The 65,783-nt window shown below is 36.5% G+C and overlaps 1 protein-coding gene across 3 annotated transcripts; it reads right to left on the minus strand.

Annotated features, from left to right (window-relative positions):
- Positions 1–2,281: 2,281 nt before the first annotated feature.
- Positions 2,282–36,003, minus strand: LOC129264000 (ligand of Numb protein X 2-like). Of its 3 annotated transcripts, none has more exons than XM_064101261.1 (13): positions 35,929–36,003; positions 33,892–35,347; positions 25,107–25,216; positions 16,503–16,612; positions 15,760–15,843; positions 14,410–14,606; positions 13,278–13,308; positions 12,131–12,247; positions 10,739–10,903; positions 8,602–8,724; positions 6,987–7,177; positions 5,574–5,732; positions 2,282–3,327 (listed from the first exon to the last, which is right to left on the minus strand). In XM_064101261.1, exons 2-13 carry the CDS (start codon positions 34,179–34,181, stop codon positions 3,192–3,194), a joined length of 1,713 nt encoding a protein of 570 aa, XP_063957331.1. In that variant the 5' UTR covers positions 34,182–35,347; positions 35,929–36,003; the 3' UTR covers positions 2,282–3,191. The 3 variants fall into 3 exon arrangements, with proteins under 3 accessions (XP_063957331.1, XP_063957333.1, XP_063957332.1); XM_064101263.1 differs by lacking the exon at positions 35,929–36,003 and adding an exon at positions 35,793–35,922; XM_064101262.1 differs by lacking the exon at positions 35,929–36,003 and adding an exon at positions 35,761–35,850.
- Positions 36,004–65,783: the final 29,780 nt, after the last annotated feature.

The raw sequence follows: 65,783 nt of genomic DNA on the forward strand, positions 1-65,783 counted from the left end.
AAATGCTGAATTCTTAACTTTCATATTACCTCAGAGAAGAATAACAAAGTTGAATCATTCAGATAAACATAAATAAATACACTTGATCAGACAGTTAACTTAATATACAATTAATAAATATATAAAGGCACATCCATGTATGCTGATATTACACCCCGCTTGGCAATAGAGGGTTGATAACGCAGGCAAAATACAACAAATTACAGAAACAAAATATACATCATTAAGCACAACTGATGGAAAGAATTGCAAAAAAGGTAATTCCTTTGAAAAATTAGAGCATTAGCCAAGTACACACCAAAAGTATTGCTACCAAAAATGTCCATTTGATTAATATTATGATAACTGTCATTAATCCTGTTCTCCAAAAGAATGACATAAATATCACTCAAGGAAAAAAAATATATGTTAGATCTGGCCAATTTGCCCCTGAAGTGATTTAAAGTTAAAACAAGTGGAATGCCTCTGGCCGTCTCACCTGCATCACGCGATTCAATATAGCAGCAGTGCTGATTTTGAAAACTACTATAACTCGCACAAGATGTTCAGTGATACTTGGTTACTCTTATTTCCACGTTTTATGAACTAGACCAATACACTTAAAGAGATATGATGGCAATTCAACAAATACCCCCAACGTGGCCAAAGTTCTTTGACCTTACATGACCTTTGACCTTGATCATGTGACCTGAAACTCGCACAGGATGTTCAGTGATACTTGATTACTATTATGTCCAAGTTTTATGAACTAGACCAACACACTTTCAAATTTATGGCTGTAATTCAACAAATACCCCAATTTGGCCAAAGTTCATTGACCCTAAATGACCTTTGACCTTGATCATGTGACCTGAAACTTGCACAGGATGTTCAGTAATACTTGATTACTATTATGTCCAAGTTTCATGAATCAGATCCATAAACTTTCAAAGTTATGATGGTAATTCAACAGATACACCCAATTCGGCCAAAGTTCATTGACCCTAAATGACCTTTGACCTTGGTCATGTGACGTGAAACTCATGCAGGATGTTCAGTGATACTTGATTAACCTTATGTATAAGTTTCATGAACTAGGTCCATATATTTTCTAAGTTATGATGACATTTCAAAAACTTAACCTTAGGTTAAGATTTTGATGTTGATTCCCCCAACATGGTCTAAGTTCATTGACCCTAAATGACCTTTGACCTTGGTCATGTGACATGAAACTCAGGCAGGATGTTTAGTAATACTTGATTAACCTTATGGCCAAGTTTCATGAACTAGGTCCATATACTTTCTAAGTTATGCTGTCATTTCAAAAACTTAACCTCAGGTTAAGATTTGGTGTTGACGCCGCCGCCGCCGCCGCCGTCGGAAAAGCGGCGCCTATAGTCTCACTCTGCTATGCAGGTGAGACAAAAATGAATAAATAAATGTAGCCCTGAAAAATCCCCATTCACTTATCCAATGGTGAAGATTAAAGCAGTATTTGATGAAATAGCCCTTGGAAATAAAGTAATAATTGGCCTGATGTCACTGCTATTACTCTTAACAATGGATGATTGTAGAGTTTAGAATCAGCATTTAGAATATCCTCTGATTTCAAACTACCAGATGGGACAAGCCTTTGAATAGTTTTCCGAGATTGAAATTTGCTAGAATGTTCGAAAGTATCTTTTGTACAGAACATAGATTGAAGCAGAATTGTTTGTTGTAAAGATTTGTCACACATCCTTATTGAAGATGCAAAAACAGCTTTCAACGAGAGTTGTACAAGTAGGGGGGTGTTTCACAAAGATTTAAGAATGACTTAGAGTCGCACTTAAATGTCTAGTATAAGAGGCAAGGCCGCATCGGTCAGATCAGGTGAAGAGGACGCGCACTACTGCGTAATGATCAATAAGATTGCGCGTTGCATATCATGTACACATCGGCATTTAAGTGTGACTTAACCCTCAATCTCCCGGGGTATTTTGATTCTTGTCATTCCCGGGGGGGGGGGGGCCATAATGGCCCCCCCTTAAGATCTCTGCCGCTGATCGCTCGAGCGACGCAAAAATTTGCATGCTGGTTGTGTGCGATGTAATCTACAAGGCTGTATGGTAAAATTTTCCAAAATAATGAGATTTTATTTTATATGAATTAATTATGCTAATTTATGCATAAATCATACTTTTTGCTCTAATTCACTAAATAAAGCTCCTAGAATGCTAATTTTTGGTTAAAATATTCTTTGTAGCATTCTTAACAATCGCAATAAAAAAAAACTTCAGTTTGGAAATCAATTTCTTATGTATTTTATTGTTTTATGAATTTCTTATGTATTTCCTTGTTTTTTTTACTTTTTGTTTTTTTATTGTTTTTTCAATGGAAATCGTTCCAGACTTAATTCTGATCATAAGCAAGGCAAAATTAATTAAATTCAATCAGTAAAAGTAGAAATAATGATACATTTATGAATTTTGGCTAAATACACAATTTGCATTGGATTTGTACATGAAATCACGTTTGTGAGCAATTTTGGGTCTGACATGCACTTACATAATGTTGCGTAATGTCGTAACCGCGTATCCGGTCGTCACAAATTTGGTCTCAAAAATTTGCGCAGCGGATATATCGCGAAAATTGTCGAGGGGGGGGGGCCATTATGGCCCCCCCCCCCCGGGAGAATTAGGGTTAAGTCATACTTATTTCTTTGTAAAACACCCCCAGGAAGGATTCCTTCATCGCTCCCGAGTCACTGAATGCTTGGTAAATAGCTAAGGAGCAAGTAATGATAATTTCATCAACATTCCATAATTTTAGAGTGTAGAGGTTACACGGAACACCATATAATCTTTCGTGGACATATGTTGATTGTGAAACGGACCACCCAAACTTGACGTTTCACACAGTGTATTCTTGTCGTCTTCAGGAGAATGAAGTCCTTATGCAGCAATAGGGGTACAGCAGTGATGGAAACACTGCCTGCGACTGTGGGGAGAATCAGACAATGCAACCCCAATTGGTCTGCCCCCTTCTACCAGAGCCATGCTCTACTGAAGATCTGGAGTCTTTTGACCCCAAAGCCAGATCTTGTAGCCTCCACTGCACAGGATTTGTGCAGTGACCCCAAGAAGAAGGAGAATTATTTTAAATATATTCTATAAGGACTGGCGAGCAATTGTTTGTTGAATGATAGTAGCTGGCCGGAGAGAGATTGTTTGTTATATGATGGTACCCGGCCAGGAAACAATAGTGAGTTGCGCCCTCTGTTGAATGTTCTTGAGTAATGTCACGGCTTCTTTATGTGAGATATCAAGCAAGGAAACTGAGTTGACGGATTCAATGATGTCACCACATCTAATGAAGAAAGAAAGAGAAAGAAACAAGGTGTGAACATCAGTCGCTTTCATGAAAAAAGAAAGTTCTCTATATCTCTCGTTCAAGGAATGGATACTTGTAACTTATCATGAGATAGTCCTGGGGAGCGTTTCATGAAAGGACTTGTCGGACGTTTTATCCGACAAGTCCCATTTTATCCGACAGTTACCATAGTAACAGTACCTCTCAGCCAATCAACATCAGAGAAAGATGTCAGATCTGACAACTTGTCGGATGAAAATGTTGATGAAACACTCCCCGGCTTTAAAGACTGTTTCTGAAAGTCATGTACTGCATTTATGTAAATAGTATTCTCTAAACCATTATCATTGAAATATGTTCACTATAAATCAGTTTAATAATAACAACTTATAACAACCTTTTACATTGTAGTTCTGCAATTGTTAATTTTGAGGTACCATGTATATCCATTTTTTGCAAACACTATCTATTCCTAAATTATCTTTTGATATATAAATACCTGGATTTAAGTCAAATTAAAATATATATTGATGATAAAGGAATACAAATGACAGAATCTGTAAATTTTCTTGGTGTATAAATGAACAATAAACTTGGAAAAGATCATATAGATGAAATCTCTCGTTAGATATCATGTGTCATAGGAATATTAAATAGAATTAAACATATATCAATGTCAGTTCTTGTGAAATTATATAATGCTATGATCTTGCCACAGTTGAGTTATTGCAACATCATATGGGGAAATTGTCCAAAATACGTATTACAGCGGTTATACTTGCAGAAACGTGTGATTAGAATAATAACAAAATCACGGTACCTTCTTGCCCATACAAACGTAATTTTAAAATCTTAATATTTTAACAATATTTGACCTGAATGTTTACTGCATTGCCATATTTATGTATTAGTATTTTAAAAATGTTTTGACTGAATGTTGTAACGATTCATTTATTTTTCAAAGTGCTGTCAATAGATATACAACAAGACATTATAATGATCTTACTTGCCAAAATACCGATATGATTTGTTTCGTCCCATTATTGATTACAGAGGACCTATGATTTGGAATAATTTGAAATCAGAACAGAAATCTTGCTGGTCAATGTCTCTTTTTAAAAGACAAGACACATCATCTCTTATTAATCAATTGTTCATTCAATAGACTTTTAGTTGCCTGTTTGCCCTTTATTGTATTAGTGTAAACTGCATTTATTTGTATGTCATTTTAGGGGACTAGCCTTGATAGGCCTTTGTTGGTCCCCTGCATCCGGTTCATGTAAGTTGTGCTTTCATTTGTTGTAATTGTTATCTCTAGAATTGTATTTTGCTTTATTATCCCTTGCCTCTTTATAATATTTTCAAATATTGTTTTATCATGTTAAATGTATGATTTTATCTTGGATGCAAATAAAAGGCCATATGAGTCAATCAATCAATCAATACATGAATTCATTATTCAGTTATTTAAAAAAGAAACAACTCTTATCTACATACCTGGCCTTGACAATAGTTCCTACATACTATTTATCTTTAAACATCTTTAAACAAAGATTTCCTTGTGACTTTTTATCCTTACAAGGCTTAACGCTCTGTTCAAATCAATATTACATACTGGAAGTTTTTCTTATAATTAATTTTACCATTTTTTTTTGTCCTTTTGTTGAATTATGTATTTCTCTTGTATTTCCACATTTGTTATCTCTTACATGTTTGTATATCTTGTACCTTTCTGCCTAAACAGAAGGTATCCTAGGTTATTTTGTAAGTATGCTGGCATCAAACCAATAGAGTATATTTGCTTGAAAATTTCTCAAGTCACAAAAACTTACATTGCCTCCCTGTAAAACAATGTATTATGTTCAAGATTTTGTTAACTTTCCACTGTGTCCATGGCTCTTCTCCCCAGTACCTCATCTCACTAATCAAAAGTTATACCCCTTCACGATCCTTACGTTCCTCCTCTTCCAGTTCTCTCATTACCCCAAAAGTTTTCAGAACCTGGGGGGAACGATCTTTTGTTCACTCATCCTCTAAGTTATGGAATAGCCTCCCTGAAAACATCAAACAGTGCTTGACCTCTGAAACTTTCAAACAATACCTTAAAACATTTCTCAATTCTTCTTAATTTTCTTTATAATTTCCTAAAAAGCGCCTTGAGCACTCTACAGAGTGGATTTGGCACAATATAAGTCTAAATATTATTATCATTATTATTATTAAAAAAATCACTAGAAACTTACTTTAATAAGCCATTCTTTGCTGCAACGCCGTTACTAACGACAGTCTTCACATAGATAGGCTGAGGACCATGGGTAGAATCATTACCCCCCACGATGCTAAAACCAAGGCTGGCATTGGTTCCTTTCTCTAGGGTAATCTGGTGGGATTGACGACAGCATCTGGAATGGCAAGAAGAAGAGATGTACACTTGACTTCGGTGAAATGTGGTTGTCCTTTGAAAGGGATTTCCTCCCTCCTCTTTTTTCTTTTTTTAGTCTAATTTTGTGAAGACTGATCGATCGTCCTCTGTCTGCATACTACAGACTCGGAATTCAGATTAAATTAGCATTATTTTCAAATATAAATTCATATTTATAGCTTTATTTCATATGACACTGAAATAGAGTCAGAAAAGGGAAAGATCTCAGCAATCCTCGCTACCCGAAATAGGAACAAAAATCTCATAATGCGCGAGACGAGATAATTTTCACTCCGTCGGGTCGTCATCACCACTTCCGGTTCAGAGTCATGCTCGCACGAGGTTCGCGATACTGAGTTTTCCACCACGCTGAAATCGATGCCAATCAGCGTAATATGTACAGATTATAATACTTTTTATTTAATTTGGTCAGTTTTGATTCCATTTAAATTATGAATAAAAATTAAAAAATATTTCACGTGAAAATAAATTTTATTCATGTTTTTATTTGGTTATAAAAAAGTAAACAAAAAATGAATATCTTGAAATTTTGCATTTAGCGACCGGCCTGACATCACGATCGTATTCGACTAGACGCTAAATATATACAGCATTCATTCCGTTCAATTTTTTCGTCAACCACAAAATGGATAAAAAATCAGTTTCGGAACTTCAAAAAATCTTAACCGACAGAGGAATACCGTGCAATGGAAAGCGTCGGGCAGAATTAGTGACTTTAGCAGAAAAGGCCGTGAAACTGTATCGTAAAAGAGAGGGTTGTGATCACGAACTTTCCGAGCGAAAGCGACGTTGTGTTGTTGTGCATGACGGCACTGTTGATCTGAATGGCAAAACAGTGCATTGGACTTCCGAACAGGAAGTTGTAATACCGAAAAGCTATCCCATAATGCAATGTGCGTTACAGGGATTTTCCCGGATCTCGGCGAAATCGCTATTTGGGGTAGCGAGAATTGAGCATAAATTTCCCCTTACCACAACTGAACCTTCCACAAACATCAAATTAAAAAGGCATGACAATGTTCTTTCATGTAAATTTCTGGGTAACTTACTTCTTGCGTAGAAATCACCAGATGTTAACAAGGAAAAGTTATATTATTAACGTATTATACAACTGTATATGGATACATACATGTATCTGTCCCCATTAACATAATGGAATATTCCACAAATATATCTTTACAAATGTATGATCGGGGTATTCCATTCTACTTACTGGGGTAGTGATAGCCATGTCAACCAGGAGGGAATGTATCCATGTGTTTCATTATCAGGGTCGGTGTCACCCTCGATGACACTTAGGGTCAATGACCTTGCGTTGGCAGATTCCTTGAGCACCTTCACTGCTTCAGTGTGAGGGAGGTCTAAAAGGCTGGTACCGTTCACACTGAGAAGTATGTCTCCTTTCTGTATAGGGAAATGAATGTAGGATTCGGCAATGATACATCAATGTAAACAAGCTTCATGAGACAAACGGGATATATGAAAGGCTTGTATGATTAACACTGAAAAAGATGTATCCTTTCTGTATAGAGAAATGAATGCAGGATTTAGCAATTATATATCAATGTAAACACACTTCATATGAGACATACAGGGGATATATGAAAGGCTTGTACGATTAACACTGAGAAGGATATCTCCTTTCTGTTTGGGAAAATGAATGTAGGAATTAGCAATTATATATCAATGTAAACACACTTCATATGAGCCTGAAGAAGAGCACTGAAAATGCTTGTACCATTTACACTGAGAATATCTCCTGTATATCATATGCCAAGATGAATGTATGATTCCGCAATTATAGATTATTGCAAATGTTTCTCATGAGTATGAAGTGGGACGCCTAAAAGGCTTTGTACAGATAACATTCAGGAGTATACATGTGTTTCTCTCTCTGTTTGGGAACATAACAACTATATTCCATAGATTCCAATCAAAGTAAATTAATAGAGACAGAAGAATTGCCAGAGAGCTAACACTGTAACTGATGATCGGTTTAATAAAGGGATGGTCCAGGCTGGATATATTTATATCTCAATGAATAGAGTAAAATTCACAGAGTAAAATACTGAAAATTTCATCTAAATCGGATAACAAATAACAAAGTTATTGAATTTTAAAGATTTGCATTATTCCGGTTAAACTGTTCTAGGCATGTCTTTATGAATATTCATGAGGTGGGCTGATGATGTCATATCCCCACTTGTTTTTTTGTATTTTATTATATGAAATTAGGTTTATTCAAACATGTTCTATCAAGAACTTAAACAATTGGATTGACAACTGATTAAGTGCATTAGTTATTTATTGCTGCAACTTATTTCATCATAATGGAGACACATCATTTACACATGTATGAAAAATGAAATATTTATGATTTCATGTAATAACATAGGAAAAAGGAAAGTGGGGATGTGACATCATCAGCCCACCTATTAATATTCATGACAATGTGCATATAACTGTTTTCACAAAATATTGATAAACTTTAAAATTCAATAACTTTGTTATTTATTATCCAATTTTGATGAAATTTTCAGCACTTTGCTCTGTGAATTTTACTTTATTTATTTAGATACAAATATTTTCAGCCTGGACTATCCCTTTGAAATGTTTATAGATCTGTGGCAATTTTCCCATATTTTTTCACATGAAATTTCAGAAATCAGGACATTTTAATTTTTGGCAATTTTGAAAGTTGAAAGTCAGAACAACCCTGATAAAATCACGTTCAAAATCAAAATCAGGTGTATTTTAGCATCTCCCTCAAGCCAATCAACATCAGATAAATATTCTATATCCTTCTTTAGACCGGTAAATGATCCTACCTTTAGTTGGCCATGTCTTGCTACACATCCATCTGCCTGTATGCCTGTTATGAAGATGGGAACATCACCTTTCCGCTGACCCTTTCCCCCACTCACGCTAATGCCCATGCATTCTTTGTAACCCTGTCAAAATAAAGAAAAAGAAGGTCAGTTCTATTCACTCGGCCTAAAATAAAGCCTCAATGCAAACGAAACAAATAAGCTGCACAATACATAGCATCAAATGACCAGGCAAAGGCCTGGAAACAGGCATCTCCTTTAAGAATTGTTTTCATCCGATGACCAATAGTGTAGAAATGACATGGGGGTAAGGGCGTTGGATACCCGAATAGTTTCACAAATAATGATTACTTTTTGCCATTAAAATAATATGTATCAAACATCCTTGAAATTCCAAATCTAGATATTAATCAAAGAAATTCCAAAATCGTTGGCTCACTTTCTTCTCCAAAATAAAAATCATCTCAAAAAGTGTACCATATCCACATTTCTGACCCTCACAGCTTTTGCCTCATCTCAGCACTGTTCATAGCTTAAGGCCCTGTCACATCGTTTTTTGCAAGCCTTGAAGGTTTCACAGGCCTAATTCATTTCCCATAGCCTCGTGTATTAAAGTGGCAGTTTAAAAAAATTCATACAAAATAAGGAGGAAATTTGAGGGTTGAATGTTTACTACCAGTGGAAAGGATACATGTCTGACATTCCATATCTGACCAGAAAAGGATACCTCGACAGGCTCATTTAAAAAATAAATCGGCATTTATAAAGACTACGCCTGACGGAATCAAATTCGTCACTTCAGAGAGAAAAATGGCCCTAATTCTTCCGCCAGTAAAAAAATAGTTCCATAGTAGTGATATATCTTTCCAATTTGGAAAAAGTAAGTTCAGTAGGTACCCTCCCTAGAATCAGTGTTAGATTGTCAGTCATATTCATTCATTTTTGTCAATCTGCAATATCAAATTAAAAAATTGAGAATGGGTTGGCACGAATGAATATCTTTTGCCTGCCAGTTGTGATTAGGCCCGTGTGACCTTTATTATATGGCACATGAAGGTTTCTTTTTAAATTACCTTCCTGGCTTTTCTTTAAAGCCTGGTAAAAACTTTTTTGTGTAAAAATCAGACGTGACTGTGTTTCTGCGGGCAACTGCAAGTGAGATACGTGCGAGATACTGTCAATGCGGGCTACCTGCAGGAGGCCTGTTGGTGGCAAAAACAGTCACTAGCAACTCACCCGCAAGGCTTGAACTGAGAGATGTGATGGGGCCTTTAGAGAAACTATTATTTGTTAATTATTTGGGTCACATTCATTGCACTATTCCCTCAGTCAAATACATCTTTCAAGAAACTTTTATGCCTTTTAGCATGAGCAAAGAATTTGCTTTCCTTTAGCAATGCAGTCCTGTCTTGTAAAATATTTGGCATGTTTTTCATTCATTAAAAAAATGTCACTGTCATATTTCAAAGGTGCCAACTTTTTAATAACTGTCTCTATTTCATTTTATTTTTTTTTCAGCTACCGGTGTGTAGGCTCAGTTGGTAGAGCCTCTGTCTCACAACCGGGAGGTCGGGAGTTCAATCCCAAGCGGCATCAGACCAATAGATGTTATATATGAGAGTTGCTGCTACGCTGTTTAGCGTTTAACGCTTCAAGGCCATAGTTCATTGATCCTAAATGACCTTTAGAGCCTCGTCAATCTGGCGCTGCAAAGCGGCTGCTAGGCCCAAGATCAATTGGGCAAAACAAATTTTTGAAGTATTTCATTTGTCTATTTTGAACAATAACAAATGTACCAAATGCATATTAAAAACTGAAAGAGTATTATATAAACAAAAAAAAAGATGCAGAATGTATATCTACAGCCGTTGACCAATGTATATAGGAAAATAGCATCTACCTAATTCTAGAGAGTGTAAGGGTGCCTTTTGGCAAAATTTTGTTCAATATTAAAAAAAAAGAATATTTTTTTATTTCTCAATCTATGTCCAATGAAAGAACCACCTTCTTTGTAAAACTTTTTCTCTGAACATATTTATTCAATGTTTGTACTAATCTTTCAGGAAAAACAAAAAGAATGTAAACAAGATGCAGATTTTTCTCCCCCAAAATACACTAATCCAAATGAATAATATACCTTTTTAATGTTGACAGTCTTCTCTGCCCGGACCTTTGGAGCGAGGGCGTGTCTTAGCAATGTGAATGGTTCCGTCGGAAGCTCTGCTGGGGGTCCTTGTATGACCTCAGGGGTCGTGACCTGAACCTGTCGTGAGACCACCATCTCAACGCGATCGCCACAGTCCTGGAAAAATGCAAGATGGAGGAAAAAAATAGGCGTGAAATTTCATAGCTACTTTGTTAAAAGGATATTCATCAAGGACCAGTGGTTTAACCCTAAATAGACTGGGCTATTTTGATGCCTAAGAAGACTGGGGGGGGGGGGGGGCTGATTCAGCCCCCCCCCCTATGATCTCGGCCGTCGACCGCGCGATCGCAACGAAAATTGGCACGGGCATTACCCATGGCCTAATCTCCAAGACTGTAGGATCAAATTTTCCGAAAAATCTCATAATTCATTAATTATGCTAATTTATGCGTAAAATCAAAGATTTGCTCTAATTAACTAAATAAGGCCTCTGAACTGCTAATTTTTTATTCACAGACTCTTTGTGGGATTTCGGAACCATGTACCCGGGCATCGCAAATTTGGTCTCAAAATTGCGCAAGACTTGAAAGAAAAGAGTCCTGGAACGGCGCGGCGCCAGCTTTTCGCGTTACAGATTTATCGCGAAAAATGGCGGGGGGGGGGGGCTGAATCAGCCCCCCCCCAGTCTTTTTAGGGTTAAAATGTCTTCATTATACAAATAATGAATACCGGTATTCATGAGTGCAATTAACAGAATATTTCATGAGATGAAAGATGAAATGATCCATTCAACGAGGTGTATCATCTCTCAATGGATAGAAGTATTCTGTCCATTACACGAATGAAGAGAACATTGATAATTTGTTTTATATGACACCTGTAAGTAGATCCTTGTCATTTGGCATTTATAGACTTGAATTCAAAAGTGCATGCAGTGCGCACACGTTCTGTTGTAAACACTAGTGTGTTTTTACGTCTTGGCGCGAGCGTGCAATGGACAAAATCGTATGGATTCAAAATTGCACAGATGACATCATAAAATGGGGCTGAATGATTGACAACAAACAACCAATCAAATGAGGAGGATCTGTCCAGGTGTCATATAAAATGGATTATATGTCAGTTGCCATTAAAATGCGCACACTGTCACAAAAATGGGACCCAGCTTGACTTGCCCTGTCTGCACAAGCCTAATCCCCTTCCCCTATTTCACTCTTAATCTGTCTATATATCTTTCTCTTGCTGTCTCTCTCATCTCCCCTTAGCAAACTAAACTATCTGTCTATCTATCTTTCTTTATTTTTGTGTGTCTATCTATCTATCTATCCATCCACCCATCCATCCATCCCATCTCTCTACTAGTATGTGTATCTCTTATCTTACCCTTATTATTCTAGCTACTCTTTCAGGCATCTCATCTTCAACATTGAATCCATTGATCTGTAGAACTCTATCATCTGATTTTAACCTTCCATCTCTCCGAGCTAGACTGCTCTCCAACTACATAAGAGAAAAATGATATGAAAAAGAAATGTGAAATCATGATTAAGAATTGTGAAATCGTGTGAGAAATGTTCTGCAAGACATGAAAATGGAGAGAACAAGGGTTCACCAACATGACAATAGAGAGTTTTAGGAGCAGTGAACGAGAACGGCGTCGCAGTCGTCTGATTGTTTGAGTCAGTGTCATTGTCTGCCCTTGTTCATTACGGATGCGAATATTTTAGATTTCACTCGACGTGTACGTACGTCCACGTGAAACAGCGTGATAACCAGCAGGTCATGACACGCTGCCTGAACCGGAAGATCAGGCGTACCATCGCCTTGCGACCCGGTCGGGTGATGCGAAGGTGCAACTTGTGCACACTTGCCCTTTCACTTGCTTTGATTCCTTTTTACGCGAGTTACGATATGTATCGGTATATATTTTGGAGATCAGAAAGCAATTTCAAATATGATAAACATAATGCATCGTACAACTTACATTAATTTTGTGAAAAGTCGCTGAAAACTGTGTTTTAATAGGGAAAGGTTGATCTTCATGCTGAGCTTGAACGGTTAAAATGACGTCACCTCACGTGCACGTCCACTATGGTTTAGGAGAACCGCAGAATGGATGTGGCAAGGTTCTCGATTCTGATAGTCGACGTGTGTGAGGACCTGAGGCATATGGCTGGCCAAAAAGTGACGTCATCTCGTACCAGTCGTTTACATGTATGACATGTATTGAGCACTTTTAGAAACGTACGTCGACATACTACGTACGTTTCTAAAATTGCTCAATGGCAACATCAAGGCATTCATTTATTCATCTTTTTTTACCTTGCCACTCAGATTGAGATGCCTCACCACCCCTTCTTCATTCTATGTTTTAGTGCAGCTGATTTTTATTTTTTATTGAACCATATACTAAGAAAAAAAAGCAGCTATCAATAGAAAATCTACAAATTATTATTTACTCTTTACAAGTTTAAATAAAAAGTATGATTAATTTCAAGAAATCCCAAGCCTACATGTATGTAATACTCACCACTTCCATAATATATATTCCTTGCTCACTCCTGTAAGAAGAAAACATAAACAAAGAAATAAGGAAAACAATCTTTAGTTTACCAGATTGCTATCATATTTTCTTTGCATTTATCTAAATTCAATTGAAGATTGAAGAATGAACTGATGATATCATTATAGATGTTTCTAACATTTGGCTTTTTACTGTTACTTGCACGTAGTAGCCTCCAATATTATCAAATTTTCTACAATCTTGATATACACAAAGTAATGTTCTCATGAATATTTATGTCCATGTATTTCATGTTATGCAGAGCCAGGGAAGGGAAAAAATAATAATTTTCGGGGGCTACTTTCCACAAGTGACTGCCTAAATCTGCAACATTGGATAAGCTTTGACATTGCAGCCAATGGGGATTTTCGGCGGCTCTTTGTTTATTTTGCAGGGATCTTTAGAGCATTTCGGGGGCAAAATGATCAAAGCCCCATGTGTATTGTGCCCCCTAGTATAACAGTATTGTAATTACTGATAAGGCTACCTTGCTGGATAAAGAAAAAAAAATACTCACAAATCAATAAAATTCATGAATGATCCCTTATTATAGGTATATGGCGGGCCAATAGGAAGTGCATTTACACTGACGTGGCTACCCTGGGCAAATTAATCACCATTATAAAATAGGTGTATTATTTCAAGCATTGCGATTGGCCAATACGTGTCACATGACATCCAATTTTTTTTGTGCATGCACGGCAGTGCAGAAAGGTGTGCAACGAAAATTGACATTGCGTGCTCAAGCAGACCAGTGCGGTAGAAGTCCCGGGAGAAGTCCAATAAAACAGTACTGTAACTTTTAAGAATTTGTTTCTGTGTTGCTATTTTATAAAACAAATAATGCACTTGCTCTGTCGTGCGTAAAAGTAAAAGCAGAGAAAGCTCGGTTTCTTCAGATGGTGCACACTGGGCACTCGCCGCCAGCGGCTCTTGCCCAGCGGCTCGGCACCTATCTAAAGAAACCTCACGTGCTCTGCATTTCGACTAACGCCCTGGGCTGCATGCATTATTTGTATATTTAATTAATTTTATATTAATTTTAAAGAGACAGAAACCTTGCTAATCCTATTGTGATATTTGAACATGAAGTACTCACTGTTTAGCAGCTATCTTGATACCTAGAGGCACTCCTGTCACCTTTGTGAGAGAGACTTGAAGAACCTTGGTGGTGAATGGTGCTGCTTTCGATTCCTGCTTCTCACGGTATACAGTCAATCTGAGAGGTGATTCGGCAGCACATAATGCCTCTCTTGCTATGCTGTGAGGAACATCACGTAAATCTCTACTATTAACCTGCAAACAAAATCAGGAAAGTAATGAAAATTAATGAAAGATAGAACAAGGATTGTTTCTTAATCTTATTCTCAGCAACATGAATATCTCTCTTGTTGTGCTGTGTGTGAAGAATGTACACCGTCAATATAGGAGTGTCTGGGACATCATGTAAGATTCTACTATCAAACTATAAAATAAAAAATTAAGAGACAAATAGCAAACATGTACAGTTGGGCTCAAAACTTAGTGAACCCCACCACAAAATGCACTCCTTCATGCAGAGTGTTGAATGTAGGCAACATTACTACAATGTTCAGGAAGCCCATAAAATAAAAAAACTTTATTAAATGTAATATTAAAACAATGTGAGATTTCTCGAAATGTATTTCTGGAAATCTCAACTTCTGGGGAAGGGGCATTCAATTTGAGCTAAAATGCTCAAGGCACTCATTTGACATTACAAAGAGCAAAGAGATTTACAAAAGGAAATTATCGATACACTAAATCACAAAGTATTTCTATAGTTGATCTTAAAACACTTCATTCTGGGCCCTCAGCTTGTAATTTCTCATTCTGTTGAAGTGTCTTAAGATCGACTAGATGTGATTCAGTATCAATAATTTGCTTTTGAAAATCTCTTTGCTCTTTTTAAAGTCAAATGAGTGCCTTGAGAATTTTGGCTGAAAATAGAATTAGCACTTTTACAATTTATCCTTTCAACATTGATTATTATCCTATTACTATCATTATGATATCAAATATTTGTATGATTTATACAACCTTCTACAACCAAAAAAAGTATTCTAATATGGAAAAAAAGAGTATTTTTTGACAAAAAAGAGTAGGCCTATTTTAAAAAATTTATCTCAATGTAACAGTCGCCAGCCTCTAATGTAGTGAGATCGGTGAAAAAAATGTGAAATGACTCTACTTGAAAACTTGATAATTCACCCTTTACTTGTTCTTTTCAGTTACTGGCCCGACAGTGATTTTTACCAGTCTGGGACTGTCGGACCGGCGCTAGTGTCACACGCTGCATGATCAAATTTTTTTTTTAAAGTAACAAATCATGCAAAAAAGTATTGGTGTATTTATAGCAAAAAAGAGGAACAAATACTCTAAAAGGGGAACAGTTGGCATGTCTGTTTATATTTCTTCACAGACTACTTACTTGTACTATTTGATCACCGGGTAATATCCTTGCGTCTTCTGCTACTACTTCACCGGGTATAACCTCTTGAATAACAACACCAATCTGAAACAAAACATAAAACAGGTTTTAATATACATGTAGTCAACAACACTAAAGAATGAAAGATAATATATGCATAATAGCCAAGAAAGTTCAAAATATAGTAACGTATTGAATTAATTGACAACCATTTTGCAGATCCCAAATATCAAGTTTCAAATTTGGCTGACAATACATTGTATTTTAGTGATACTAATACACATTGTACACATACATAATTGTACAATGAGCAGTCGGAAGAGATGCATAATTGTAGATTTCTCTGAATTATATGATTATTCATGGATCTTACCATAGAGGCAGAATTGGCGAATAATAATGCAAAAGTATCAAAATTATTGTGTTTAGAACTTCCTATAACAATATGGAGGACAAATCAATACAATGCCTAGGCATTAGATTATAGTTTCGCGCAAAATAATTGTGTATTTCGATGTGCTTGTGGGAAAGGTTAGGTCTATAAAAAAGGTGGTAGAATTCTCTTTATTTTCGTTTTATGCTGTTTATGCTGTTGATCAGTGTTTGTTCCTTCTTCCTAATTTCATCAACATACATGTATAATCAATGTTTTGTTTGCCACATTTACAAAAGCCAGGTACTATAGCAAAAAACACTTTCAAAAGAGAAATAACTAATTGAACAAGAGAAAATGTCATACTTACAAGTGGAGTTTCATTGCCACCAACAAAGTATATTCCTAGATCTCTATTTGGTTTTCTATTGATTTCTATTGAAGTTAGCTGACCATGACGGATGGGTGCACCAGGACCAACTGTATCCACGAAGAACAAATGAAATTAAGAATTATTTTAAGAAAGAAATAATTAGATCGTAATAGATGACAAGATTGAAAATCATTTACCCATTCATTCATGTTAAATAAGTATTTTTCTTTATATATATTTTATTCTTTATATATTCTTTTAATATTTGCAAGGTAACAATTATATAATATTGACTGGTCTTGAGGGGAACATCAAATATATTGCCAGCAAAAGAATCATATTGGCCCGAGTCTTTGGACGAGGGCAATATGGGTCTTTTAAGGGCAATATATTTGATGTTCCCCGAAAGAAGGGCAGTCAATATTTTTATTATCATCCAAATCAGATATCTAGAGCAAAAATCATGATAACAGTGATATCTTTTATGAATAGAGTTCTGTTGTGTCATGATAATATAAGTGCCTAGGCTCTGCACTTTACCATTATGACGTACTTGCAAGCTCCCAGATCCAGCGTTGTCTTTATTATGACGTAGATCGTTGGTGCGCGGAAAATTACGAAGCGTATCGAGCGTATCACTTCATTCGCATCCTCAAAGGCCCGGATGTGAGACCAGGGAAAATACAAAGGTATATTTTGCGTCGTCTCAGCATGCAAAGTCAATACGCGCATTGAGACCGAGGAAAATACAAACAATATACCTATCCCTTCCTGATAATAATAAAATACAGGGAAATACGGTTTTGTAAATAACCAGCTCAGATGTCTGATACGGGTGATAATTACTTTTAATACCCAGTAGGCCTATATGTGAATATTTCTTCTGCGACAAAGAAATATTTTCATTAATTTGTTCTTTTTACATGTACTTATTATTTACTTTTTTTTTTTTCACTTACTAATCTATGCAAAGTACCGGTATACTTTTGATATTTTATCAATTTTGTATCTTATTCATACATGTAGGATTTTTTTTTTTATTCATTAATTATTCTTGGGGGGATGGGAAAAGGCCTGCATTGAAAATTTCACAAATGGTGTAACATTTTGAAGAAATTGCCATTACAGGTATTAATTGTAATGTTTAGTTTTGTATTTTGCAGTTCTTCTCCAATCATTTTGAAAAGTTCTACTTGTTAATTTCTTTCAATATAACAAGTACAATACACCACATTGAACAGCATGGTATTAGTATAGGATTGAGTATAAAAGGTTGCCCCATTTGTTCATTTCCCCAGTGGGAGTTTGACTTTGACTATCAAAATGAACAAGCGAGGGGGTGCTTTATTCTCCATCACGTTCCACCACTCAGCACCAATGTATGGTATCACATTATGACTCAACCAATGGAATGTAAACACAGTATATAAAAGTACGTGGAACCCTTGCAATCTTGTATTGATGAGAATGAGAAAAGGTGTATTGGGTGTGTGTGTGTTGCGGTACATGGAGACATGGTGTAGTCTAAAGATTCAGACTGTATTTGGTGAAATAACGGCCAAGTAACCCATGACTTTTCCTATTGTCATCCATGTATGTCATGTATAAAGTTAATCCCCTATATAGAATTAAAAATCATAGAAATCAGTCGTCAATGGGTACAAAAAATTGATCCTTGTGGCCTGATTGCAATATTTTTGGCCTTTATAAAAACTGAACAACCTACATGTATATATGTAGGTCTACATTTAATATCAAAGGTACTCGTACAAGTTGACCTGCCTAATGGCATGCCTGACAGGGTGACATGTATATTAGAGAGCCAGGTACTATCATACATGTAAGATCAAACATGTGTTCATGTTTGACTACACTGATTTATATCTCATAATGCAATCATAAAAAAGGAACTGTCCAATCAAATGGAAAGCTTTGTGCCAAGCTCATCATTGTTTCGGTTTCATTGTGATCACAATGTCTGAATGCCTAGACTACATGTAGGTGTATACAGGTAGAAGGAGTTGGGCTGGGCTTTAAGGGTGTATGGAGATTCCTCGTGTCAACACTTAGTCATAAAATGTAAACTTGGATTTTGATAGAAAAAAAATGACAGGCATGGGCCTGTGCATATATGTGATGATAGGCGGACAATTCTTCTCTATCTCCTACCACATACAGTACTTTAATAGGCCAGTCCCCCCCCCCCTCCATCTCTGCCTCTATAAAGTCAGCAAGACACACAAGCTCAGCTGGTATTAAACATTGATGCAAATTCTCTTCTCTCTCTCTCGCTCTCTCTCTCATTTATACTAGTAATTGATATTTGTTTCAAGCAATTTGGTAAAAAGCGAGGGGACTAAGGGGTGGCATGTTCCTCTAATTTCAAACTTTATACAGCAATCAATCGGTGAGGGACATCTCGTCTGTGCACCATGCATCCCCCCCTTGTCCTCATAGACAAAAAAAATCATCACAAGTGCACTGTACATGGCTGGCCATAGCAGCTTGACATTTTGTAACCCTTTTATAGCTGTTAAGATTTCGCTGTTGTATAGCTGAAAAGCCGCTATAAAACAGCACATTTTTGTCAATTTTGCACAGCTTTTCCCTTCCGGAATCTTGTATGTTTGATGCTCGTGTCATACGAACCACCCTTGATCCCCACCCCCTATCACCTCCATCATCACAAGACAGAAGAAGATGCCTATCATCTACTAGGTATTGTGAGTCATCACCACGGCAACCTAATCTCAGGGAATCAGTGGTACGAGCACCTCAATGGTATGGAGGGTCGAGGTCGTGAATAACTTGGTCAAATCTTGACCATGGTTGAAATTAGTATTATCAGATTGAGATGGCACCAACGATTCATACATGTACGTTCACTCAAAGGATTCTCGATTTTGTACACTGAATTCCTCCCAACCTCTCTTGCTACCACTCTAAATTGTCATTATATACATGTGTATGAGATATTCAAAGATTCCCATTGTAAAAAAAAGGCCTAAAACAGAAAAAAAAATCAATGGACTGCTAAAAAATCAAGGCAAAACATTTTATATACATTTGTGTAAATTCCATTACTAGAGATGGACAAGGTACAGTGTATCCAAAATGATGCATAGTTCAAGCGGTTATACATGTAGGCCTACATGTTATGTAAATTCCTACTATAAATCAAAGTAGAAAAGATGGTGTGTATACAAATAGAGCAATGTATTCACTCCATGTATAACCTCACTGACACAGGCCGTTTGAATAGGGAATTATTGACGTCAAGAAGGAAAGGAATTAATATTTCAATAGTCATGAAAAGATAATGCTGAATCTACAATTTCTGTAACACAAAGAATCTTTTGCACAATTTCTTTCTTTTCGGTAAGGGGGGGGGGGGGGGGGTCAGGTCAGTAAGGATACCATAGATTGTACCAAAAAACAGATGACTACTTCAGTATTTGGATTAAAAATGTCATACCAAAATAGATGCATATTGATCTGTGCGTGTGTGCAAGGAGGTACCAGCTGGCTCGACTTGACTGTCAGCATATCAATAGTATGCAAAATTGCCGTATTGACATTGAATCCATGGGGCAAAACAAGGGCAGATGTACATTATGCTCAATACCATACAGACATGTACGATACAGGTTGGGATATGGAAGAAACACTATTTTACAGTGAACATGTACACTATAGCCCATCTGCTGTACACATGTATCATAAAAGAGCAGTGTCAGTAGAAGTTCTGACTTTTGCCCTGTAAACAGAGGGTCGTGTGTTCAAATCCCATATCGGTCTAGCATCCTTTGGCAAGGCGTTAATCCACAATTTACCACTCTCGACCGAGAAACCTACAAAAATTGCATTATGTATACTGTAGGCTACAATGTACATACAGTACCTAATACTTTCCTTCATCTGACAGGCTGGTATTGTTTTATAATCCAATTCAATCCTCAAAAGCTAAATACCTAATAATCCCCTAATCCCATTTGCCATCTCTCATGTATTATTTAATCTTGGTCAGTTATATTCTAATTTAAAGCTCTCAACTTGTCATGTGTTTGTTTTTGCATCACTTTAGTATGTAAAAGCAATGAAGGAGCAGTGTAAAGTCCAGTGGTTATGTGAAGGTAAAGTCCACCCAAGAAAAATGTTGATTAGACTAATTAGAGAAAAATAAAACTAGCATTATGCTGAAAATTTCATCAAAATTGGATGTAAAATTAGAAAGTTATGACATTTTATATATTTTTCACAAAACAGTGATACTGTATGCACAATTCAGTGACATGCAAATGAGAGAGTTGATGATGTCCTTCACTCACTATTTCTTTTGTTTTTATTGTTTGAATTTTACAATATTTCATTTTTTTTACGTATTTGACAATAAGGACCAACTTGACCGAACAATGTAGTATTAAACAATATTAATTCCACAGGTTCAGGGAGGCATTAATCATTGTATCACTCGACAATGATGAGAAAATTAGAATATTTCTTATTTCATATAACAAAAAAAAACAAAAAACGAGTGAGTGGATGACTTCATCAGTCTCCTCATTTGCATACCGACTAGGACGTGCATATAAATGTAATTGCTTCGTGAAATTAAGCAAAACTTTATTAACTTTCTTATTTTACAACCGATTTTGATGACATTTTCAGTGTTATGCTTGTTTCTTAGATTTTTCTCTTCTTATTCAAATAAACTTTTTCAGGGGTTGACTTGTCCTTTAAGCATGACAGATTAAAAACATGAAACAGCTGTACATTATTTTACCAAAATCTAATAGTAGAGCATACAATGTAGTCATAACATTCAGTTCATCTTGCTTTTTGCCTAGTATTAAACAAGGAGATATCTCCTTGGTATAAATACTCTATGTAATTGTGCAGAGATAAAAACTTTTAAAAGATGATAATGTAACATCAAAGCCCTACATGTATACTGTGTAAAAACAATGATTTTATGCACATATGACAAGAGAACAAAGAACATATTTCAATCATCAGAGATATCCATTACAGCATCATACTATTCTCAATATCTTTTCTTTTTCTCTTTGATCAACTTCTATGCCTTAAATTTCAACTGAAACAATTTCCTTCACAGCCGAGCAAGCCACCAATACCCCCTCTTACATTTCCAAAACTGACATCACAAAGGAAAATATCCATCCCTCTTTTCGAGCAAGAATAAATTACATCACCCTCTCACTCTCCTAGACAAACTGTCTACTCCAATTCACAAATATTTCCCTCAGAAAAAAATTCCCAAATGACATGGATATGATACCATCTGGTTACATATTTCAACGAGCAATTGATTGAATAATTTATCTGTCTGACATCCTCGATATCTTCTCGCCACGTCTTGAAGCCCGCGGGGGCGCGTTCGTACCCGTATCTGTTATCGTTGGTATGACACGATATGACAGCATGGGCCGTTTGGGAATCGTTTATAATGTAGCTGGTGTTTACTCATCAAAATGCCCATATGATATTCGGTTATGTTCTCATCTGGATTTCTGTCTCTTTTTAGAATGTGATCTTCCTTTACCCTTGCCCAGTAGATCATTCCACCCCCCCCCCCCCCGCCCTCCTCCCAACCTCATCCTCTCTTAAAGTCTGTCTCTCTGCCTCCCCACTCCCTTTCTGTCATCTTTATCACTCTCCCCCCCCCCCCCCTCTGTCTCTCTATTTCTCTCCCTATGTCACTCCCTTCTTTATTATTAGCTTCATATCCCATCTCCTCAACCAATGGGCCTATACTCTTGTTAACAGTTTATTGTCAATTGGTCTAATGCCAATTCGTCTAATTACCAACTCGTCTCTTATCATTTGGCCTACCATCAGTTATCCGCTATCCACATGGTGTAGTTGCCATTTAGTCCATAAACCATTTGGTCTAATTGGATAAGTGTTAATTGGACGAAATGAATGAAAAGAAAATGGGTATTAGACCAACTAATACATAGACAAAACGGTAATAGACGAACTGGTGATTAGACGAAGTGATTATTGGACCAAATGGTTATTGGACTTTTTAAATGGTTGTTAGACGAAATGTTGATAGACAGCATGGCATTAGACTAAATGAAGGTAGACCCCCTCCCACCTTCCTAAAGTGGAAGTAGATCCCCTAAATGTATCTTTTCATTCCCATTGTGGCCTATAGGCTATAACCATTTCTCCAATGCTTCTGCCCCCCCTCCCCCTAATGCTCCACGTCCCTTTTCTCATCTTTACTTTAATATCACCTCATCTCTCCTGCCTTTCCTCTTCTTTTCCTCCTCCCTCCCCCTTGCCCCCTCCCCCACCACCATCCCATCTTCCCATGAAATCTACCCCTTCCATCCTTCATCCTTTCATGTTTCCCTTCACTCAATCCAAATATGGCAAGGACAGTGAACTTGAAGGGACACTAAAATTACGCTTAACACCCAGCAGATCTCCTTTACGCCACTTGGTTCTCCATAACACCCCTTGGGAAATGAGGCGCCCAATGAGCATATAGTATTATGCATGGATGATATAATACCATCTGTCTTGAAAATTATTGCTACTTTTCTTCTCCCTTTTCTTTTCCTTTTCCTTCCACTTTGTAATAAAAATGAAGATTTGAGAAATGTCTGGGGCTTTTTACGGATGCGTACAAATCAGACATAAATGTAATCCTACCATTAAAAATGTAAACGAGCAAATCCCTGCCCACATGCATTATTGACTGGTTCGTATAATAAAACATATATTTGCCGGTAATGCGCTTCCAGACATTTCCCTATTAAAACAAATCCCTAACGGAATAACGTCATGTTGTTGATTGTTTGCTTTGTTTTTCATTTCTTTTCTCATTTAAAAACATGGTCAAGGAGGGAGGCACTTTCATTACAAATTAGCCTAAAATCTAGGCAAAGCTGTATTGTTTATGCTGCTCTGCTGAACGCAAGTGATACGTCTGATGTGGCAAAGGCTACGAATTGTGATGCTGTGCGTAGCCTTTGCCACATTATCGCATCCACAATTCATAGCCTTTGCCACATCAGAAGTATCACTTGCGTTCAGCAGAGCAGCATAAACAATATAACTGCAGCCTAGATTATAGGCTACATTGTAAGTACAAATGGGTGGGTGATCATAAGTTTAAGAAACCACCCCTATTAAAATGCCTATCCCTAAATGATTCTCAACCACTTTGAAATAGAACCTTAATTCTTCTTGTCATATATGTGTGTAAACTTTTGGCCTGCCCCCCCCCCCCCTTCCACTGTAGGTTGACTGCGAGACAGAGCTTCATGTCCTGTATTTAAGTTCATGTTTAGATTGCTCAATTGTGTCTGTAGTCAAACTTACGTCCTGGGTTCTAGGTTGCAGTCAATCGCTATTTAAGCAATGACCAATTAAGATCATCGTAGCATGTGCACTCTGTTTAAAATATTGACCGGGAACCAATCAGAGTGGTTCTTTCATATTATCTGTAATTCACTGCAAATCTGAATGTTAGAGGCCCAAGACATGCATTTATATTTCGTCTTGTACTTTTCCAATCTCATAACAGTATCAAGACGACCCATTAACATTTGGAATGCCACTACCCAAAACGACTCCCATTTCATATGACCAGAGCAAGAAGGACGTGAGCCGGTATTAAACGTTTACAACAAGCGAAACCCTTCTGCTTCTCAGGTTTTCATTCCACATGCCAGTAGAACCTAATGTTTTATTACTGAGAGTATTCTGGTTGTTAACCTTTCAAAAAAAAGAAGCTTCTACGTAAAGCCTGATAAAATGTCATATCAGCAGGTTTGGCGTACCATGAAATAAATGTACTCCAGCAAAAAAAAAATATGATGAACTATATCGCTACATTGTATACAAATTAAACTTAGAATAAGTACACTGTATAACTCAGGAGAGGATGGAAACATGGATATGTAGATGCCCTTTTAACTGGCTTCAGTGCCCCCCCCCCCCTTCACCCATCAACGTCTTTGGAGATTTGTTAAGTCCTTTCTATTGTGCAAAAAAAAAAAAACTTTTATTCCCTATAAATATCAAAATGTTTTTAAAGGAGAAATTCACTCTGACGATAAATTGGTTTCAAGCAGAATACAAGAGAGAAATACATTGGTGAAGCTTTGATGAAAATCCATTATAAAAATGTAGTTTGAATTTTGAAAGTTTTTGATTTGTGAAGTCATATGCTAGCACCTCCCCGAAAACATCATTATAATATATTAAATTCTGAAAATTTTCAAAAGCAAAATGATGACTTATTTTTCATTTCTTTATGGGAATGAAATGACGCTGATAGTACATGTACGTTCCCACACATTTAAAAATCACTTTCATTTTTTTTAGAAAATGAATTTAAAAAAATGTAGTCACATGGCATATCTAGGAGCTGCTCATCAGTGACATTGGCACGTCGAAAATATTATGTTTAATAAATGAAATTTTGAAATCAAACCTTTACTAAAATATATTTTTTTATTTGTTTTTATAGCTAACTTATCGCCAGGGTAAGCTGTAAAACATAATATGTAACTGTCCCATCAAGAAATGAAAAAAGTGACCTTCGTCTTTGCACCATCTTACCTATTCGTCCAGGGCATCTATTAGCTAGGTGAGGTTCCAATTCACTCCTTGGTAGCTTTGCTGTACAGAAGTCTGTGTTTGGACATAACACTATTAGTCTGTCTAACATCCTGTAATGAAATATTGATCAAACAGAAAGGAGAGAAAATAAAAAGTGATTTAGAAGCCATCTATGATCGAAATGTGAAAAGTGCAACGGTTAATTTTCTGAATGTAGTTGCAAAGCAGTATGCAACAGTTTCATTATTGGAAGAGGAATGCTACAATTTGTGGTAATGCAGTGTAATTCATTCATTATAGTCGGTACATACATTCTACATGTACATGTACACGTACATGTACAGTAGCCAATACAAAGTCTTCATCAAACTAAAAAGGTAACAAATATCCAATTTGCAAAAAATTTATGAGTTTTTCTTACAAGTAAAAAAAAAAAAGATGGGATCACTGAATCATGTGACATGACTCACTCCAAAAATTGAAATCACTGCATCTACATGTATTTCATACCTTGCTTTCAAGTTCATGTGAGGCATGAAGAGGTTGTTGAGGAAAACAATGAAAATGATGTGGATTTTTTTCCAGGCACCAGTGGTGAAACGAGCCAAAAATGTTGAGGGTGCCAGATACATGTATGTATGGCGTATCAGGCAAAATTCATAGAGTGTTGAGCGAGCAAAAATTTCAACTTTTTAATTTACACTCAAATCCAATTTTTTGTGATAGATTTTGACATAATATTCAGAAAATAATATATTTTTCTCTTCTTTCCTTTTCTCTTTTGTCTAGGGTTGTGAAAAATTTAGGAGGGCATGCGCCCTCAAGTGCCTCAATCTAGATGCCACTACCAGGCAAAGATTATATTGTTACAGAAACAACAGTAGACTTTAATAGACAAAAGGATAATAACCTGGAATAGACAATAGACATAGAGACCAAAAAATGAGAAATAGCAGACAAGGCAAGATTTCATCCAGGGCAATGACGGCTACTGTTCAAGCTGATTGCATATAGACTCTGAGAATAAGAATAGAAAAATAATAATTTTTCACTGTTTGGGGTATAATAACAAACCAAGTGTGGGTACTGGGCATCCGCTATGATGGCTCTTTCAAGGTCAAGGTCAAGGTCAAAGGTGAGGTGAAAATGAAGTTCTCTGCAAGGTGTCTAATGACACAATGATACTTTTGAAGATGTTCCCATTGTCAACTTGAAAGCAAGAACAGTTTGATGTAATAATGAAGTGGGGAAAAGTACAAGAGATACAGGTTAATATTTTCTCCCTGCTGATTTGACTGGTAGAATAGTAGATGAGAGTTGCTCATGTTTCATATTCAATAGCATCTCATGCTGCAAAGGGTTTAACACTGTACATGTAGTGTAATGATATTTTTCTCTTTTTTGTTTGGACTACTTGTAAAGTTTCATCTAATATCACAATTGACACCACCATCATTATCATCAACATCAATCATCACCATCATCATCATCATCATCAACATCATCATTATCACCATCATCATCATCGCTATCATCATCATCACCATCATCACCACCACCACCATCACCATGATCATCACCATGATCACCATCATCAACATCATCATCACTACCATTATCATCATCATCAATACAATCACCAGCATCATCATCATCAACACCATCACCAGCATCACCATTAACACAATCATAATCATCATCATCATCATAATAGATACATCTTTGCCAACATCATCATCATCACCACCATCACCACCACTCAATTATCATCATCATCATCACCATCATTATCTTCACCACCACAATAATCATCATCATCATCATCACCATCAATTATTACCATCATCACCATCATCATCTTCATCATCACCATCAATTATTACCATCATCACCATCATCATCTTCATCATCATCACCATCATCATCTTCACCACCACAATAATAATCATCATCATCATTAAATTATCATCACCATCAACGTTATCATCATCGTCATCATAATTATCAATATAATCATCATCATCATCTTCATTATTTTCCAAAGCACTTTTGTTTTTTGTTTTTTTGCAAATACTTTTTCAGGTTTCTCTTCCTAGTCACGTAAATTTCAGAATCACAAACAACTTTTTGTTGGAGGAAATGAGGAGAAGCAACAATCATCCTTCATGAAGGCCTGATATAAAGCAGACAAAAGCAGGGTTAAAAAAAAATATATTAAAGGAAAGTTTCTTTTAAATTTTAGTACTCCATGTACTGTATCATCAGTGTATGCCTACATATTCAGGTAGGCAAGAAGATTCCATTTTGATTTTACATGTACATGTAATGTATATTGCAAGAGTATACATATGTACATCATACAAAATTGATGTAAATCGTCAAACACAAAAATAATTACATCAATAGAATAGTACTGTACATGTAGCAGCCCAGGAAAAAAGGTGCCCATTAAAATGGACATTTGCCACTTCTTCACCCCTTTCACTTGACCTACCTATAACCAGTATCCCTTGAGATGTTATTACCAATCTCATTAGCCTGACTCATAATTGATTATCAACTGTCTTCTATTCATTCACAAAATCACCCTACTAGGCTTTGGTTGCAGACCCTTTCCATTTCTACAAAGTGTACCCCAGAGTCCCAGACCTGCATGGTTTCAAATGAATCGGAGGAATTACGATATCATCATGGACGACTCTTTCAATAATATAATTCAGTTGCATGTGCCACATACTATTAAAAAAAAAGACAAATTAATTTTTAAAGTACATGTATGATGTAAAATATAAATTAATAACTGTACACAATGCTGCAAATATAACAATCACAAACATTTGGATCCTACAGTTAAATGTAACTGTCCTTTCTTTTGTATTATTTGGTTATCTATTTGTATCTCATTTGATTTTTTGTCTGCTCTTTTGTTCTCCTTTTCTCCTTTTCTTGTGACCAATAACTGTACACAATGCTAAAAGTAACAATTACAAACATTTGGATCCAACATGTATCCGTCTTTTCTTTCAGATACTAAAGTAATCTATTCATTTTCAATATAATGTTATTTTATTTGGACATCTTTACAATTTATTTGTTTTTCATTTGATTTTTCTGTGTGCTCTTTTGTCCTCCTTTTCTCCTTTTTTTTTTTTTTATTTCTATCATTTTTTAATGGTTTTTATAAGTGGCTGAAAATACAAGACTACACAGAAGATCCTTGTTGGAGAATGCACTTCTGAGAAAGAGCAGTCTTCATCAAAATATTACTGATGAGTCATTGATTCTCCTATGAAGACCAAAAAAAGAGCGAAGGTCTCCAATTGACAAAGTAATTTCTAGGCAGCACTTTCACACAAAATACTGTGCACATTTTTGATGCCATGTCCGCACTCTGCAGCATGTACATGTACATCTAATAACGCAATGTACAATTGAATACCATGCCTGACATACATGTACATGTAGTTGTCAACAAAACATTTTTTTAGCCACTTGAACCTCAATATTTGAGGGGAGCCAGTGAACATGGCAACTACATGGCATTATTTTTTTGTCCTGAGATTCCACATGTACATGTATTAAAGGTATGGTCCAGGCTGGAATTCAGAGCAAAATGCTGAAAATTTGACAAAATCAGGTAACAAATTAACAAAGTTATTGAATTTTAAAGATTTGCATTATTCCGGTGAAACAGTTCTAGGCATGTCTTTATGAATATTCATTAGGTGGGCTGATGATGTCATATCCCCACTTGTTCTTTTGTATTTATTATACGAATTTAGGTTTATTAAAAATTTTGTACCAAGAACAATTGGATTGACAACTGATTAAGTGCATTATTGCTGCAACTTATTTTATCATAATGGAGACACATCATTTACACATTTTTTATGAAAAAATGAAACATTTATGATTTCATGTAACATTTATAAAGAAAAAGGAAAGTGGGGATGTGACATCACCAGCCCACCTAATGAATATTCATGACCATGTGCATATAACTGTTTTCACAAAATATTGATTAAGTTCAAGATCCAATAACTTCGTTATTTGTTATCCGATTTTGATGAAATTTTCAGCATTTTGCTCAGTGAATTTCACTCTGTTTATTTAAATTTTCAGCCCAGAGTATCCCTTTAATAATGCTTTCTTGATTTTGGGATAGGTCTACAATACATGTTTGGTACATGTACGGGTGATGAGGGGCAAAAAAAAGGTTTTTACATTGGGGGCTCCGGGCAATTTTGTCCCAAAAATGACAAAACAAGAAAATCCTCATCCACACTAATAAAATTGTAAAAAGCCAAAAAAACTAAAATATAAAAACAATAATAAAATAATTTGCCTAATGAGGGGTGATGTTCATGAATAAAAATGTCAAAACAGGAAATGGAATTACAGGCCTATTTCTGTTTAATAGTGGGCAAGTCCAAGAATTTGCGTGCGTTACGTATGGGACATTTCAGAGGCTTTAATGACCTGAAAAATAGTGTTAAATGACTTTGATTAGATTGAATACCCTCGTGTTGGTAGACATCTAGGAGAAGAATATCATGCAAAAAATGGTGACAAATGACCTTGACCCTTTAGAGAGAAAAGATATGCCGTTACGTATGGGACGCAGAAAAAAGACAATTTTTAAAACATTTTTTTCAAGTTGAGAATTCTCTAAAAGTATTTCATTTGACAACCTGTAACTTAGTGTGATAGAAGTCACAATACTCTAGTATATCTAAGGCAAGTTTCACTTCATAAGCCAAATCCCTCTAATTACAGACTCTAATTAAACAAATTTATGACGTGTTACGTATGGGACATTTTGTCCCCATAGAGAACGTACACAATTTTCCCTATATAATTCAAAATAATGAAATAATGAAAATATGGGAATAACAAAAGACATATTTGATATGACTTAAAAGGAAATTAGCCATTTCAACATTTTTTTTCTTGTTTTTCATGGTTTCATGAATTTCTTATGTATTTCTATTGTTTTTATTTTTTCATATTTTTCAAGTTTCACAATTTTTTCACTCCGATTGTTTTCATTAATCAGTATTCATAACAAATCAGTCTTTAAAAACTAAAGAAAAGGTAAATAATCACTTTTTAGAGCACTCCTGAAATGTGTTTTTTCTCCATTCACTTTGTACACAAATCTCCCCATTGACATTGTGTGTAAATGTCCCATACGTAACACGTTGTCCCTTACGTAACAATTTTTTAATTAAAAAGTAAACTCTATTTTTGAAACTTTTTGTGGTATAACATTTTCATACTTAATATATTAGAACTTCACAGAGATGCAACAATACAAGTGTTGTATTATGAGAAATAACTTTAAAAAACATCCTCAAAATGTTACGTATGGGACATTCCATCTCTGGACAAGGCCTAATCTGCATAATTAATTAGATGACACCACCTTTTTTCCCAAAAAAGTAATAAGATGTTAGGGGTCCATGTCCCACCTATGACTAAATCTCACAAGTTGTGTTTTTATTTTCTATGAGTTTTCATAATTGTCCCATACGTAACGCCCATTTTACCAATTATGCAAATTAGGTGTCCTAAATTAGCATAAATATGCATATCAAATTTTTCTTAATGAAATTTAAAAATTCAACATTTGGGTTTTCTTACCCCACCATTGGTAACTCCTTAAATTAAAGATTAAATTTGGCCTTCTGGGGTGACCTTTTCTTGGACTTGCCCTAGTACATTATTCCCCTTCTGCAGCCCGCAACAATTATGTGTACTGTAGGCTTGTACATACATGTACATGTACTGTATGGAAAGTGAGCATGGCTGAAAGAGTATTACTAAAAAGGAGTCTGCAAGTACAGACTATCCAATCCAATCTATTGTTGTAGGATGAACTGCAACAAACAAAGCTTAGAATACCAGACAATCTACTCCACACTAACATTTATCATCCATTCAAACAGACCCCAATCATTTAATTCTCATAAGGCACGGGTCCCTTCAACGCCAGAAGGCCATTAGCCATGCATGAGGCAATGAAAGACAAGGTCTTTTGGGCTCTGAAGATTGTCATCCGTCTCATGATATGAATCATTTTTAGCCCTAGGGCCTAAAGGGCAACCCTCGGATTAAAAACCAGCAAAATTCAATATTGTCTCCCTTTCATTGTGGAGCGATATTGAATAAATGTAGTCTTGACTTTCAGGCCCTTGATGTTATATGCAAAAAAGAAAAAATAATAATAAATGAGGCTATAAAAGAAAAAATAACCCCCAATTTATTGAAAATTGGTCACATTCTACATGTAGCATTAATTGAGCACTATAGCACACTGAATTACCAGGACCAACATGTACGTACAGTGTATGTGAACTTCTGTGAGGTGCAAAGTGAAATCTGGAATGAAGAGAATTGAACCTCTATAGATGAAGAATTATGGAGCCAGGGTGATTCATCCATATTTTATGAAGAATTTATGTAATAGTTATTCAATTCTTCAATTTATTGTTTTCCATCAATCAGAAAACCTGATTGAAAGTGATACTGGTATTTGATGGTGACAGGATCCAGAAAGAAAAAACCTAATTCCAAAACAGCTCTACAAAACAAAAGTCTATTATAATGCAAAATAGCTTGAATACTATTGCGATCTCAATACAACTCATCAATTTACTGATGCACTTGAATACTGTTGCAATCTCACTATTAGAAAGTCAAAAAGGGGCCTAAGCTTTCGATCCTAGCAGAATCTTCGTCGGAGGCAAAAATTAAACAACTTATTAAATGGAAACAGCACTCGATAGCCCATTTTATATTGGGCTGCATCATGTAGTGCTTTAAAAGCACTAAAAGCTAATTAATGTACTCTCGCTTCTACCCCATTAATCAATTATTTTCACTATTGGGAAGGGAGAGGAGAGCTATTGACGTTGGGTTTCTGTATCAAGAGTGAATAGGATTGCCCTATGTGTGAACTGTGCTCCGAGGTTGATTGCATTGTGGTAACATTTTACACTGATAGTCAGATGAAAAAGCGCTATAATACAATGTACCATATATATGCCTGACCATGGAAGTCTTTTCTCCCTCAGTGGCCTGACGTACGTATGTACAATGTACCGTACATGATACACGACACATTGTGCATAGTCAGCGCAGGACTATGCACAATGTGTCATGTACAGAAGGCTTGTTTTAATACCATATTTGTATAAAAAAATTGAGCCATACATCATCATGTACATGTATGATTCAAATTTTTTTTTGGCACACGTGTAAAGAGTACATGTATTAGTCATGAAGTGTGACGTCATGAATTTTCCTTTTTACATTTTGATACCGTATTCCGGTAGGCGGTAAAGCACGTTTAAGTACCTGTACACCTCAATTTTGGACGGAATCGGTCCATGGGGGGAGGGGGTGGGAGTGGGGCCATGTATGACCTTGTGAGAAGCAAGACAAGAGGGTACTAATGGCCGGTGGGTGCTTCTCATCTGTGGCCCGTTTCATAACGGACTTGCAACTATTGTAACTTTGCCATAATGGCAACTACCATGGTAACAGGGCCAATCAGCAGCCAATCAAAATCAAGGTTTCCATGGTAGTTGCCATTATGGCAAAGTTACAACAGATGCAAGTCCTTTATATGAAACAGCCCCCTGCTGTTTGTAGTCTTGCTACATCATACAGGGTGTATGCGTCGCTTTTACACGTACATGTACATCAAGCATTTTAGCAGCAGTTTCCACCTACAGTAGGCTACCAGGAACTGGGTTATCTGTATCTTCAAAACTTACAGTATCACAGGGTGCTACATGTACATTGTATATAAGCACTTGCCCGATTGCCCAGGACAAGTAAAATTAGTCGGGCAAGTGTTTTGAAGTAAAGACCGAAACTACTTGCCCGAATTGGGCAGGCAAAATTCTCACAGTAGAATGACCAAAATTAGGGTCGATATGATATTGATCCTAATTTTGGTCATGGCAGGCAATATAAAATCAATTTGGGAAAAGAAATGCAATAACAAAGTAGATCAGTTTGAGAGAAAAAGGTCAATGGTTTATAAAACTGCAAAACTTTCTTTTGAAGAGGTAAAACTTTTTTTCAATAATTTATTTCGGGCAAGTGAAATAGATTTTTGGGCAGGTATATTCCAGCTATTTAAAAATTTACTTGCCCAACTGGGCAAGTGCTTCTAAAAAGTTATGTAGCAGAAGCACCCTGCCTATCAGAATCAAAGAATTAATATAAAGTCAATAGGAACCTCTGAATCCCATCTTACAAATAGTTTTGATTGATCAGATCAGCCAAAAGTATGGCAAGCCAGCAACCGCAATCTATAATAATGCATGTCTGACAAAAAGGTTTTCTAAATTATACATGTACGCTGTATACATGTATGATGTACATGTACATGTACATGTATATCAAACATGCATCATTGTCTTGACAATTCAGTGTGCTCCTCTTTAATGACAAAGGGTCGTTGTGCCAATTTCCTGGATGAAAAATTACAACATTGATGTATTTCCATCCGAGGTTGACTGGCTCAATAATAACTCTTTGTAAGATGTGGCTCTGGTGCGTGTTCCATAAAGCTGTTGATAAAGTTAAAAGTTACTTTAAGAACCAATGGTGATCCTTTCTTGTGTAGACAAAAACTGTCACTAACGATGGTACACGTATATACTGGAGTTCACCAGTCGTTCTTAAAGTCTCTATCAATTTACGAACAGCTTGAGCTTTACATGTATCAAACCGTTCAAACGGCTCTGTTTTGTTATAATACATCACTCACCTTCTGACGATAAGACTTGACGATCTGCAATCCTGCTGTGTCAACGGCCTCCGGTCGATCGGACAGAATTTATGCAAGTTCAGAACACTCCTAAGACAGCGCATACAAAACGTATGTCCACACATAGTATCCATAGGGTTCACTAGTGGTTGAAGGCATATATTACACGTAAGTTCCTCGTCTACGACATCGCAGTAGTCGTAGACGTGGTTGTCGTGGAGCTGGTGGCGCTGTCCGCAAGTCCTACAGAGGATGATGGGGTTGCGCGCGGCAGGGGACGGGTCCGTCATCTTGACTGGTTAGTTTCGCAGCTCCTGGTTAGCAATCTTTGATGGCTCCTTCACCCTTTGTAATATAGTCTTGGCGGTATCCACATGTACAAATCAGCAAGAATGAGATTTGAATCGCTCCATTGCGATTGTGACCCTAGAATCCTGATGTCTCCACAATTTCAAATCAAAGGCTTCCAAAATAAAGACACAAATCATCAGAACTACTTGTTAAAAACAGTCCTGTATGCTGTTGCAGATCAAGATTACAATTACCACATTACCACAAGAAGATGTGCCTGTATTCCAAATAATTATTAATTTCCAAAACCAACCATTGAATGGCATCTACTCCGCACCACTAATGGACGTCTGGCAATTCATTAGGAACAGTAGACTGAATTTCATATCGTCCCAAAAGGATAGAGAGGCATAATGGGGGGAAAATAAATCTCAATAAATGAGTGAATCGAGGTCACTTCCAGGCAGCAGTTCCAACTGTCAACTGGACTGGCTTCGTTTCCTTGACAATGATTTAATATTCATGAAGCAAATAATATTTATCCATCAATGTTATTCAGATCCATCTCATACATAGTCATCAAAATTCAATAGTAAGAAATATCATACGAGTTCATCCCCTTTTTAATATGTTAAAACTCTCAAGTACTTTCCGAGTAAACCTTCACCTTTGGCTTTAAGACGTCCACAGATCACACACACTATTCACTTCTACATTGATTCCCAAGGCAAAAGTCCATGACAGGTTTAAACAGTGTCCTCACAAGCCACCCAGTCAGCTGATCCCATCTGCTATTCACTGGGTGTAATTATAGCCGGTGAATATAATCCAATATCGCCCCCTTCCTCTCTCTCAAGCATCCGAAGCGATGTTTGCCGACGACGAATTGGTATTTGAGCATCGGCAGCTTGAAGAGAGGGACAGAGAGAGGGTAATAGCGGATGAGAGCGAATTCACACGATTGGGAAGAGAGGATGAGCTCTTCTGATTAACTTCTCTGGTCAATCGTCGTCTGGGTTATATCGCCCAGTTGAGAGTGCGATATCTTTTGCCGTAAGCTGGACATCCACCGGATGAAGGATGGTGATGAGTGATGGAATGATCAAATGGAATGTGGTCATCAGGTTCCAGGCCTTGTATTCCTGATCTACATGTAAGGTAGATCCTGCAAAAAAAAAAAAAAATAGTGTTTTTAACATCCAGCACTACATACGTACAGTATATTCAGCTGTACATATTTGAGGACCAGTGACTGAACATGTACCCAATCATTTTTTTTTTGGGGGGGGATGGGGAGTCAGGACCGGAGTAAATAATTATGCTACAATGTATACAGTGTATTTGTGTTATTTATAGGCAGACAATCCAAACATGTACATATAATGCCAATAATCATAATAAGGAATATCAAGTTTCATTAGACAATCCTTGGTGTTGGTAGACTTTGGCATACAGCGGAAAACAAACAAGGTTTGATCCTTGAAAGATAAGGAACACTGTACACTGTACAGTGTAGATCACATGTCAACAAAGTACAATGTACAGACATCTTAACAACAAATGAGAGACCAAACATACACTGTACATTGTAGTACATGAACCACACTAACAATATTAATTTCCCGGATTAGATTTCACTTTTTATCATTTTAATCTTAATGCCCAATCATTAAAATTCAAATAGTTGTATGTAGGCCTATATCTGTTTGGTATCTTTTACAAGCTGGCAGCACAATACACACTCACAAGCTCCAGGGCATCCTACATGTACATTGTATGTACATGTAGATCATTTGATACTGTACATGTATGTACATGTATGTGTACTATGAACATCCAAATGAATACAATGATTGCACAATGTTATCACTGACATGACGTCACCGAGAAAGCTATGAATAATGGAGTCATGTTACCAGCTAGTTGCCATTGACACTTTTGAGTTTGAATGGGCAGATCTATGGAAAAGTACTGTACATTGCCAGGAATATTCCAAAAGGCAGGTTGGGTTGCAAATGTGGCTTGAAAATTTGACGAGAAAAACAAAGGTCATCACTGATCAGCCAAAACTGATGGCCATTTCATGTCAATGAATTGTTTTCCTCCCCTATTTTTTTTCTTGCTAGGATTTAGGGGGTTCAATCAGCCATCGCACTCCATACCCGCCCCCCCCCCCCCCCCCCGGCTACCAACTTATAAAAAATCTCAGCAGTTAAACTATCTAGCGGCCCATGAAAAATGTGTAGTGTACATGAATCGCATTGTTCCATGTAGTTCGCTTCTGATGAGTGGACATTGATCGGGTGCTGGACTTCACACCCTGCCACTGATTGCAAATGGAGTTGAAAAAATTAATTTGGCCTACTGACCTACATGTACAGTCTGTAGGCTATAAACCATCTATGGGCTGTAGTTGTTCCTCAATGGTCATTTGCTTAAATTAACCTGTGGTTCGTCATCATCAGAAAATTAATTTGGCATAATAGTTGGTTACATAAAATGTACATGTATGTACCCTCAAAGAAAACTGACCAAAAACATCAAGTTTATACCTTTTTTAAATACCGATTTAACATAAACTCTATGTAAATCGATGGAAAATGTGATCAGGAAAATACAGAAAACATTTCTCAAAATCGGATTTTAGACATCACTGTACATTGTAAACACAAATAATAACAATGTTTTATTTACTAAGGGGCCAGGGTAGCCACTTTAATCATAAGACTGCTCTTCCAGTGGGCCCTGAATTATCATTTATATCACAGTATAAACAGAGAAGGTACATGTACATAGGCCAACAACACATGGCCTATACTACACTGAACACGGGTCTGATCATGCATAATAAATGCGCAATAAATGAACCTAGAACATCTGATCTTCTGAAGTCAGAAGAGGAGATAAATATAGCGCATCATTTGCAGGATGGGTTCACAGAGATATTTAACAATCACTATCTTGACGCTAAAGGCTTCCCAGGGGCACGGGGTCTCCCCGCATACAGAATGTAATCAAGGGTATGGCTCCTCATTTCAAGTGAGAGATTCTATAGTGTATGGAAAACTACAAAACATATTTGGAGATATATGGATGTATATTTTTTTATTTCCTCTGAAGATCCGACTTGTGTATGAAAATATGTTGTCCTTCCTTTCAAATAAAGACAAAGGTCAGGTTTTTTTTATCTTGACCCTAAAGGCTTCCCAGGGGCACAGGGTCTCCTGCATACAAAATGTCATCAAGGGTATGGCTCTTCATTTCAAGTGAGAGATTCTTAAGTGTATGGAAAACTACAAAAGATATGGATGTATTTAAAATATCTACATTTTTTTATTTCCATTTCAAATATCTGACTTGTGAATAAAAATATTTTGTCCTTTCTTTCAAATGAAGACAAAGGTCAGGATTTTTTTTCTCGTGGACCCAGACTACAATTCAAAACCTACTGCCTACAATGGAAATCTATAAATATTGGATGAGCTAAACAGTGAAAGAGGATTTTCATGGGGATTTTCCAGTGAGAGATTCTAAAAAGTGTATGGAAAACTACAAACATATTAAAAGGAGATTGTACGATTATGTAGTTTAGCTTGGAAGAGCTGCGTATTATAAAGGATTACTTCTTCAAGGTTATTTATATTACATTCTGAATTCCTGAAGAATAGATAATGCTGCTTTATAATCTGACACTTGGGCCTTGGTTTTTTTCCTTCTTCTTTCTTTTGAAGTTTATAGTATACAAATATACAATGACACTCGAGGATCTGGCTAAAACTATTCGCATCGAAGGAACATCATATAGTACTATTCTCCCGAGGGCCATCGTGTGATGTTCCTGAGTGCAAATAGTTTTAGCCAGTTCCGAGAATGGGTCATTGTATATTTGTTTTATATCCCTTCCACTCATATATATTCTTCATACGATATTCTTCGTTGATACCCGACTTTTACAGCAAAACGATTTTTAATAAGTCGATGATGGAACAATCGTTGAGAAGTTGAGAAAACAATAAGCCTTGCCGTATTGATCGTCTGTTCAGCGAGCGCACCTGGTTAGTGCAGCTCGTCGAAAGTTTCCCATGGCATGCAGTAGAGAGTACCGTTGGGCTGAGCAGCGCTCTGCTCGCATCGCGCCGCACAGCTCGCGAATCGAGTAGGGGGCGGGGTCAAAAAACGTATAGTTCACTTTTTCCCTAGGGAAAAAATGGACTATGTGTGACGTCAGCAAGGAAAATGAACTATTTCATGGCAAACGTTTTTCGTAGTAAAACTATTCTTTTTCTCCTTGTGTACACTCTCAATACAACAATCTTAAGTAAGGGATATAAACTAAGATTAAAACCTCTCCCCTTCTACATACATTCCTATATGAAATGTATGTGATGTGTACACTGCAGTGTTAATGCAAAGAGGCTATCAATTTTTTACTTTTTTTAAATGAAAGAAGTTAACAGACTTCATCATCCCAACAACTTATTAAAGAACAAGTTGATTTTAAATGATAAATAACAAAAAATCAAATTCATATTCCCCTTGAATTTTCTTTAAAATTGGACATGAAAATGAATAGAAAACAAATTATTGCTGCCGATTTGAGGAGCAAAAAAAGCAGACGGTTTATTGAGAATAAAAAGATGGGTAATAATAATAGAGGTCAAAGCATGCTTTGAGCTCAGGAGGCCGAGAAGTGTTACATGTATTTCAAAGAGCCAAGAGGTATTAAATGTAGACAGGTTGGCCAAGTACTGAAAAAGTGTGAACATGCATAGACATGCATTCCTTGGACATCGATAAAGAAGAAAAAAGAAAAAACGTGTCTAGGAATGTCTTGTGAGCCAAACTTGGATGATCTCTGATTTGTCCTGGAGCTTGGTTTCAATTTGTTCAAGAGTTCAGCATAGATAGATGTACAGCTCATTGCATATTTCAAGTTACAATGATTGGAACTGGTATTGTTTCATTCATCGAGGGGCACAGTAGGGCTTTCAATTTTGAAAATGGATCATGCTCCTGAAGGTGCATTTCCAATAAATATTCATATTTATTTTATTTGAATCATAGGCCATATACATGTATGGTTTTCTCAACTCATAATACGTTGGTCTATCTACATGTATGTCCTTCTTGTTGGATTCCCAATAGCTTTTTTCAAAGTTTATTTCTATATTTCTCTAACCATCTACAATATCTTTTACCATTTTTGTGCTATTTTTACAATAAACTTTTCTTCAGGTTGGACTTCCTCTTAAATACATGTAGATAATAATAATAACACTTATTTACCCAGGGTAGCCACTCTCAGCTGTAAGCTGTTCTTCCAGCGGGCCCTGCATAACATAATAGGTTATTATTACCCTTCTCCGTTCTCATGCGTCAAGCGCCTGACAAGAAGGCAGAAGGTTCCTTTTTTTAAGTCTTTGGTATGACTCGGCCGGGGATTGAACCCACGACCTCCCGTCCATGAGGCGGGCGCTCTACCACTGAGCCACCATGTCCGGATGACATCGTGCATGTCATGTCTCGTGTAATGATGCAATAAAAGCAGTGTGAGGTGTTGCTCATGACATCAGGGGATTCCCCAGAACTCATTGAATACAATTTTAACAAAGCAGCTTGCACCATGGATCAGTGGTCTTGTATAAAAGCACTAGACCTATAGATTGTGTGTGCTTCACAATACATGTACCTCTATGGAGATTATATCATCATGACCATTATACAACAAAGGACTGTCTGGACACCTGGAACTCAAGTCTCGACATGTACTGCTGCCACATGTTATGAAAACATATTCATAACGGTTTCATGTCATTTGCCGGGCGACAATTGCTCTGCTCTACATGTAAATTCCACAAACAGAATGGCCAACTTCAACCCTGGGTTTATTACTACTGTATGTACCCTAAACCTACCCTACCCTAAACCTATTACACTTTGTAAATTATAAACATAAACCCTATTTCAACCCGAACCCTATAATAGACGAAATTCAGCCTGGACAATTGTCGCAGGAGCAAATGTTGTGTCACCATCATAACAATCTGTTCGCATTTCAAATATTACATGAATTCGAGTTCTGGTAACAATCTCAAACTGACTTTTTACAGAATATAATTTAATGACCACCCAAGTGTCTATATAGTATGAATAAAAAATATGTGCCAAATGATTCTGGAAGAAATTGTGTGATTGCTGGGAAATAAGCAAAATAAGCGCGGATTTGGTCACTTCCGTCAGGTCTTTATTCCAGCAATGATAATACACTGTCCCACGTGTGCCTATCTGTGTTAGCGATCTTCAGTGTGATTGTATTTCAGCTTATAATTTATGATTTCACAAGTTCAGTTTATGTAACTGTACCAGATCCCCGGGGGGGGCCACTTACATTGACGAGTGGATACCATGCGCGACCAAAAAAACACGTAAAAAGGATGTCTTTTTCACGATAGGGCACGTTACGTACATAACGTGATAAGGGTGTCAAAAACACAAAAATAATGAAAAAAGGGTATCTATTTTGCTAGGACAATTACGTGTTTAGGGTCGAATTTGCGGGAATGATGAAACAAAATTAAAATGTTTTATAAAGGATGTCCTTTTTGCCCCAACACTTCGTGTTTAGAGTCCAATTTGCGCGAGGTGTAGAAGGTGGGGTCGTTCTAAACCAAATAAGGTAAAGCCGACGACAGAAGGACCCGTAACAATAAAATATTCCTGTACTTGTTTAGGGGTTCATTTCAGGGAATATTTGCCAAGAGTATCGTTTTGTTTCCAATACTTGTTAAGGGTAGGGTTTCGCACGCCAATACTTGTTAAGGGGTACATTTTCAGAATATGGAAATTACGGGTTTAGGGTGCTTTTCGAGACCCCATGGTCGCGCATGGTATCCACTCGTGAATGGAAGTGGCCCCCCCCCCCCCCCCCGGGACCAGATCTAGATCCACGACAGGATATAGTCATACTAAACCTTGGTTTTACAGACTTTCTCACGAAATTGGTGTTTTATATACTGCAACTACTTTCATTTAGCTTTAATCCTAAACAGGGCAAAGAATAGGCCTACATGTATACCACAAAACGTGGTATGATATTGAGTGTACATGTACGCCTAAAGTGTACAATACATTGATGTAAAAGTACTTTACTGGAAATGAATTGCAAAAATAGTAAACAATATGATTCTTTAATACATAACATGTACACTCGGTACTAATACATGTATACGTGTTATGTTGTCATGCATACATTAAAATGACAAACAAATGAGAACAGTGATTTTTTTTCATCCTGTTGCTGCAAAGACTAACCTCTCAAGAAAGCTATTATTCTATCATCTACGTTGCTGAAGAGGACAATGAAGGGCATGGACTATGTTGACCATTCTGAGGTGTTTAATTATTTTTTAGTGGCCCAAACATGAAGAACTGTGTGCGCAGCGCTTTAACTCTGAAACAAAAAGGCACTATCAAATGACCTTTGAATTTGATTGGATTGGAATCCATAAATTTCTTCAAGCCTGTACAGTGTATTCATTTTGTTTTAATCATGATCTACAAATTCCTTTTGTCAAAGAAAAAGAACACAGCAGAAACAGAAATTCTGTTTTGGAAGGGTATTAAAATTAAATGAATTTTCTAATGAAAAGTAAAGAACCAAAACAAATTTGCCTCTTTGATTTTAATTTCTATTTAACAGAATATCACCGTGTCCCCAAACATAATTTTGCGTAGCATGTCGGGCCAAATATATAGCAAAAACAACATTTACATTTGTAAAAAACATCAAGGCCCGAATTCACAAAGGTGGTTTTGAAAACCCACGGTCGAGTCCATGGTTTATGCAAATTTCCTGTATAAATTATGCGTAATTTAGCGCGTATCGGGCGCGTATGTAAGAAATGTCCAATGCTGATGCGCGCTTTTGTCACAGTGCGCCAAATTGACGCCTGTTACCATGGTTAGATATTTTATTCATGAGTCCACTGTTTGAAGAGTGGACTCATTATTCAAAACAGTAGACTCATGAATAAAATAGCGTGGATAACCACGGCAACAGGCGTCAATTTGGTACACTCTGACAAAAGCGTGCATCAGCATTTAAAGGAGAATGAAACCCTTGAAACCAGCTGAATCCATATCAAAGAGAAAAATCAAAGAAACATATTGTTGAAAGTTTGAGGAAGATTGAATGAATAATACGAAAGTTATGAGCATTTGAATATTGAGATCACTAATGCCATATAGATCCTCCAATTGGCAATGCGACCAAGATCTGTGATGTCACACACGTACAACTCCCTCATTACTTTAGTACTTATTTCACTTATATTCTCACTTTTATAGAGTCTATTACAAGGTGAGGTGTTCTCTTTATGAGAGGACAAGTACAGAGGTTTCACAACATTATATCATTGATGAATCGTTTGTCATATGATTAGAATGAGCAAAAAGAAATGTTTTGGGGTATATTTTCAGTGTCCAAAAGGGGAGAGTTGTTCATCTGTGACATCATAGATCTTGGTCGCATTGCCAATGGGAGGATCTCCATAGCATTAGTGATCTCGACATTCAAATGCTCATAACTCTTCTATTGCTAGTCCTATTTTACTCAAACTTTTGTTGATCTTATTCTTTGATTTTTCTGCTTTCACAAAAGCTAACTTGCTCCAAGAGTTTCATTCTCCTTTAATATACGAGGTAAAATAAGCGTAATTTATACAAGAAATCTGCATAAACCATAGACTCAACCATGGGTTTTCAAAACCACCTTTGTGAATTTGGGCCCAAGCCTCTTGTCAGGGGGGAAAATACAGAGGCTTGGGGTGATTTAGCCCCTCACATGCTCATAGGAGCCCTGGAAACTAAAAAAAAGGAGCTCCAGACATCCCAATCCATTGCAATGTTAAAGCTTTATACATGTCCACAGTGTTCCAGATTTAGGCAGACAATGATAAAAAGTAGCTACCCCCAAAAATAAGAAAATAAACAAGAATATCAAATAAAAATAAAAGAATAAATAAATAAATAAGTAAGTATAATAAATAAATGAATAAATAAATAAATAAATAAATAAATAAATAAATAAATAAATAAATAAATAAATAAATAAATAAATAAATAAATAAATAAATAAATAAATAAATAAATAAATAAATAAATAAATGAAAATCAATCAATCAAAAACAAAATTAAATAAAAAAATGCTTTGTCTGTCTCTTGTGCTATACAAGATTGAAAGAAAGAAAATAGAGAAAAGAGGATGAAGTTGTTTTTGAGTCCCATCTGAATGAATCAGATGGGACTCAAAAACAATGGTAGAGTCTACACTAGGACTGCACATGAAAAAGGATGATGCATCGTATCTAAAGCCTGCAAGGCAAACAGCTCATTCACTTGAAATAATCAAGAAAAAAAAAATCCTTGATTAAATCTCGTCTTTCCAATTAGATGTTAAACAGCATATTTTTTTACCAGCGGGCTGGCGACATTGGAGAGACAGACTCATTGATTGGAACTCTCTGGACGCAAAATAACTCATGAACATGAATGAGTTGGTAAACATGTTCACTATATTGACTATTACCAGTGTTCAGACAAGAAAAAGAAATTGTGTACAAAGTACTTGCGCATTTGCAATGCAGTACTGGACCCTACCTTAATAAAGGACAAGTCCACCCCAATAAAAATTTGATTTGAATAAAGAGAGAAAAACTAACAAGCATATTCAATGAAAATTTCATCAAAATCGGATGTAAAAACTAAAATGAGAAAGTTATAACTTATGACATCTTAAGGTTTTGCTTACATAATATCGTAAAATAGTTATTAATTTTATGCACATCCACGTTGGCATGCAAATAAGGGGACTGATGACATCATCAACTCAGTATTTGTATTTCATTACATATTCTGATTTTCGCCTCATTGTCCGTTTAAACAAAGTATATTCCTTCCTGAATGTAGAATTAAAATTGTTTTAACATACATGTATATTGGTTCAGTCAAGTTGATCCTTATTGTCAAATCTGTATTAAAGGAGAATGAAACTCTTGGAGCAAGTTAGCTTTTGTGAAAGCAGAAAAATCAAAGAATAAGATCAACAAAACTTTGAGTAAAATAGGACTAGCAATAAAAGAGTTATGAGCATTTGAATATTGAGATCACTAGTGCCATGTAGATCCTCCCATCGGCAATGCGACCAAGATCTGTGATGTCACACACGTACAACTCTCCCATTCGGACACTGAAAATATACCCCAAAACATCTCTTTTTGCTCATTCTAATCATATGACAAACGATTCATCAATGATATAATGTTGTGAAACCTCTGTACTTGTCATCTCATAAAGAAAACACATAACCTTGTGATAGACTCTATAAAAGTGAGAATAAAAGTGAAATAAGTACTAAAGTAATGAGGGAGTTGTACGTGTGTGATATCACAGATCTTGGTCGCATTGCCGATGGGAGGATCTACATGGCACTAGTGATCTCAATATTCAAATGCTCATAACTTTCTTATTATTCATTCAATCTTCCTCAAACTTTCAACAATATGTTTCTTTGATTTTTCTCTTTGATATGGATTCAGCTAGTTTCAAGGGTTTCATTCTCCTTTAAACAAATGAAATATTGTATAATTCAAAAAACAAAAACAAAAGAAATAGTGAGGGACATGACGGACCCTCATTTGCATACCAATACACATAACTATTTTCGAAACTTAAATGTCATAACTTTCTTCTTTAATATGCTTAATGTTTGATTTTTCTATATTGATTCAAATCAACATCTGATAAACTTTAAAATGTCCTAACTTTCTTCTTTTACATCAAATTTTCATGAAATTGTCAGTGTTTTTAAGCATGTTTGATTTGTCTCTATTGATTCAAATCAACATTTTTCTGGATGTGGACTTGGGAATTAACCCCTACCCAAAACTCAGCCCCACCTTTTACCCTAAGCTTGACCCTGTACTCCTCCTTTATGCAAACCACAGGAAAAAAGTTACACAGGGGCCCAAAATACTTTTAAAAATCCTTGGAAAATGAAAATGATTCCCAGACCCCCCCCCCCCATCCCACTGCAATGTTTAAAGCTTACTCATGTTGCAGATTGGGAAAGAAGTAGTGAAAAGACCCCCCCCCCCCAATAAAAAAAAAATAATAATAATAATAATAATAATAAAAATAAATAAATAAATGAAGGAAGGAAGGAAGGAATAAATTATCAAATAAATAAAATTAAAAAACATAATAACAATAATAAATAAATTTTACAATAATAATTTTTTGCCTGCTTGACCTGACAGTTTGACCTGCTTGACCTGACCATAATTTTTGTGCTTCTCAGCCCATCAAAACAAACAAAAGTTGGAAGATCTGGCAGATTGCAAAACAAAGAATGTCGATGAAATGCTTCAACGAAATCACACCTTTTTTTATCATTTCTTTTGCCTTCATGGGTGTAGCTCTTTCATCATTTGTTCAGGAGTATCGTGTGGGCCACTTTTTTTTTTGGGGGGGGGGCACGATCCAAATTTGAACCAAAAAAAATATACCATAATAATTTTTTGCATGCTTGACCCGACAGTTACCATAATTTTTGTGCTTCTCAACCCATCAAAACAAACAAAAGTTGGAAGATCTGGCAAATTGCGAAAGAAAGTGTGTCAATGAACAACGAAATAACCAAAAAAAAATTATCATTCTTTTTGCCTTCATATGTGTAGCTCTTTCATCATTTGTTCATGAATAATCATGTATGTGTAGGCCAATTTTTTTTTTTTTGGCGTGATCCAAATTTGAACATGTACATGTAGCTGTGGCTAATATCCAGATATTACACAGTGCATTAATTTTTAAATGAAAGAGGAATTCTTCTGCTTTTCAGGATTTTAATACAAGTTGTACACAATACAAATGCAGGGTGCTACATTACTTTTTAGAAGCACTTGCCCAGCCGGGCAAGTAAATTTCTAAATAGTTGGAATATACTTGCCCAAAAATCTATTTCACTTGCCCAAAAAAATCATTGAAAAAAAGAGTTGTACCTCTCCAAAAGAAAGTTTTGCCGTTTTATAAACCACAAACTATTTTTCTCTTTTGACATGAACTGATCTACTTTGTTATTGCATTTCTTTTTCCAAAGTGATTTTATTTTGCCTGCCATGGCCAAAATTCGGGTCAATATATCATATATCGACCCTAATTTCGGTCATTCTACTGGGAGTATTTTGCTTGCCCAATTCGGGTATTGAAGTTTTGGTCTTTATTTCAAAACACTTGCCCGACTCTAACTTTTACTTGCCCTGGGCAATCGGGCAAGTGCTTATGCAGCACCCTGCATTATCCTTGTACATGTACGTTTAAGATAAATACCAGTTGTGTTCGAACAGAATCCAATGAAGTTACCAGCAAAGTGTTACAAACTACAGTACACATGTAATAAAAATATGTGCCAAATACACAATAGCTCTGGAAGAAGATATTGCTGAGAAATGAGCAAAATAAGCAGATTTCATCAAATGTCATCAGAATTATCAATTTTGAGCTAAGATTTCATAATTATACAAAGATAATTTTACATTTAATGTACCAGATCTAGATATATGATTGTATTTTGAGAAAGACTGAACTCACTAAAATGTTTGCTACCAGCCTACCACTACTGTTTTTTTACTTTTAAAAGGTCAAGTTGGTCCTTATTTTCAAATCTGTAAAGATCTGATGGAAAATCTGCACTCTAAAGCCAAATATATTTAACTTAATCTCCAAAACTAAATAAAACCAATCATTACCGGTATCTGTACATTATTCTGAATCAAAACTCTATAAAAATTACATTCCTTACTCTTACCCTATGCCTTTTGATTTATCAAGACCGGAGCAATTGACGCAGGGGCATAATTAGTTACGTCGTGTCACCTCACCATCATCATCCCCAGCAACATAATCATCATCACTCATCATTAAAAAAATTCTCCTCCTCCTCATCATCAACATTATCATCGTTAAGTCAATATCATCATCATCATTATCATCATTATTACCATCATCATCACCATCATCATTATCACCATCATCATCATCATCACCTTCATCATTATCACCATCATCATCACCATCACCATCACCATCTGGATGGATCATACCCAATGTCATCATCATCAAAAAATCAAAATAAAAAAAATAAATAAATAAAAACTTAACTAATTATCATTATCACTTTTCATCATCATGGTGATGATGAAAAGTGATGATGATATCATGTCATCACAATCATCACCATCATCACTATCATCATCAATCATAATCATTATTATCCTCATCATCCCCTTTTTATTCTTATCACTGGTCATCATCATTATCGTCGCCACTATCATCACCACCTGATCGTTGTCATTTTCTTGTCAATATCATCATCATCATTGGTAAAATACGCAACATCATTTATCATTGATCACCATAACCCTCATCATCCCCAATTCTACATCATCATCAACATCATCATCACTATAACATCCATCATCATCACCATCATAATTACCATCATCACCACCATCACCATTGCCATCATCATCACCATCATCATCATCATAATCATTATCATCATGGTCATCATCATTACCATAATTACTACCATCATCTTCATCATCATCATTACCATCACCATCATCATTATCATCATCATTATCAACAACATCATTACCATCATCATCACCATCATAATAATAATAATATAGAGTATTTCTAAAGCGCCAAATCCACATTGATTATGTGCTCAAGGCGCTGAAATATACTTGGTATATTATCATTACCCCGGCTGTAGCTGAGCGTCCATATAGGCGCTAAAGCATTCAAGGAATAAATCCTACCGGGTACCCATTCACCTCACCTGGGTCGAGTGCAGCACAATGTGGATAAATTTCTTGCTGAAGGAAATTACGCCATGGCTGGGATTCGAACCCACGACCCTCTGTTTCAAAGTCCGAAGACTAATCCACTGGGCCACAACGCTCCACATGATCTGATCACCATCATCATCATTCTCAATATCATCGTCATCATCACCATCATCATTACCATCATTATCATCATTATCACCATCATTATCACCATCATTATCATCATCATCATCATCATTACCATCACTAAATATTACATTCATCATCATTGTCACCTTCATCACCAACATCATCACTATTACATCATCACCATCATCATTTATACCATCATCATTACTACCAGCATCATCACCTTCGTCCAAATCATCACCACGGTCATCATCCTTGTCTCCATCATCAGAATTGCTGAAGCATTTCCACATTACCATCATCATTATCATCCCCATCATCAGATCATTCCATCTTAATGTGTAATCAACCAGCATTGATCATGAATGTAATATGTAGATCTAAATCTACTTGCTGTAGTCCTACAGAGCCTAATCTTACATCATTTCATAATTTTAGACATGTATCATCATCATCTTGAAAGCATCCTCAATATCAGGTTCAGGCACATAATGACCTCATCTTCCATCACCACACATGTAGGCCCTAATCAACATTTGAATTATCAAATCAATCACCAGGTTATAATTTTGAATTGCATAAACCGTCCCATCATAGATCATCAATTCTTCGCAAATGTCATAATGATCAACACTGAATGTCTCATCTTCATTCACACAGAGGCACAGCCGATTTTTTATTCAGCTCGAGATCTAATGTATGATAAATAGCTCAGTCGTTTAGAGCGCATGTTTCGGATAAGATTGTAGATCTCAACGTGAGGGGTTCGAGTCCCGCTCATGCCGAAACGCGTCTAACAAAAAATCTGATGCTATATAGCATTGTGTGTAAGTGTGTCTCACCACACTGTATTCAGTGCAAGTGTGACTGCAGTTGGAAAACACTCCGTCCATCGGAAAGGACGCAAATGTTGGTCCCATAGGCGGCGGAAGCAAGGGGGTACGTGTCTCCCCCTAAATTTTAGGTGGGGGACTATCCCCCCCAAAAAAAAAATTTGTTGGTAACCTTTTTTTTTTTTTTTTGCTTGTCCATTTTTTTTCCTACGTCCTCCCTATAATTTGTGGTTGATAACCTTTTTTTTGCTTGTCAAAAAATTGTGTGGTGGTCCTTCCAAAAATGTTGGGCTTCCGCCGCCAATGGTTGGTCCCGTGTATAGCCTAGGAGAATCACAAACAAGACCAATACACTATATTCGTCAAAGAGTAGACCCATTCGGCGCGGTGTATTGCATCTGCAGGTCCTGGCAAGATTTAGGTCAAGTCAATCTTGACGTTCATAATGCCATATTCAATATAATGATTGTGGGCATTAACGGAAAGACAAGACATGATAACGTTACTTTGACTTTGTTAGAGTTCCAACTTCTAGTATTTCTACACTAAATTCAAAAGCACATACATGTAGGCCTGGAGGCCTAACATGCCTAACACTCACACTGTCACTGTTAGTAACAGTGACAGTATCATCAGTAAATTAAGCTGGTTCATCTCCCCTATTGGATACCTTATTTAGTCTTGAGGACGCAATGATGATTTTTTATATACTGTCATATACTTCTTCATCATTGACGAAGTATATGACAGTATATAAAAAATCATCATCATTGCGTCCTCAAGACTATATCTTATCATAGGCTTAGGCCCTAATTATATTTTAGTCATGAATGAACTCCAAACATAATAATTACTGAACAAAACTGGTCCATAGGAAAGTGAATTTTCGCCCGCCCTCATCACGTCTCTGGGTGATTTCAAGTACGGTGTTCGGTGTTGGTGTTGGTGTTGAGAGCGTGAAAAGGCTGCTGAACCAAGCCCCAACACCGAGCTGAGTTCAGGGAGCGATACCGATCGCGTTATTGATATCACTATGACTTCACACCTCTGCGCTGCGCTGCTGATCATCTCAACTTTACGCGAGAAATTCTCGACGACGAAAGTGATATCGGGAAGAAATTGCAGTAAAATCTTATCGTACAGAATGCACAGGTTAAAATCACTGCAATAATCAGAAAGCATAAATATTATTTTTTTCAAATCAATGATTTGCTCTCATCTATTCTTAACTGTAATAATTTTACGGGGGTGTTTCATCGTTTTCGCCTCCTGTTCGTGAACTACAGTTCATCAACACCAACACCGAACTTGAAATCACGATTTCCCCAATCCCTGGGGGTTGGTGTTGGTGAATAGGGAAATTGCACGTAGATCGTCAACAGTCACCAACTGTAATGCTCAGTTCAGCAGACGACATTCAACACCAGAGTCCAGAGCTCAACACAAAAGTCACAAACTGTCGGAAAGACGTCATATTTTCCGAGGTCAATCCCAACATCAGCATGATTTCAAGGGCCATTTCAAGTACGGTGTTGTAGCTGGTGTTGGTGTTGTCCCAACACCAACACCAGATTTCAACACCGTACTTGAAATCACCCTCTGTCATGATAAACAAAACATAACCAAAAGACAAAACAAATGAAAACGTCTAAAAAAAAACTTTGACTCAAAGTTGAGTCAAACACACACAAAAATGAATTGCCGTGATATATGTCTCTCATCTTGATTGAAAAACATTCAACATTGAAGTTGAATCATCTAATTTCTTCAGTGAAAGATAAGAAAGTAAACTTACCGATTTTATAGCAGGATTACTACGAGGGAAAACAGTTATATCATGATATTTTCTCTGTTTTTCTTGTGTCACAGCTTCCCGTCTTCTCTTACGCCAGCTGTACAAATGTACATGAGAGATACATGACTGGAATTTAACTGATCGCACTATGTCTAAAGCTGCAATCCCTACGTAATTTTCGCATATTGATGCCGAAGATAGAACACAAACGGGGTTGTTTACCAGTCTGACTTTTTAACCTTCTTTGATAGAGGGAGGCATTCAAATTTGGGCAAACTACTTCAGTTGACAACAGAATTCCGTGAAAGAACTTATTTTATAAGATGTTTTATCCGACATACATGTATGTAGTCTGTTCTATCCGAAAATTACGGAGTAACAGTTGTTCACAACCCCCAAACAAATCAAGGAAAGCTGTTAGAATTTACAACCTTTGGGAGTATAGGATGACACGCTCTGTTTCAGGCTGTGGATCGGATAGTAAAAAATAGAAAAAAGGAAAAGATGAAAAGCTCCCGGAAAAGCTGAGAGAAGAAAGGAAAATTCAAAGACAGGCCAACCACTGTTGAGATTTAATTAAAATTAAGGGCGTCATTGTCCCTCCCCCCCTTCCCGGCCCTTTCTGGTCCCCTACATGGTGAACAAAAAGCATTTGCTCTGGGTCATAATGCAAGTTATGGTTTAATTAATAAATCAAATATTAGATGATGAGTCCACCAACAAAAAACGTGATTTAAAAAAAAAATAGCAGGACTCAAAATCCAACAAGCATAACACAAACTTTTAACAAAATCGGATGTAAAATAAAAAAATTAATTATGACATTTAAAACTTTTGCTCAGTTTTACAAAACAGATATTTGTTTATATCCTGATCGGTATGCGAATAAGGGAACTGATCGCATCCCTATTCACTTTTTTTTTTTTATAGAAATGGTTTATTAAACAAAACTCGTTTGAGTCCCACTAGAGGTCAAATTACATCCAAACAAAGGAATTAGCCGGGCCTGCATCGAAATTACAAGAAAACACTACCTAATCAAATACGGTCACATAGGCCTTTTTTATAGTGAAATATGAAATATTCAAAATTTTTAATCATTGTCACATGTCAATAACCCTGAAAAACATGTGGATCATCATTTGAACATTTTGTGGCTCGGCCGATTAGTTTAATATTTTCAAATTTGAAGAGACTGAAATTCAAATAAAAGAAAACATAATAGTGAGTTAGAGACTTGATCGACTAGCTGTTTCATTTGTATCACTGAGTTGTACACATAACTGTCTTCTGAAACTAAGCAAAATTTTAAATGATATTACTTTTAATTACCATCGTTGTGCCTTTTATGTTTTTTCTCTGTTAATAATAATAATAATAATAATAATAATAATAATAATAATAATAATAATAATAATAATAATACGGACTTGATCCTGTTTAGAGGAATAATAATAATAATAATAATAATAATAATAATAATAATAATAATAATAATAATAATAATAATAATAATAATAAAATGACTTGTGATCACGCTTGGGAACATCAGCAACAAACGATCACCACGATCAATAACAGCACCATATATTGGAACTGTGGCATACTAACGGATAGAACCATCAACTGCAACAAGCCGGACATCATCGTCAGAGACAACAACGTAGTAAATATCATTGAGGTCTCTGTTCCCCATGATATCAACATTGCTGTAAAGGAAAGAGACAAACGGCTAAAGTATCAAGACCTAAGGATTAAGATCGAGAGGATGTGGAACGTGAAAGCAGAGGTCACACCAGTCATCATTGGTCACTCAGCCAGGAATGGTGAAGAAGGGAATGGAAGCCTGCATAACCAAGATCTCTCCTCACCTTCGGATGTACGACATTCAGAAGGCAGCTATCTTGGGTACAACCAGATTGATAAGAAAGACTCTCGGACGTTAGTAGTGTAAAGTTCCTAGTTGCACTTGAAATTACTTGGTGCTTTTGTTAGAGCAAAGTTATTTAAGAAAAAAATACGGACTTGATCCTGTTATTAATGATAATAATAATAACAATAACAATAATAATAATGATAATAACAATAATAACAATAATAATAATAATAATAATAAAAATACGGACTTGATCCTGTTTAGAGGAATAATAATAATGATAATAATAGTAATAATAATAATAATAATAATAATAATAATAATAGCCAATTTCTATATAGCGCTTTTCCCAGAATGGCTCAAAGCGCGTTACAGCACATTGATGCAAATCATTTTTTCTGGGGTGGAATTGACATTAACATGTTTAACAAAATAAGAGGAGCCATATCCGCCTTATCATTTCTCTCTCTTCTTTTTTTCATCATCATCTTCTTCCTCCTCCTCTTCTTAATTCTTCTTCCTTTTCATCCCCTCTCTGTCGTCTTCCTATTGTTCTTCTCGGGGGGGGGGGGGGGCGGGGGGGGGGGGGCGGGGGGGGGGGGAGCTTGGTGCTGTTGCCCCCTTACCCGAGGGGGGAAACAAGACAATTGAATGAAATGAACAAGAAAATGGTTAGGCCTGTATACTAAATTAATTTCTTAATATCATATTGAAATCTGTCGTGAAATTATTAATTCACACAGGATTTTATTCCTTTATTATTATTATTATCATTATTGTTGGTAGCGATGATTTAGTATCCCTTCATGTATGCTATCTATTTTAACTGTAGCAGATCAGATCATATTCATTGCCTCAAGAAGCAGATTAACAATCAATCATAAATTTTTTTTTTTCTTGATTCAGGAACCGAAATTAGACATGCAATCGCGTTGCAAGGCTTGCAACGCCCCATTGGGCTAGGCTTACTATTAATTTATACGCAGAACAAACATTTTTTTTTTTCGTTCATTATTTGTATTTATTGTTCCATTCAATTAAATCCAATCTTTATATCACAAATAAGATTAAAAAAACAACATTCTGGCTTTTTACCAGGTTATAAAAAACATTCTGTATCGCAAAATTCATTTTCTCAACTTTTTAATCAAACTAGATTAGTGTGTATACGGCATTAGAGGTTCTTTGCTAAGGATATAGGCCTACACAATCAATACAGTGCGTATCAAAAAAAAAGTTTACACTTTGAAAAAGCCCTGGGAATTAAAAAAATATGCAACATGTGGGTAATTTTTTCACATATAATCTTGGGTTTAGGTCTCATCTATCTAATGAAAGTAAAAGTTTGGACAGAATGTTACACTTGAGTGAGCACTGTCCATTTTTGTAAAGCTCGCAGAAATCTGTTTGCGCATAAATGCTCATTTTCACGCTGTGTCAAGGGGAAAGGGGGAAATCAAACTTAGCCTGCGAAACATTTCTCATACATTTCCCTTGCACTTTTAGTCGATTGAAATAAAACGGATACATTCCAGCATTTTGTAACAATTTTGCCATCCAAATTGAAATTTCAACACTTAGTAAGCACAACCTTTACCCTTTTGTGTGCCAGCTGGATCTGAGGACATAACTGAATCTGAACAAAAGTTTATTTTAGACATCTCCAGCATTTTTTCACTAAGCTTGTGTCATTAAAGCGGGTTTACATTTCATTTTTAATTTGATACTTGTTTCCTCCACACTTTTCCCAAACTTGACAATGATTAATGAAACTAAAATGTAGCCTAAGCCATTTCATGTAAATCACAGCTCAGTGTAAAGCAAATATCGTCAAGATGGCCTCGGCGTGTGGGGGAGTGGGGTGGGGCGCAATGCACTCTCCGAAGTGTTTTGGGCAAGGAAACAACTTAAATAAGGAAAAGGATATCATCAAACCAATTTTACTAGCTAAATTCCACAAATTCTTCATGATTAAGGTGTACTTTTATTCGCATAACTCTTTCCAAGTTCTGCGCAAATCATTTTCACTTACATTTCAAAAGTAAGTGGCGCTCACTCAAGCGGAAATATTTTTCGACAGTTATATCGTCATTTGATTAATAAATGGATCAATGTACCAATGTTAAAATGTGGAAAAATCTTCAGGATATTACAAATGTATAATTTTACAGGATTTTTTCTAAGTGTAAACTTTTTTTTGTATACGCACTGTAGAACACAAATCTATCTTATTTTCAATTAGCGCTGGAATAACATGGTAACATGCAATATTTAATTAATTCTATTTTTCAGTACTGCATTACAAGTTATACACACTCTTAAAATAGTTGGGCCAAAAATGCCCAACTGTTAACTAACCCTGTCGGGCAACATGCTGTCAACGCAACTGTTAGTTAAAACAATTCCTATTGTACACAAAGAAGAATTAACATTTTTGGTCATGACTATAATCATAATCACATACATTCGTAATTCCGAAGCTTCGTTATTCCGAAGGTTCGTTTTTCCGAAGGTTCGCATTTCCGAAGGTTCGTAATTCCGAAGGTTCGTTAGACCGAAAACGAAGTGAGGTTCGTAATTCCGAAGGTTCGTTAATCTGAAAACGAAATGAATAACGAACCTTATTTCGTTTTCGGACTAACGAACCTTCGGAACATCGAACCTTATTTCGTTTTCGGATTATCGAACCTTCGGAATAACGCCACAAATGTTCGGATTAACGAACCCTTTTACGTTTTCGGATTAACGAACATCGAGGTATAGGCAATTTACCTGTTTCGGAATAAAGAACCTTCGGAATTACGAACCTTCGGAATTGAAGTGCACCATCATAATACATCCTGTTATTCATGATGATAGGGGGCCTATCCCAGAAAACCAATACGATTTGAATATTAAGTCTATAAGACAATACAACTTATGTGAAATATATACACATTAAACACTTTAAAAAATCTCTTGACAGATAGAAGCTCTACCAATAAGGCTGTTGCAATTGCATAATTGCATTTTACTTCATTACAGATCGAGCTTACTGATCTTAAAACAAATAGGAGTAATGCCGAAAATTTGTAAACAAATTATAATTTCCTCCTATTAAAGCCTCTTAATTTACTTTTGCATTTTACTACCAAAACCTACATTAAGTATCATACTTGCTGAACAAAATTTCTCTTATAATTTCAAAATGTTATAATAATGCGCTGTAAGTTTGTATTTCTCATAAGCCCCCCCCCCCAAAAAAAAATATATAATAATAATAATACATGTAAAGAGCTTGAACAATCTTCAAATACCGTGAGACTATTCAAACCCTATATAAGCCTACTGTTATGTCACCCCCCCCCTTCCACGAGATGAACATTTTCTTTCTTTGAAGCATTAGCGTACCTACGGGGGGGGGGGGCAGAGGGGGCAGACTGCCCCCCCCCCTGACGAGTCACAACTGATCCCTGACGAGCCACAAGTGACCCGCTCCTTTGAACTTGAAGGCCTCTTTTTTTTTTTTTTTTTTTTTTTTTTTTTTGCTTGTCAAATTTTGTTCTGGTACGAAATCCTTTATTTGTGGTTGAAGACCTTTTTTTTTTTTTTGGCCGACGATCTTTTGCCCCCCCCCCCCTTAGAAAATCCTAGATACGCCACTGCTTTCAAGTTTTAGTTTATAGCCTAAATAGTAGTAACAATGCATGGAAGTGTGAGAACAAAATATACGTTTTCTCAAAACATTAAACACTTTGTACATTAAAAAATGATGGAAATGATGACATTTGGAACGGTTTTACTCAAGTAGCATCACGTCTTCAAGCCTTGTCAATATTTGGTAACATACAATTATAATAAAAAGAAGAATATGAAACACATACTAAATGTACACAGGCCTATTATTATAGAGCCCATGTATTCGTAAGGTGAAACAATTAAGCCAGTGTAATGATATGATACAAAAATAAGTACTGTAGGCCTATATATCAAATATTTACATTTTCACACATTAAAAATGAATATGCATTTCAGGCTTATGAGCTTCATCACGTTCAACGTGGATATTTTGTTGTAAGTATTGCATGCAATAGGCCTACTGCAAATTGGCAAAATCCAATATGGCATCCAAAATATTGAAATTACCCATGAAAATCATAAAATTGTCCACACATTGGCTATAAAGTATATGCAATCGTGCTGCCGGAGTGAATACTCTCTGAAAAAATGATTCTTGACAAAATATTTGTTTTCTTGATATTCAATATGGCCGCCATAGACCCCTGTACAATATGAATGGAGAAAAATAATTTTCACAAAGGTGAGCACTAAAATGCAAGTATATGATGATATGAGTCAGTGAAGTAATGTCTGAAAAGATGATTGCTAACGATATTTGTTATGTCATGTATGTAATAAATCCTGTATTTTCATATTTAAAATGGCCTCCAAAAGCCCTATTATGGACAATGTGAATGGGGATAAAAAAAAAATCACAAGAGTGAGTACTAAAGTGCATTTTCTTACGATAAACAAATGGAATACTGACTAAAAACATATTGTTAACGAAATTTATTATTTAACATGCCATGTATAAATTTTGTATGTTTATATCTAAAATGGCCGCGAAGGGCCCTAAAATTAGAATTTACCACGTTAGAGAGGACAAAAACAATCACAAGGTGAGCGCTAAAACGCATGTTTTTGTGATAGATTAGTGGAATGCTGCCTTCAAATATAATTTTCAATGAAATATATTATTAAGGTTTCGTGTTTGTGTTAAATATTGTGTTTTGACTTCCAAGATGGCCACTAAAGAGAATGACTGTATCATGTACAATCGATCTGGGAAACTAATTTTCACAGGAGTCAGCACCATAACATGCATATAATTGTGATCTAAGAGTAAAATATTGTCTGAAAACATAATTTCTAACAAGATATATCATTTATTCTGCCAGGTAGGTGATAAATAATGTATTTTGAAAGTCAAAATGGCAAAAGCATCTCGTTTTGCCCCCCCCCTAATTCCGTAGGTGCAAAAAAATGTAATGTTACACAGAAATCAGCAAATTAACCAAACACAACATAAAATTTAGTTTTTACATCTATAATACAGTACAAAAAGAAACAAATTGTTCACGAGAACTGAGGTAGCTCCTGAACCAATCCAAGGCCTTCCCACAAATACCATAATGTGAAAATTTATATCATGGCTGATCGTGTCGAAGGCCTTGGAAAGGTCCAGGAATATACCAACAGTATGTAATGACTTATCGACGGCACATGCCACCTTATCAATAAAAGAAAGTAAAGCATGAACAGTTGAATGTTTTTTTTTTTTTTTTTTTCATGAAACCGAACTGAGATTCACGCATACATTCGTAATTCCGAAGCTTCGTTATTCCGAAGGTTCGGATATTCCGAAGGTTCGCATTTCCGAAGGTTCGTTAGTCCGAAAACGAAATGAGGTTCGTAATTCCGAAGGTTCGATGGTCCGAAAACGAAATGAGGTTCGTTATTCCGAAGGTTCGTTAGTCCGAAAACTAAGTGATTAACGAACCTTATTTCGTTTTCGGATTAACGAACCTTATTTTGTTTTCGGATTATCAAACCTTCGGAATAACGAACCTTCGGAATAACGCCACAAATGTTCGGATTAACGAACCCTTTTACGTTTTCGGATTAACGAACATTGAGGTATAGGCAATTTACGTGTTTCGGAATTACGAACCTTCGCAATAAAGAACCTTCGGAATTACGAAGTGTAACCGAGATTCACATATTTGACAGTCGGTTAAAAATTTGATTAAGCGTGAGTACATTATCTTTTCTAGTAACTTTGAAAGGGAAGTGAGAAGTGAAATTGGACGATAGTTGCAAACTTCTCGTTACTCATCTTTTTTTTTAAAGACGGGTATAACTTTTGCTACTTTCATATTACAAGGAACAACTCCATTTTACAATATATGTCAAAGGTGTGAGCATTTCATAAAGTACATTTTTCAAAAGGAAATTTGCTATAATCACTACCAGGACTCTTATTACATTTCAAATTATTTACAATATCTTTATTTTCGTATTCAAGTATAGGGGCAAATAAAATAGATTGCTTATTAGGATTCTTTAAAAAGATGTATATATTCTTTATCAGCTTCAGTGATTCATTGAGAGGTTAGTACCAATTTGAACAAAGTAATGATTACACAACTCAGCTATTTCAGCAGGACCTTCGATTTCTGTGTGTGTGAGATTTCTTTTGTTGGTTCGGATTTTTTGTTTGATCGTAGGACCTTGTTTATCACCCTCCACGTACTCGAAAATATCATTCTTGTGTCCTGTTAAATTGATCAGAAAAATACATTTTTGGGGGGGCAAGACGTAAGGAAGTTGTCAGTAAATACGATATTGAATATATTTCACTTTAAATTTATCATTACCGGGCTGTTTCGTATATTTGCAAACAAAAAAATGTTTTTACGGTTGATAGACTTAAGGAGATATTTAGAGATCCAGGTCTGGGGAGTCTAGTACTGTGGGGTGTTGCAAGATTCTTGTGATCAATTGCAAGTCAATTTTTGGTCCCTAAATCAATCATAATCATGTCTTGCAGTTAATTGCAAATTAGTGATGGAATGCTATAATTTGCTCCTTGAAACAAAAAGTTTAATCTGATTTGGTACAACTAACGTTGATCTTTCAGTTGTATATTTGCGATCAATCGCAAATATATTCTTGCAACACCCCCCCCCCCGGGGGGGGGGCAATAAGAATATAATGCATAGTGGGTATGTGCCGCGGAGGGGACCCCCATTTTTACATTCAAATTTCCGTTCCAAGGCATAGCATTTTGTTACCTCGGGCGAAGTTCGTGCAGGCTCCACTCCACTTCACTACCGCTACACTACGCTCCACCTACCCGAACTTCGGAACGGTGAACCAATTCGGATATACCGAGTCACAAAGGTCGGATGGCAATCATGTTTATTGTAAAAATAAAAGAAAAATATTATAACGCGAAAGATTTCAAAATGTTTTGAAATCGGCCGTGAGTAATACGTGTGATACTGGCCCAAAATCACAATTTTTTAGGATAACCGGAGGATGGACACGGAGTGAAATACGGGTGTATAGAGTAAGATATTAAGTCATTCATCTTTCTCGTTATATATATTTTTTTATTTTTTACGATAAACATGATTGCCATCATACCTTTGTGACTCGGTATATCCGAATTGGTTCACTGTCCCGAAGTTCGGGTAGACCTGTGGAGCGTAGTGAAGCGGTTAGTCTACAAATGTAGACCCACATCTGCAGTGTGTGTGCCACAGCTGATTCAAGGAGTCTGCATAGCAGACTAGGTCTACTGTAGCTGCTGAAATGGCTCGCTTTGCTTGCCCTTTCAGGCTGGTTTGCGAAGCAAACCAGCAGCCCACTTCACGAGCCATTCAGAGTCTGCATAGCAGACTATGTAGCGGTAGTGACAGTGGCGTTCCGCGGGACACGGCATGGGGGGGGGGGGGCGGGGCACCAGCAAAAAATTTGAGTCACTTAATGAGCGCGCTGTTGCCTGGTATACTGACCTAATAGAGACATTTTAAAGACAGTGCCATTAAACGGATATATAGGTGTGTCATTGTCAAATAATGCGAGCGCGAAGCGCGGGCTGAAAATGTTTGATATTCAGACCTAGAAAGGGACATTATAAGCGTATTTTTATTATCATGTTACGTACCGGTCTCGCTTAACAAACAGTATGAGCACGAAGCACAAGCTGAAATTTTTGTATATATTGACCCCAAACAGGGACATTTTAAAGACTATCTTTTAGGAATCCATTAAGAGTACATATTTCACCATAGTCATCTAATGCGAGTGCCAAGCGCTTGCTGATTTGATTAGAATTACATCTTAACACATGAATCACCTTTTTTGTAGTCATTGTAATCATGATTATCATACGCATCTCACTAATCAAATATTGCGAGCGCGAAGCGCGAGCTGAAAATACAGGAAATTCAGACCTGAAGAGGGGCATTCTACGGCTTGTTTGTAGGAATTCACTAAGACCATACGTATTTCACTAACCAACTGATGCGAGCGCGAAGTGCGAGCTAAAATTTTTTGATATTCAGATTAAAAAAAAACCGGGACATTTTAAGAACTGATTTTAGGAGTTCATGAAGAGCAGTCATCTCACCAATCCTTTAATGCAAACGAAAGCACGGACAGGAAATTTTTTAAATTAAGACCTTAAAATATTTGATCTATTATATCTACTTATAATCTAGTTAAACTGAAAATGCGGGCATCAGGAACAATAAAGGCCCTGAGAAATTATGTTTCATAAAGTTATGAAAAAATGTTTTTTATGTAATACAGTAACGTAGCATAATTATAATATAACATTATAATTTCTTCTTTCCCACTGCGTTTCTTTTCCTTTTTCCATCCTTTATCCCTTTTTCCCCGTTTTTTTTGCCAGCCGATGGGGGGGGGGGGGGGGGCACGTGCCCCCCCCCCCCTCCCGTAGTTACGCCACTGGGTAGTGAAGTGGAGTGGAACCTGCACGAACTTCGCTCGAGGTAAGCATTTTGTATTATTGAGAAAAAGAACAAAGAAAGCCCCTCCAAAGCTTCGCTTATTTTCCGTTACGCTGTTACGGTCGCATTGATAAGCTACAATGAGTCGCAGTTTTGGTGAAAAACGGCCGCAGAGCGCTGTCCGACTATCACCTCTGCGCTAGCGCACCCGGCGGCCGTGCCGGGCTATAGCTGCATGCACGTATGCCCGTTCCATAGGGATGCATATAATACGCACTCACATGCAGGCGACCCGCTCCAAGGACCCCCGTTTTCACAAACATTTGTAGTTCCGAAGCCCGCTCCGAGGACCCTCCTTTTTACAATAACCCCGCTCCAAGGCCCCCGTTTTTTTGTCTCGCCCGCGGCACATACCTACTACTTTTTTGGTTGAGTAGGCCCCCGGGGGCAACACCCCTTAGGTGTCTTTTTATATGTGGAGCAGGACAACTTCTTAAGGGGAATTGTAGCGTTCTAAGTAGACATAGAAAGATCCAAGAATTTGTCAAAACAAATATCCGAGTCTTGAATGTTGTAAATGACGCTCCGCCACTGAATGATATTCCAGTCGATCTCAGTTAATCTCTCCCTAAGTCTATTTAAATATTCTTCTTAAAAGTTTCGAAAAATCATTGATGCAGATTTTTTGTTATCTCTGCGGGAAAAACAATTCATTGTTATCTCTGCCGATCTCAGTTAATCTTTCCCTAAGTCTACTTAATTTTTTTTTTTTTCGAACACTGATTGATGCAGATTTATCATCTCTGCCGAAAAACACCTCAACGAAAATAGGGAAATGGTCTGACAAATCAGACACCAAAATGCCAGATGACGTATTAGATAAACTATTTACAAAAATATTATCTATCAAAGTTGACGACAAGTCTGTAATTCTAATTGGTTTGGTAATTGAGGGTATACAAAAGAGTTAGATAACATGACATTAAGAAATTCTTGACAAGAAGAAACAGTATTACAATGCATAAATCCAGATTGAAGTCTCCCATAAAAAAGACAATCTTGTTAAGAACGGGAAACGACAGTAAGTTTTGGACACTATAAAAAAAAACAAAAAAACTTGAGTGTTACCTTTTGGGGGCCTGCATATTTCACCAACAACCATTTGTTTCTTGTCAGGCATTTTAATTTGAATAAAAATACATTCAATAACATCAGGCATTTTGTTTAGCTCTGTTAGTCTCTGACTTTTAAATTATTAGATACGTAAAACCCGACCCCTTGCCCCTCTTGTATGTTCTCTGTTTGATAAAATAAGGTAAACCCATCAAATAGAAACAAGAGTGTATTGAAAATCATTCAGTTAGGCCTCAGATAAACCAACAACATAGTAACCATAATTGAGGTGATGAATAAAACAATGAAAGTGATCCACATTCTTATCGAGACTTCTCACAGTACGGTGCACAAGGTATACCAATAACAGGGGCCGCGGAACCGGGAGGGGGGCTTCAGCCCCCCACTTTTTTCCAAAACCGTGTACAAAACCGCAAAAATTACCATACGATTGTGATTTTTTGCATGGTCAGCCCCCCCCCCTCACTTTGAAAACCGTTCCGCGGCCCTGGATGACGTCAACTGAAAGGTATCTAGAAGGGGGGGGGGGGGTACATGTAAACAAGAGTTGTAATGTGATTATTGTTAATGGTGTTTGTTACCAGCCTATGCGAGGGTACATCTTTGGAATCTAATTCTAAGTCAAATATATAAAGATCGGGTATTTGGAGGTTTAAATTCGAGCAACCATCAAGAAGAAAAGACTGTGTAAGGCAGTAATAGTATAACGATATGCGATAAAAAGTGACTAACATAATTATAAACGCAGTAAAAAAGAATTGATTTCAAACCAAGAAGTAATAAGAATGGCAATTTCAAGCAGATACAAAGTACATGTAGAGAGAAAATACATTTCAAGACGCACTGACTGAACAATAGGCCCCCGGAAATAGGCCCACCTAAGTACCAATATTAGCGGACAAGTAGCTCACTGACGGTGTTAAGAAACGGGCGGGGCGTGCCTGCCCCAGCAGGCATAGAGAATAATATAGATAATAAAACTAGCAAGGGTCGCCAACAATTCGATATCCAATTGGTCTCTTATATTGTGACGTCATTTGAAGTACTTTTTGAGTGACCGCGCTGCCCGGGATTGACTGCACATCACTAAACTACAGCTGGGAGCCGAGCGAACGGTTATCGTCACGCCCACCCTCGGTATAACACACATCTCCACACATCAACGGTACTGACTTGACCAGACAGACCTACATAATTATACTGAATCTAAATTCACAAAGAAGGAAGTAAAATCACCATGGCAAGCCGACCAAGGGGATATGGAATGACTGCTGAATTGGCGGTAAGCTATCATGACTGCATGTACTATGGGCGGTTTTCTGTTCATTTCAATTTCAGCGAAATGGCATATGTACCGGTATTAAAGGACAAGTTCACCCTAGTCTGCAGGCACAGACCCTGATTAGAACTTTGCTCAACAAGTGTGCCTCCACGCAAAGACTAGCACATACAAAACTTGCTGTTCCTGAGCGAGAGAGCCTTCAGTACACAAGGCATGAGTAGGCTGCACATTCAGACCCTTAAATCGAGCGAAGGGTATGCCCAGCAGACTAAGTTCACCCCAGCAAAAAGTTGATTTGAATAAAAAGAGAAAAATCAAAAGAGCATAACACTGAAATTTTCATCAAAATCGGATGTAAAATAAGAAAGTTATGACATTTTAATTTTTCGCTTAATTTCAAAAAACAGTTACATACACATCCTGGTCGGTATGCAAATGAGGAGACCGATGACGTCATCCACTCACTATTTCATTTGTATTTCATTAAATGAAATATATTCTATTTTTTTCTCATTGTCAACAAGTGCATTAACGATTAATTCCTCCCTGAACATGTGGAATTAGCATTGTTTACTACTTTCTGGTTCAGTCAAGTTGGTCCTTATTATCAAATTTGTAAGAATTGAAATACTGTATAATTCAAACAATAAAAAAAATAAGAGAAAAAGTGAAGGGCGTCATCGTCTGTCTCATTTGCATGTCACTGAGTAGTGCATATCACTGTTTTTGTGAAAAATATTGAAACCACGTGTTCTAAGGTAATGCTAAACTAAAATGAGACCTGCCTGAAATAATGACGTAATCTCGACCTATGATATATATACTTTGGGCCGTATATATTGGATATTACGTCGATTCATATATCCATAAAGAAAATAAATCGAGTTATTGTTATGTATATCATGAGTATATCACATTGAATCAAGAAATTATGCTTTTTAAGGAAGGACAAGGAAATGATTTGCTATATATATTTCATTTGTTTATGCCAACGGGTCATAATGAAGTTAAGTTACCGACAAATAAAAACAAATAAATACAAATTAAAAACATGTCTTCTTTGAATACAATAGAAACATTCTATTCGACGAAATATGCCATTAAAGCGAAATTTAAACAAATTTCATATTGTGGTCGCGATAGGTCTTTGATATTCAAATTTATATTACTTATAATAACTTGCATGAAGTTATGAGGGAAACGGCGAATGAAGGCTTGATTTGGTGCAAATAATTATTGGAGTTTTGTCCGAGCGAGTAAAAAAAGAATTTTACTAAAAATTTGAAGTCAATGAAATAGAACTAAATCGATTAGATTTGTTTAAAGAAATCAGATGGAAAGTTTGATGTTATTGTTTAAATACATTTTTTTAAAGGGGGTGGACTGTCAATTATAATGTGAAATATAAATACATCTCAATGATTTAAAAAAAAATGCCACTTTTGTGGACATATGGATAGAGAGGTAAAGCCCCCCCCCCCTCCGATCCGGTAATCATTGCGCCAATAATCCGTAAATGAGCATGTCCGAAAGGTTTTTTTTTTTTTTTTTTTTCTTGTTTGGTGTATGTGCATTGACCTCAAGGTCTCTAAGGTCTATGGTATGTGTTTTTTTTATCACCGCTATGGCAGTGCAGTGGTATTATATTGATTGATTTTATTCATCTGCCCGTGAAAGCTCAATCACACACATACACACCATCCCCCTTACACACTCACACAATCGCCTGCGGAGCCTCTTCGAGGATCCCCACTGCGCGATTGATCTCTGGGGTGTTTAATCTTTGGGTGAATAAGTTAGAATGGGAGAGTGTTCACACCAAATCAATTCTTTATTTGCAATTATTTGCAATAGCAGATAAACTTCTTCTCACCAAGCAATCATCGGCTGGACAATCCCTGTATAGGTCCATGCTTAAATACTGACGCAAAATGCACATTGCTTTCCTTTTGGACTTGCATGGTTATTGTTATACCACACCTTACATTCCTTTCTAGCAATTTTCCTTTAGGGTTAATTGTCACACAGTTCGACATTATAACAAGCTAGTACATGCATGCCGAGGCACTGCATGTGTGACCATGCAAGTACACTGTAAAAACTGTGGTGTTAAAACTGAC

Source organism: Lytechinus pictus, chromosome 6 (genome assembly GCF_037042905.1).
Source record: "Lytechinus pictus isolate F3 Inbred chromosome 6, Lp3.0, whole genome shotgun sequence".
Taxonomy (NCBI): Eukaryota; Metazoa; Echinodermata; class Echinoidea; order Temnopleuroida; family Toxopneustidae; genus Lytechinus; species Lytechinus pictus.

Bases quoted from the DNA above. Each gene is read 5' to 3' on its own strand.
- LOC129264000 (XM_064101261.1), bottom strand. From the start codon at position 34,181: ATGACGGACCCGTCCCCTGCCGCGCGCAACCCCATCATCCTCTGTAGG. The intron at 16,613-25,106 runs GTAAGATGGTGC...TCGTGGATACAG, and splicing joins TAGATGCCCTGGACGAATAG to TTGGTCCTGGTGCACCCATC. The intron at 5,733-6,986 runs GTAAGTAGAATG...TTGCCATTCCAG, and splicing joins ACATGGCTATCACTACCCCA to ATGCTGTCGTCAATCCCACC.